Raw genomic sequence first — 71,707 nt, 5'->3', positions numbered from 1 at the left:
TGTTACATACAAACTGAAACTTTCAACATCAAAGTGAATAAAAAATTAAAAAATAAAAACACTTCCCTTGAGGTTTTACAAAGTAAAAAAGCTTCTCCCACGCTGACACTTTCTTTGCACTTTTTAATTAATTAATTTATATCAGTGATCAATATAATAAAACGCTCATACAGATAATCGGCAAAATGTCAAATATCGGCCAATCAGCCAGACGGATTATCGTCAGAAAACAGTCCCTCCAGGATCGTTTGAGCTTTATGGAGATAATATCTGATTTCATTAATTGCACTGCATGCTGCAATGTTTATGGGTGTTTTATTTTTTGCACTAAACCTTAAAAATAGTTCCCTTTTTATTTTGTATGATTCATTAAAAAATGAAAGCAACTTGTTCCAATGAGAATAAAACTACCCTTTTTTTTAAAGATTTTAATGAAACCACACTAAAGTTACAACTAACCTACATCGTTAATCTTACTGACTTTGATTTTGAAATCACACCAACCTGCTCAGCGTTCAAGGGTATAAATACGTGTAAATGGCGTCTGACAGCAGCACAATAAAAGTGATGTCGTTCCAAATAACAATAAAAAAACTACAACATAGATCTGTCTCTTTGTTTAAATCAAACCAAAACTAGGCCTAAAACAGGATGCTCGTGACCCCCAGCTGTCTGAGCCTCCGCCCAGCTCGGCCATCTGCCGCTCCGATTCCCTACATCTGGAAGACAGATCACCTAGAGGCCACCAGAAGCAGCCAATGATGTCATCCGCTAGTTCCACCCAAACAGGAAGCGTGTGTATGTCCACATGCATGCGTGTGTGTGTGTTACGTGTGTGAGTGTGTTTCAGGATAAGTTATGGTTTCTTCCTCGTTAAGGAGCCTGGAAAGAGAAATGTACGCGTTCGTGTGTGTTCAAGAATCCAAAGGTCAACGCTTGCTCGGGCAACGTCGGCCATTTCAAAAAGTCACGCACAAACGTGTACAAACACACATGCGAGTAATCAATCAGAAATGCATACTTCTACAAAAAGAATGTAGTCGTCATGAGAACAGCTACACGCTCGCAGGTTAGGGCGCCTGAAAAGCCCACAGTTAAGTCTCAGTGACAGCAGCAGACCAAAGGCATTCCTCTGCTTGCTCTGACTCAAACTCTGCTGCCAGCCATAATTACCAAGTCCTAAACAAACACAGCTAAACATAGACACACACACACACACACTCTTCCACTCAGATGGAAACACACTGCCTCCGAGAATAAAACGCAGCCTGCACTCACTCTGCAGCTCGCTCCACTGCCTCTGTTTGGAGTTTGATAACCCTTTGTGCAACCAGTCAAACCTCAGGGCTTCGGGATATACGTTTACGCTGTAATTAACAGTAGCTGCACTGCTGAGGGCGGGACTGACAGCCAATCTGTAGTTTTCTGCAACTTCACCAGACATCGGCACTCATGCAAGAAATGACATCTGAACAAATTTTCGCGAATTTTTGCTCGTATCCAGGATTTCTTCTTATCTTGTCACGAGTGGTTGAGAGCTCTCTGACTAAGATCAGAGGCCACAAGTTGTTGTCCAACACAACATTTACATTTTATATTTAAGGAACATTTTAAAAAATGCATGAATATTATTTAATCAAATTTAGCTGTGATTTCAGAGTAATTATGCAGACTGGATTGTTAATTTCAGGCCTAATGCTTGGTGCACTGATCCCAGTTAAAATTACTGTGCGTCTCTCTGCTGACCGGAGCTGGAATGTAACTAAGTACATTTACTCAAACACTGTGCTTAATTACAAATCTAAGAGTTACTTTTATGTTACTTGAGTATTTTAATCTCAAACCACTTTCCACTACACTTAAGAGGGAAATATTGTGCTTTTTACTCCACGAATATTATAAGATAACTACTTTACAAATTAAGATTTTTGCAAACAAACCAAAAATATTAAAATATTCAAGTGCACCTAAAACTGAAATTAATTAGAAAATTGCCTGGCAACTGTTTTTTTTCATTGTTTGAGTCATTTTTAATGCAAAAACAACATTTCATGGCTTCTCATATAAACTGTATGTATAAGGACTTGTTGGTTTTTCTCTTAATTATTCAAATGCATCTCCACTCTGAGCTTTCATCTTACAAAGCCAGCATTTCCATCCCTGAAAAGCAAGCTGTTGCACACATTCTTGCAATCTTTTCCTGCGTAGTAACAGATAAGCTGTCTTTCTAACACCTCCACGTCTCTCTGATCACACCTGGCACGCCGGTATAACTGATACACGCTGCATCTGAATGTTGATGATGATGATGGAGCTCAGGCATTACAGTCAGTCTGCTTTCATTTTAAAAACGGTATTTGAAATTAAAACAATCTCCGAATGAGCATTTCAGCACCATATTAAAATAAATCTTCTTCCATATTTAAACACCCAACATGCAAATCACACGATTATGCACATAAATTCAGCCATTTTTGCAGAGATGATACTCCAGAGCTGCTATGAAGTCCCTTCTTCAGACTGCCTTTGCATTTTTAGACAGAACTCAACAACAGAACCATCACGCCGCTCCAGTATTTAGGACAGCAAAAGTGTCTTGACGTTTAACACAACAGCATCGGCGTCTAGTTTGCCATATACACATCTGCCAATTAAAAACAATAAAAATGGCATAACATGTCAGTAACAATCATTCATTGTCCCTCTTATGTGGCGGCAAATCTCGACTTCTGCTCGGAGTGTAAGGAGCTCCCAATGTCACTGTTCCATATTTACTGCCGCTGTTTTTCATCTTAAATCTAGCTGTTAACTGCTGCTAGCTGATTTTCATAACTCCTGGCATTGGGTCGCACATAAAACACGTTATCACAGCGTACCGTCCATGGTCCTGTCCCTTTTACACAGACGTCAATTTCACTGTAGGCGGGTTTCCATTACAGATTTGCGCAAAACTCAAGTGATATTTTTGAAATGTCAATAAAACACAATTATGAGATGACTGCGTTTCCATTGATGATCTGCAGCTTCTCCTCTTGTGTTAAAACATCCCAATAACCATGGTGATGGATGATCAAAACATTAGCAGCTTTGTTTCTATTACAGCCACCAAACTAGCCGTCCATATTTTCAATACAAGGCGACGTAGGCGTGTTATGGAGCGATAATGGAAAAGCGAGCCCCTTATACGTGGGAGCGGCCACGTATGAGGGATTTCTGGGAGCTGATAGTCCACGATTTCACAGAGGAATTGCGGATTCAAAACTTCCCGATGATCCGCTCAACTTTCTCAGAGTTAAGTGATGCAATAACAGCTCTGCTGCATCATGAGGGAGCCAGTTCTTACTGATAAGCATTCAGCCATAGCATCATGTGACCTAGAGAAGCAAAATTAAGTGTTTCCATTGCAGTTTCATGAAATCTGGCTTTTCTGAATCGCCTGAAATAACACCTCATGAGAGCCTAAAAACTTTTTGTGAAATTCATATAGTCATTTTATATATTGCACGTGGAAAAAGCTGAGATACCTTGAGTATATTTGCTATATCACCCACCCTAAGCAATAGTTACGCCTTTCAAAACAAAAGCATATTAGTGCGGCTGCAGCCTGACATGCTTCCGGTGCTTTACAGACCTCCTGCTGACAACAACTTGACTTCCAAGACCTTCCGGAGGCCTGACAGTCATTGAGATGAAGAGAAAAACACGGAGAGGGAGGAGAGAGCAGAGGAAGGGAGGAGAAACAGATGGAGCAGTTAGAGACAGAAAAAAAGGGCAGAGCGTGTGAACTGAGAGAGCCCAAAAAGAAACAAAGAGAAAGAGAGCGAGGTGGAAAGGAGATGCTGAGAGGAAAGTAAACAGAGTGAGGGGACTGGAATGTGTTTAAGCAGCCGCAGTGAGTAAAGGTACACTGTCGGCTCGGCACACAGGCTGACAGCTACATACCAACTGCTTCAAACTGCACGAGAACAAACACGACTCTTACCACAATGTTACAGTCCTCAAGAGTCCTACAGTGAATGAAATACACTTCCTTCTTCTGCAGACGTGGAGAAACAGTTTGAGCAGACAGAGATAAGTGATGGGACAAAGAGATGTGTGTACGAGCAGACGCAGATGGAGGTAGCGGAGCGACTTGGCTGCTCTGGTTTGGCCTGAGTTTCAGTGGGTGGAGCGGCAAATGAGAGGATGTTGATATTCCACACAGGAAGAGAGACAAACAAAAGGTCCGCTGGATTGACACAGGACACAAACTGGAGAGAACAGAACAAACCACATCTGCCAAATCTGATGGAAACACTGTAAAATGCACCAAAGTTAATATTCAAAATCAGTAAGCGTCTAATCAAATAATAAGTAAACAAGGCCAAGAATCTGACTAAGTATTTTGTGCCAAACTCCTGCGATTTTTAAAAAAATCTATAGTGAATAATGTTTTTTTTCAGTTGCAGAGATATAAGAAAATGGCAAACTTGTTTATTTCTGTTGTCATTTTCAGTCGTAACTGTAATGTTTTAAGATACAGATAAACACGGTGGTCCCACCTGTCTTACGTTTCTGATGTGCTTATTTTAACCATTCACACACTAATGGCACAGACACCGGGAGAAAGGACACTTCAACATGTGGACTGAAGACGCCAAGGATTTAACTCCTGATCTACCAATTAGTGGACGACCCACTGTACCTCCTGAGCCAACACGTTATGTACTTTACACAGGGCCTGTGATTTGGTCTATTGTAAGCAAAACCATGAATGTTTGATTATTTTTTGTTTGTTTTTTCACTTCTAATAGTGACAGGAAAGGGAAAAATAACATCCACAGTCGTAACCAATCTTCTCCCACAGTTTTTATTCAACGTTGTCGACTCATTAGCTCTCAAAAATATCAATTAGGGGAGCTTAATTTACATATAAACAGTCTATTCTGTAGAAATCTCATTCTGTTACACTGTACACACACACACACACACACACACACACACACACACACGCGCTGAGAGACATCAGACATGGTGCCTGAACCTAGAGCACATGGCTCTTGCTCCGTCTTTTGCCTTCAGAAACTCTGTGTTTCCATGACAACCACACACAGAAGTCACCCTGCAGCACGCGTGTGTGTGTGTGCGTGTCGTCCACATGTCAGTGTGTGTGCGTACGTTTACGAGCACGATGGGCAGAGACTGTTTTCAGCATCACGGCCAACAGGGCAGAGGGAATTGAGTTAAGTGTGTTAGAGAGGTGACTATGGAGGCAGAGATGGAGAGAGACGAGTGCAGACTGGCGGTGGCGTCACACCGACACAGCAGGCAGCTACGTACGGCAAAACAGATGGTGCTGTCTGCTGCGCGAAACCTCGGGACTCTTTATGACGGCATGCAGTCAGAGAAATACAGGGACATCCCTCACATCCCTAATTATTCCGGTTTAAACAGCCTCAGAGTCCGCTCCACCTGCCTCCAGTTACATTTCTGGATGCTGAGCTTGTTTTCCGTTCCTTTAGGTTGTTTTGGAGATGATTCACTGACTCTTTTCTAAAGTGGTCAGAGATTTACCCACTTCAAAAAACAAGAGAAACCAGCTGGGATTTGGATGGCTGCACCGGCTCTGTCTGCAAACCATCAGATCACCCAGGAAGCAGGTTAACTCCAGCTCAAGTGCCAGCCTCTCTCTCAGTCACTGCAAATATGTACATAAGCTCTACAGCAGAGATTGTTAGTCTGCTGCGGCCAGGGAACTGGTATTTAAACCGAAACTAGCGGCAGTTTATTTGACAGCAACAACAGAGCAACAGGCCTGATTTTATGCTAACTCACCAGACTCGAGACCACCCAGAATATTTCATCATATAAATCAAAAACCAATGTTTCTCTCTTGCTGCAAGAATGCAACACACAAACGTCAAACCTGTTTAAATTCGAGTTGTTGGGATCAAATGTTCCGAAATTGAAGGTATTGTTTATATTTAGAGGTCTGACAAGCTGAAAAAGTGTGGGACTTCCTGTAGCAGTTTCAATGTTTCTGCAAGTCAGGTCAAACATTAGAGAAAGCCGGAGGATTTTCTCCCAAACAGACGGTAAAATGAAATTTATACATAAGGAAGGGCTGCAGCTATTGATTATTTTCATTATAGATTAGTCATTTGGTCTATAAAGTATAACAAAATCTTATAAAATGCCTGTCAAAACTTCCTGGATCCCAAATCGAAGCGACCAACAGTCCAAAATCCAAATATCAAGTATTCAGTTTACTATGATATATTTGTGGGAAACCAGCAGAGCAGAATTTGATTAATTTACCAATAGTGGCGGCTCTAATTTGAGGGATATGCTGGCAACGCTGGATTATTTCTTTACTTAAAATGTATTAATTTATTTCTCAGCAGCAAAACATATTTTAGCCACCTAAAAAAAAGCCAATGTTTTGCACATGCTGCTTTGTTTCCGAGCTAAAAAGCCTTTACATTCTTAACCCTTTCTCTAAATTCAGACGTTTTGCAGCTCCAAAAGTTTGGTGCAATGAATAATTGCGCAGTATATGTATTTTGATGGCGCTAGAATATCTATTTGTGGCAGCAGATTGTTTAATTGCTGCAGCCCACCACAATTAAATGAATTTGTAGGAAACCCTGCTTTAGCACCTTGCAGGCAGGATTTCTCTGTGATTACAAAAAGCTAAATTAAAACACATAATGTAGAAATATTTGCTCATTTCATCCATTTTATACGATGACGTGAGTCAAATGCATGTTTTTTCTACTCTGTTTCTACACTACGTTCAGATTTTCGACAGAGAACACTGATCAAGAATCAATAAGGAAGTAAATACAAAATCTGACCCGTAAGAATAATTATTAATAGCACTGGTATGAATAAAATCTTACTTAACGTTACACCTTATTTTTCACAAGCTCCAAATACTGAAGATCTCCATGCATACAAGTATTGAGTTCATAATCTTTTAAATTATTGATATTCGGGGTCTGAAATTAGCACCAGCCAAATGCTGGTAAAATATGCAAGTGTCTGCAGAGAAGAGTCACCCATCTGTTGGTCTTAAACCTATAAAATCACAGTCCACTTGCTGCAGAGTTTCATATTCCTCAGATATGATCTTTGGCTGAGCACAGACACTGAGAGCAAATTAACTTCACAACAGAAAAAAACGTTTCTTTTATGAATTATGGAATTAGGGTTGATTTCCTGCAGCTGATATACTCGACCACTTGTAGCTTTAAAGGGATATTTCTCTGATAAGTGCAAGGCCTTTTCCTCGTGAAACTCCGGCTGTGTTTTGTGGATTTTAAAACTTCACCAAACTTTCCATCGGCATGAGGGTGAATAGACAATGACTGAATATTCATTTCTGGGTGAACTGTCTCTTTAAAGCAACAATATGTTTATGGTATCAAGGTTTGACACCCAGTCCTATCCCAGTTTGTGCCTCCTACATTTTACACTCCAGACACAGAGCTCAGTCTCAGATTTTCTTACATGTACATTCTCAATAATCTTTGAAACACTCCTTGCTCATTTTGTGTAAAAAATGAAAAACATACACTTTTGAGTATGTGCAACATTATGGGCAAGTAGAACTGATAACAAAATATTTTAATCCTGATGCACGTCCAGCAAAGTATAAAAGGAGATATAATATGGCATCTCCATCTTTGTTTAGATTAAAGAATAAAGTCACAACTTTAGAAAGTGGTTAAAAATCTAAACATTCAGACGGAAAGAGACGGAAGATTTTGGAAGATTCGGTAAAGGCCTTCCCATTTATGATGAGTGTGTTACATGACCGTCTCTGTGAATCCTCGGAGAGCCTACACGATGCTTCACTCTGTGACTTGAATCTACATGAGAGGCACAAACAGGGGCGGCCCAGCCTCCACGACGCTGATCCCAGACCACCGTGGACAGGGAGACCTCCTCTCAGTATGTTCACAATCAGCACAGACGGTTTGCTCAGTTTTCAGGAGAGCTGCTCTTCACAAAGTGTCAATCAATCATCAGCTCACGTCCAAAATAACAGACTTTTTATCCTTAATGTCCTGCAGCTACATACATCTTTCACGGATGCCTTCATGGCTACAGTTATTAGTTATGAGCAAAATTATTAGGGTGGAAGAAAAAATTAAACATTATATCACGATATCTAGCAATATTGTATCGATACATGGGCACCAAGTATCAGTTCTTCACAATACAAATTATTAATATTACAAATGCATATTAAACTTTTGGTGGCCTACTTTAAAAATTCAATAAATAAATTAAATCTAATTATTTTTCAGTACACTAGATACATTTCACTGTAATGACAACTGAAGTGAGAACTTTGCCTTTAAAGCTTTATATTATTAGGTAAAACAGATGTTGACAGAGTTCCTTTGGGAGCAATAATTTCCAATTTAAAATGGTAATAAAGCGTAATATATGTAATCGTTGCATTCAGCATATCCAAAATGTTTAAAATCTCTATAAATTTCTATTATGACTAAAGTAGGGTGATAATATGTTATAGTGGGCCCTCTGGTGACTCCCACTCCTAAAAAAAAGTTTAATACTGTAATATAAATTAAACTTTTGGTCGCCGACGAGAAAAATAAAATCAATTTCTTATTCAGTAAACTAGATACATTTCACTGTAATAACGATTAAAGTAATAAACTTTATTTTATTAGATACCACAGATGTTGACAAATAGTTATTTTTTATTCTTCTTAGGTTTTTTCACAATTATATTTCATTTTATGTAGTCTATGTACGTTTATTGCATCCATGTATTGTTTTCAATGCTATTTCATTCATCATTTATCGTTATTAGTGGTAGTAGCAGTAGTGGTAATTCTTCTATGTAAACTGAAATGAGCATTGATATTATAATATGAGATATGTAATTTGCTCTTGGGTCAATAAAAACACTTGGAAACAAAAAAAGTTATATATTGCAGTATGTTTTCATAACACTCAAGGTATCACAAAACGTTTAAAATCGCAATTATATTGAAAGGCGACTAAAGTATCGTGATAATATCGCACTGTAGGACGTCTGGTGATTCACACCCCTAAAATTCAGGTTGCTAAACTTGCAGAAAAGATATATTTCAGATTGTCTTTTCTTTATACAAAAAAAGCAGCTGTGATAGTCATATACTCATCATTTGTGGAGAGGCAGGTCTGCCCTCTCAGGTTTCACTGGGGTTCCCCTCTTTGGGGTCCCCTGCTACAGACTAATCTCTGGAACTGATTTCCTTTGCATTTCAGGTAGTTATACTTCCACAAAAAAAGAGTTTCAAAAAGTCATTGAGCAAAGAAAAAACAAACTATGTGAACTTCTCAGTGGCTTCAACAGCCAAAAGTGTCTTTTGATTATAGCAACAACGTATCCGACACACCAGGAAACACTACAGCTAAAGCAACACGTATCTCTTCACAGCTCACTACAGGTCTAATATTTGGTCTTTTATACACGAAAAGCCCGTGCACATGAGAGAAAAAGAGGAAGGAGAGTATTTTGGTGTCATTTCGTGTCTCTCAGCGGTGGACTCAGTCAAACTATCAGCCACTATGACAACAAAAGCAGAGCCGAGCCTACCGTGAAGGAAGCCCCGGCGAAGACGCTGTTATCTCCGCCGTCAATGTGTGTTTTTATCCCGCTATAGAAGCTCCGAGTTCCCGTTTTCTTCCAGCCAAACCTCGGTGTGCTGGTTCTCCTCTTTCTCCTGTTTTTTCTCTCCTGTGTGGATGGAAAACGTCGTCCTCACTGAGGAGAGAGAACGGGAGGGTCTGGAGCGTTCGGGCAACCCCGTCCGACCAATCAGATACCAGCATGGCAACAATGTGCTGCTCGGAGCCAATCAGATGCTGTTTCTAACACTCAGCCGTGCGCTGATTGGTCGGCTGAGTGGAGACCTCCCAGTTGAAATTACTACAGCACCGGGAGAAGAGGAGCTCGTGGAATGTGATCCCTCTCGTGCCACTTCACCTACGGTCAGCTGCAGAACAAAGCAGGAGAAAAAATGTCAGAAACGACTAAAAACAATCAAAAAAATTTACCATGGCACTTTTGTTGAGGTTTAATGAGGCCTGTTTCTAAACTGCTTTGGTTATTTATTTATTTATTTATTTATTTATTTATTTATGTGTTTATTTATTTAAGGACAATTAGGGTCCAGAACTGACCTCAGTTGAGAGGCATGGTTGGATCCCCCCTGAGGAAAATTTTCTAATGAACAACTTAAATTTTGTGCCTTTTTAAATGCACACAATTTACAGCTTGTGGCCCAAATCTGGCCTCCAATAAGGTTCTGAGTGGAAAGCCACCATTTTCTAATTCACAATAAAAATACATTGATTCACACTGGGAATTGTTTTTGTACTTTTAGTATACATAAGGTGCCATAGGGCATAAAACAGCAACAAAATAGTCTGCTTATCAAAAAAAGTGCCGGTGGTGGATCCCCCGCACACCCTGACAGAGGTCCTAGCCAAGCCCCTAATGTCCAAAAATCCTAGAAACCTCCTAAAATCTTAGAAATTTCCTAGAATCAGAGAAATGTTCTAAAATCCTAGAAATGTCCAAAAATCCCAGAATTGTCCTACAATTTTAAAAACATCCTAAAATCTTAATAACATCCTAAAATCTTAGAAACATGCTAAAATCCTAGAAACTTCCTAAAGTCCGAGAAACACTGTAAAATCTGAGAAGCGTCCTACAATCCATATTTAGTCTATAAAATGTCACTATCACAATTTTCTAAAGTTATCGTACGGTTTTATCACACCAGCAATCAAAATCACAATAATCGTCAGTTTACAGTGACTTTTTTTTAAATCTTACAATGGAGAAGCTGGAATTGGGACTGTTTTTGTTGTTGTTGTTTTTCTTTTATTTTTGCTTGAAACATGACTCAACAGTAAATAGGTTATTTGAAATGGGCTAATTGCAGATTAATATTTTCAGAAATTGACATTTAACATTTCTTGTTAGAGAAAGTCAAAATAAGGGGTGTCCCAATCATCCTGACCCCATGACTGAGTTTACTGGTCTCTGTGTGATGATTTCCTTTAACTATATTTTTATGTATGTTTTCCTAAATAAGTGCACGTCTGAAAAGCCTGACAGCAGCATGGCTCTGCTCAAAAAATATATAACCTACATTACAGGTTTCTTTGATGGTTTCCCATGGTATCTTGCAGAGCATGCTAAAGTATTTTTGCAGCAGCTCTGGTCCTTTGTCCGTCCCCAGGGACCTATTGTCTCATAATCTGTCAATAATTAAACAGCTCTCACACTGTAAATATGTCTATGTGGCCATAAAAGTCCAAATATATTACATTATCTGTAAAGTTACACAGGGCTCATAAGGAGTTGGCTTGATCAGCCAAACTAAAAACAACACAGCAGCTTAGTCTCATAATATTCTGTCAACTATGAGGAGAGTTTGATAAATGCACAAGTAAACAGAACACTGGCGCCCCCTGATGGCGAGCAAAGACCCTGATCCATCCCTAAAAACAGATCATGCTGTATTTTTCAACAAATATCAACAATTGTGTGCGGTTTTCCCTAAAATAGGTCAATGACATGGCTGGATGGCCTCTGTTAACCCCCCATTCCTAAAACTTGTTTGTGAAGCGCCCTTCTTCTACCCTTAAATATTGGGTGTCTAATTGAGTTATTTTAGCACAAAACTCAAATAATGCTAATAATAATAATAATAATTCATTTAATCCCTTGAAACAAATTGGTTAGATTTCTTTCAAAAACATGGGGAGATGGCAACTTAACAAAACATGGTCCAAAAATTAGCAAAAAAAAAAAAGAAAGAAATTCCCTGAAAATAGGAAAAATAACAGCAAAAATATAGAAAAAAAATTTAAAAATCCAAAGAAAACAAGAAAATGACCTAAAACTATTTAAATAAAAAACATGTATGTATTTATTTTAGCATTTTTTATTATGTTACAAAAAATTATTTCATATAAATTGTTATAAAAAAAAAATGTATATAATTCTAAATATGTGTTTTTGGACCCTCTTTCCCTCATTTTCTTGGAAAATGTTGTCAATCTCTCCCTCTTTTTTTTTTTTTTTTTTTTTTTTTTTTTAAAAATTAAGTAATTTTCTTGTCACATTTTACTAATTTCTTGTAATTTGTGGGGCATGTCTGGCCAAGTTGGTCATTGCCTGTTTTTTAAAAGAAATCAAGTCAATTTGCGCAGGTTTCAAAGGATCAAATAGCTCATGAAATGCGTCTGAATGCAGTAAAAAAAATTTTTAAAAACTAATGATGATCCAGGTTTCAAAGGGTTAACTCTCTGAAATTGTCTTTTTTAAGGTAATGAGCAACAAAAGAGGAAATGACCCAGATGTAAGCAAGAAATCTTTTAAAAGTACAAAAAATTACTTGAAAAAAATGCTGGAAAAAAAGAGAAAGAAAGTGAGAAATGGCCTGATTAAAAAAAGATAATAATTCTTTAAAATAATTTTAAATATAAAATTATGAATATAGTTCACTGGACATATTTTCTTTACATTTAAAAAAAATCTGAGAGACAGCAAGCTCAATTTGCGGCAGCAGCACCTAACTGTGGCACCTCGTGTGGCACCCCCAGATGCCGCAGCTAGGTGCCGCTAGCTGTCGCAGCAGATGCCACTGGTGCCGAGACGTGCCGGGAGGTGCCAGGAGGTGTGTCAGGAGGTGCCAGTGCTTGTGCCACTGATTGCCACGAGGTGCCGGAGGTGCCAGTGCTTGTGCCGCGGTTTGGCGGAGGTGCCGGGAGGTGCCAGTGCTTGTGCCGCGGTTTGGCGGAGGTGCCGGGAGGTGCCAGTGCTTGTGCCGCAGTTTGGCGGAGGTGCACGCGTGCGCACACACACACACACACACGCTGACAGCCTGTGAATACACACACAGCGGAGAGACAGTGAGATGAGAGGAAGCTGATATCATCCTCGTGTCCCCTTTTCGGCGGATTTTTCCGCTGCTGCAGATAATTTTGTCACCTGTAATATATTAATTTTGTGAGTAGGCTATATTAAAAACCGCCAAACCGTGGCACAAGCACTGGCACCCGGCACCTCGCGCGGCACCTCCTGGCAATCAGTGGCACAAGCACTGGCACCTCCTGACACCTCCTGGCACCTCCCGGCACGTCTCGGCAACCAGTGGCATCTGCTGCGACTGCTAGCGGCACCTAGCTGCGGCATCTGGGGGTGCCACACGAGGTGCCACAAATTGAGCCAGCCCCTGCTGAAAAATCTTCTGCATCAACTAATCTCTTTTTTGTGTCTCTTGTCTCTCTGTGCTGGTGTTACTGTCTTCTTTGGTGCTCACAGTTTCAGTAAACTTAACTGAATAATTGAATCTTACCAAGCTCATGATGTGTGTAGCATGTCCTTATTGACATTATTGGTATTGTTTGGCTCATATTGTTATATTCTTCTGCAAGTGACCCCTCTTACTTCTGCTTTGTCCTATTTGTCAAAGCATTTTGTAAACTGTTTTAAAGGTGCTATGTAAATACAGTTATTATTATTATTTAGTGCCAGTGTTGGAATCTGGATTGTACATGAAGTAGTGTATTTTATTACACATTTAAGGTGTTTGTATGTCAGCTAAGTATTTACATTTTTTTGCTTTATTATACTTCTGCTCTATTACATCTCAGAGGTAAATATTGTACTATTTATTCCACTATTTTCAGAAAGCAAATCTAATGACATCCACACAAAAAGCCACCTGAGGATGTTTTTAAATAAATTAGATAGTAAACAGAATTGGTGCAGTAGTTGTTGTTGTTGTTGTTGTTGGGTTTGGGTATCAAGTGTCTGTTGTTTTCCTCCCTCTCTGACGTCCCGGAAAAAGAGGAGCTCACAGATTTTTGCTTTTGGTTTTGACTTCAGCTTCATCAAGTCAGTCAGATAACTACTGGAAACACGAGGGTGCTACCTCCAAAATAAAAGCGCAAGACATGTCCAGGATGTGAAAAGCATGGTTACAGTTTGTGTTCACGAATGTTTAAATTTACTGTTAAATTAACGATATTTTGAATAATACTTCATTTCGATATTAACTCCATATACCACAGAAACAAAAACATTTAAGGCCAGTGTTAGAGAGAGTAATTAATTAAGTTAATTAGAGGAAGGGTGAAATAATAATAGATGATAATAATAATAGTAAGAGTAATAATTAATAATGTAATATTTGCACTTGAAGCTTTGATGAAGTAGTACATATATATATATATACACACATATAGCATTTTTGAAAGGATAACTAGTTATCTGTACCCCATTACATTTCAAAAGTAATAAAAAAAAACAATAATAATAATAATAGCTATTACTCTTAATAATAATATGAACAATTAGTTTAACAAATATTTTAATAATATTAATAATTAGTTTAATAACAAATTAGTTTGTTCCATTTAGTTAAATTCTTTAATAATAATAACAATAATAATAATAATAATCTATAACACAAGTGTAAAAGTAATGGCAGGGGGATTTGGTGACTTGTAATCAGAGGAAAATCACATATTTTCTGAGGCTTTGAAGGTAGTTAAAAGTAATTGCATTGTATATTATATTTTTTAACAGGATAACTAGAACTCTACCGCATTACATATAAAAAAATAATCATAATATTATTTTTAGCTATATAATAATAATAACAATAACAATTTATAAAACGGGTGTTAAAATAATGGGAGAGTAAATCTGTGAAATGGTGGAAAATCACATCTTTTTGAGGCTTTGAGAAGTAGGTAAAAATAATAACATTATATATTACATTTTTAATAGGATAACTAGGATTCTGTAAGCCATTACATGCCAATATTAATATTAATAATAATATTAATAAATAATAATAATAATAATATTAATAATATAAATAATTAATAATAATAAAAAACGGTCGTTAAAATAAAAGTAAAATCGGGGATTTTTAATCGGTGGAAAATTGCATCTTTTTTAAGGGTTGCTCAATCCAATGCGCTCGACAACTTTTTAATTTTGAAAAGCAGTAACCGGATGTTTTCCTTGATGCCGGACAGTCGCAGTTAGCTTCATAGCCGCGTCCTGCTTCATCCCGTGTTAAAGCACAGGTAAGCGCGCCTGCTCTTCACAACCATATTTTTCTTTACCGGTGCTGTGTCGTGCTGATCTTACATAACTCCGGCGCTGTATGTGAGCCGCCACCGTCAGCCGAAGTGTGTATCTTTTTCATCCTCTCTCACACAATAGATATTTGCCGAAGTAAAGTTCACTTTTAGTGTTAGCCAGCGGGGCTAGCCACCGACTAGCTGTTAGCACAATATTAGCAGTAGCCCTGCTAAAAATAGAAAACTTGTTATCATTGGTTAGACTTTTGCTCAGAGTCTCTTTGGCTAAGTGGTGTTAATTAACCATTTGTAAATGTCAACGGAAGTTTAGGTAAATTGATGAATACAGAAATGCTTGCTGTGTGTGTAGCTAAGTAGCTAGCTAACGTGAGCAGGGACCGTACGCGCCGTTCTGACCTGAGTCGATGGGACGTCACACCAGACTTCCTTTAAAGCATCGGACATTTAAGATTACATCGCAGATCATCTTAACAACTTTGCGGATACTTCATCCGTTTAGAGTGTTTTACATGTGACACACCGCGGCCTTTATTTCGGCTCAAGTGTTGCACTTCAATTCGTGCACACAACTTTATTTTTCTCAACTTTTTAAAGTTGGTCAACGCTAGCCGTTTATGCTAACAGTTGGCAGAGATGATCAGAAAACCCCATCAAACATTTTACTTTGTGCACTAACGTTACTGTCATGTTGTACACCCTTTCGGGGATATAAAGTCGTTTTGTTTACTCAAACGAGATCTCCCTAAAATTGTCTTTATATTGAGTAAACAACGCGTAGCTAAGTTAGCACTGCTAGCCTCATAGCCGCTAACATGTTTTGCAGGAAACTGCGGCGAAGTTAGCTCTGATATTACACGACCCGCTGGTCCAAAATACACTAAATGTCAATTTATCATCACATTATCATCCTCAGTAGCAACACTGGTGTATTAATTGTTTTTTTTAGCAGCACTTTAACTTTTCTACGTGTTGTTTTTTGTTATCTTACACCATACTCACCAATTAGCCGAAAACCCAGCTACATAATAATTAACTTTCATAGATGACCTGTCTTTTGTTTCACTTTGCTGTTGAAACGTTTTGAAAATACGTATGAAATGTGTCGCGATCTTCAACCTGCTGTCTTCCTGAGGTGTGAGTGTCGGTGTGAGGCTGCTAACCTGTGAGCTAACCTAAAAAAAGTAAACGTGTTTGTGTCTGTAGGCCTGAGACGACTGACAAGGTGCTAAAGCTCGTCTGATTGTGCTTGACTTATCATGTGTGTGTTTATTAGACTAAAGCACGTGGCTATGTTAAAATTGGAGGGTATTTCATGTTGATTTGGCTGCTCTGAAATGTACCCACGATGCTGTGTGCAGTGCTGACATTTGGCTGCTGCTGCTGTACACACGTGGTTGACTTTTGGTGCCTGCTGTTGAAAAAGTCTTATTGCATTAGGACGGTATTAACGGAGCGAGCTGACTTCTCTCAATAAGGGTTTCTTCACGTGGCAACAGCCAGAAAGTCCAGCACATTTACAGAGAAGTTGTGTTTTTTATGCTGTAGGTTATTGTTGACATCTGCTGTATCTCTTCGCCCTGATACTGTTAGCCTGTAGCACATCAACACAAAGGTGCTGCCATCAAGTCCTTCTTTCTATATATAGAATTTATTTGGTCAGCCCTGAAGAAACACTGCATAGTTTGTATTGGAAAGGTATGGAAACCAGTTTCTACTGAGAAAAAAAGTGGTTTTTCTCGCATATCAGCATTTGGTATATGATATAATATATATTTTAGGGCCACTTTGAGGTTGTTGTTTTCTTTAAACTTGAAAAATGTAGTGATATTAAAGTTGTAGAAAAAAGTAATAATTTTATAAAAATAAGCTTGCCATATTACGAGAATAAAGTTGTAATTTCATTAGAATAAAGCTGTAATTGTATGAGAATAAAGTTGTCATTTTATGAGGAAAAAGTAGTAATATTTTGAGAATAAACTGGTAATATTCTGAGAATGAAGTTGTAGAAAAAAGTCGTAATTTTATAAGAATAAACTCGTCATATTACGAGAATAAAGTTGTAATTTCATAAGAATCAAGTAGTAATTTTTTTTGCGACCAACACATTTTTATTTTGACATGAGAAAACCGAAATCGAGAAACTGTTTCTTACCAAGTATTAGTAGTAACCCCTGTGTATGATTCAATGTATTGTGATAAAGTGTCATACTGTGAGCAAAGGCATATATGGCATTTAATAATGATATAATGATATAAATATACTTTTAGGAAAAAAAACACCATACATTAAAATAACTTCTATTACTTTTTTTAGTTGTTATTGCAATACCTAAGTGTATTTTGATACCCCATTTCTGCTCAGAGAGAGAGAAAAAGACATTTCTAAATAAATTAGATTTGAACATTGAAAACTACTGTAGTGATAACTTTGTAGTAAAACCCGTCACATTTTAAAGGATGATGTGCAGTGTTTTGTTGTCAGTTATTGATGTGTTATTTATACTGAATTTATGGTTTGTATGCTACCGTTATATAATAAATAACTGAAGCATCATCCCTTACCATTATTATTATTATTATTTTTTTAAAAATTTTTTTTTATTGTCATTATAACAAGACAATATTCAGTATTTGGTCACACAGTCATCTCTTCGTATTTTCTAACAGTTTTGGTTTACTCTGAATTTCCAGCTTGTGATCAGGACTAATGGAGACGTCAGGAGTTTGTGAGATTGATGTGGCGACCAGAAGAATAGTGGGAGGCAGCGACTCTCCACCCGAACTGGACAGCCCGAGTCAGGTAAACAATATACACTTGTTTGTTTTGTTGTTGTTTTTTTGTAGTCTTATTTTTCATGCCATTGGTGTTATTTGCCAAATATCGTGTTTCTTAACTGTTTCTTTAAGAGAAGCTTTAATTATTTGGCAGAATACATGAGTTTAAGTACCAAAAATTTACTTTTTTAGTTGAGCTCCTCTTATGGCCACTTTGGATGTGTGTGTGTGTGTGTGTGTGTGTGTGTGTTTGTGTGTGTTACCAGGAGGAGGTTGCAGAGTTTGGTTTGGGGTTGTGCTGCGCTGAGGAGGAGAGAGGGGAAACTCCAGGCAGAGAGGACAGTCCCAGCGACCTGGTGGAGGCAGAGCTCGACCCCGGAGGAGACCTCAAAACCGGAGAGGACAAGGCTTTTGGTACAAACATGAGTGTGTTTTACAATCACTTAGAGACAGGCCTTTTGTTAAATAAATGTAATGGTAAATTTACGTCTCGGTCTCATGTCAATCAGTCATGAGTCAGTCATATTTTTCTAAAAATTCCTGTCAGTAAGGTCGTTGTGTTTTTTTGTTCCAGGGAAGGAGGTTGTTCTCTTGATGCAGGCCCTGAACTCCCTCGCCACTCCTGAGGAGAAACTAGCTGCTTTGTGCAAGAAATACGCAGACCTGGTAAGCCGAATATCTGCATGTTAACATGTGTCACGGCCACGAACAAAGCAGCTGGACTTTCTGGATGACGTCAGCCTGGTTCCAGACCTCTCAGTAGCTGACCACATCTCACATTTGTTCAGCGGTTTAAGTCAGTCCGGTGCTGCGCTCACTGATGATGGTTTCCTGGGTTGGAGAAATTACAGAGTCAATCAGAGCTTTGAGCTGCAGCATCAATGTTCTGTTTCAAGCCTGAAAAATATCAACAAAAATAGTCACAAATGTTAAAAATACTCTTAAATAAACATTTTTTTTTTGCTCATCATCTCAAACATTACAATTAAAAAAACCTCACTGAACAACAGTTTGTGACGGCACAATATAACCATTCAATCAGATATAACTGTAACCAATACAGAAAAATAGACAACAAGAGTAGAAACTTGTATCCACGAAAAAAAAACCAGAAATTAATAATGAGAAAAATCTTATCAGGGATAAAATAAAGTGAAATTTTGTAAATGTCTTGGACTCCTATGGATTGTTTTTACACTTAAGAGCTCTCCTGAAATTAAACAATTCATTAAAAAACTGAAAAAAGAGGTTTAATGTTGTCAGCTCAGCATGAATATATTGTTCAGCCTAAATACAAATGATCAACAAGCAGTTGCAAGAAGCCAGTAGATCTTAAAAAATATTTTTCAAGTAGCTAAGGAAAATGTCTAGGGAAGAAAGAAAAACGTGAGGGAAAAACTATATTATAAACTATAATTATTCACTAAAAATTATGTTACATAATTATATAATTTTAGCTACTTTTTGCCAAGTTTTGTACGCCTTGTTTCTTTCTTTTTCTTTTTCTTACTAATTCAGGAAATTTTCTTGAACTTTTTACAAATTTCTTGCTACTTTTGGGTAATTTCTTTCGTTGCTCACTGGCTTCTTCCCATGTTTTTGAAAGAAATACAGCCAATTATATCAGGTTTTAAAGGGCTAATACACTGTAACTTTCTAAATGAACATAGTATGCTTTGATTAATCACAGAAAGGTGAAAATAAAAAAGTTTACCATAATGTGTTCCTTTGATGCTGACTGTGTGTGTTCAGCTGGAGGAGAGCCGCTGCATGCAGAAGCGTCTGAAAGCTCTGCAGAAGAAACAGTCTCAGATCGTGAAGGAGAAGATCCACCTGCAGGGCGAACACAGCAAGGCCATCCTGGCCCGCAGCAAGCTGGAGAGCCTCTGCAGGGAGCTGCAGAGACACAACAAGACACTGAAGGTACGCCTTCATCTCTCTGCATAGATGAAGTCACATGTTGCCTCTTTTAACTCTTAGTGACTGTTTGGTGCATTTTACGTGTTTTTCATTCTTCATGTTTTGATAATTTTGGCTGCGTTCATGCATATGGCATACACTTTGGCAAGATTGTATATTTTTGTTTAATCTTGGAATTTGTAGCTCAGCTCCTACAATAAGTCTAAAATACACTGTGAAAACAAAATAGTTAAATTCACACTGATTAGTGCAAAAAATGTCCAATTGAAACTGAAATTTTTGATCCCACAGCCATCAAAGCATAAAAACAGACATTGTATTATTTTTGGGGTCATTCTGGACTTTTGACCCAGCAGTTGTCATTTTTACTATTTTCCACCTGATGACATTTTTTTTTACCATATTTGGGATATGGAGAAAATACATGCTATTTCTACTAGATGCACTGACACAATCAGTGTTGCTGCAAATCATTGACATATCCCAGACTGTGATCATCAGAAACAATAATCTGCGTCTACTGAAATATATTTAAAACATGTTTTGTTTTAGACAAACAAAAATACTGTTAATGTATAATATTGTTTATAGCCTGACTTTGAAAAGCGCATTTTGTGTGCGGCGCGATGCGAGTGTGTGATATTAAAGCAGGCCCTGAGAGTTAAACCCTCGCTCCTCATTGACCTCCTCTCATTCTCCCTCCCGTCACCGCAGGAGGAAAATGCTCAGCGGTCCAGGGAGTACGAGGAGCAGCGGAAGGAGGCCATGCTGCACTTCCAGATGACCCTGAGTGATATCGAGGTGCAGATGGAGCAGCACAGCTCCCACAACACCAAGCTGAGGCAGGAGAACATGGAGCTGGCCGAGAAGCTGAAAAAGCTCATCGAGCAGTACGAGCTGCGAGAGGAGGTACGGATACAAAAGCTGCAGTTTAACGCAGCAGTCAGTTCATGTGTGAGCCCCTTTATAACCTGCGCTGCAGACACCCAAAACGTGTGCTGGTCAAGAAACTGGAGTTTCATTGAAACTCTTGTAGGTGGTTTTCATGTGAACATGAATCATAAAAGAAAGAAACATATCGGCCATTTTAGTAAACTAGACGACAAGGACCACAGAGTTTTAAATAAGCATAGCAGTACTACTAATATTCTGAACACTTTGAAAACTGAGCAAAATGTATTTATTTATATTTTTCCAAAAACACAGGGAGAAGGAAACAAGTAGCTTAGCGAAACAAGGCCCAAAAATCTGCATAAAATTGTAAAAAAGTTACAAAAAACCTAATAAAAATAAGCACAACAAAGTTCAAATGAGCAGGAAAATGACCTTGAAAAAATGTATTATCTATTTATTTTGTTTTATTATATTGTTTCCTTAACATCATTTTCAGGATGAAGTTATTGAGCTATAACCGCAGCTAGACTCCACCGTGCATGTAAACGTACTGACAACTGACCGTGGACTCGCTGACTCGGGCCTTTTTTGAACTCTGACGTGTCCTCTTGCAGCACATAGACAAGGTGTTCAAGCACAAGGAGCTTCAGCAGCAGCTGATGGACGCGAAGCTGCAGAGAATCACCGAGATGATGAAAGAAGTCGAGGAGAAGCAGCAAAGAGAGAGAGACTTTGTGAGTACATCTTCTGTGTCTTCTTTTTCTCTCCACCATCAAAAAGCAGGATTTAATATCAAGTAGCCGAGCAGAAAGATCTATCAATGATATTAACCTCAGGGACTGCCTGGAGCATTTCATTTTCATTCAGTTTTTGATCATTTTGGCTGTGTTCATGCATATGGCATACATTTTGGAAAGATTGTGTATTTTTGTTTAATCCTGGAATTTGCAGCTCAGCTCCTAAAATAAGTCTAAAACACACTGTGGAAACTAAGTTGTTACATTCAGACTGTTAGGTGCAAAAAGTGCACCATTGAAACCCATTCAGACTGACGTTTTTGGATCCCACAGCCTTCAAAACATAAAAACACTCGCTGTTTTGTTTCTGGCTGTCATTCGTAGCTTTTGCCTTGGACTTTGTCATTTTTACTATTTTCCACCGGATGACGTACTTTTTACTATATTTGCATGGAGAAAATACATACTGTTTCCACTGTGTGCACTGTCACAGTCAGTGTACAAACATAGTGGCATCATGACAAAAACCTGGCATTTAAAGGGTTAAAATTGCTGAAAATTAATGAATATTTGATATTTATGATTAGGACTGATGTTGGTTAAAAATAAACTCAATGAAAGTAGAAAATAACAGTAATGTGAAATGTGTGTGAACTGACTTTACTGTGATGCTTCAGCTGCTGAAGGACGCCACGGAGTCCAGACACAAGTGTGAGCTGATGAAGGAGCAGGAAACACAGCTCAAACAACAGGTACGTGCACGCACACGTGCACACGCACACACACGCACACACGTTTTTGGGCTCTGCAGACATAAACACTATAGATCTTTACTGGGGATATTCTGTAGAAGCTTTGTGTTTGTGAAGTTAACATCTAACGAGCTGAAAGGGTTAAAAACGTCTCACTGCTCTCCCGTTGTCTCTCTCAGCTCTCGCTGTACATGGACAAGTTCGAGGAGTTTCAGAGCACTCTGGCTAAAAGCAACGAGGTCTTCACCACGTTCAGACAAGAGATGGAGAAGGTGACTGACTGACCGACGTCCCGTTGGCTTGCGTTCGTGTCTCACTGTCTTTGGTGTTTTTTTAACTGTGTGGATTTACCTCCAGATGACCAAGAAGATCAAGAAGCTGGAGAAGGAAACGACACAGTGGAGGACCAAATGGGAGAGCAACAACCAGGCCCTGCTGCAGATGGCCGAGGAGGTGACTCACTCTTCTCTGTACTGTTGGTCGCTCTGGTAGAAGCGAAACAAATCAACTAATTAAAAGAACAGTTAATCATTTTAGGAAATATGCAGTAAATGTGTTATAGTTGTTAGAATTTTATATTTAAAATTATTTTACAGAATTATTGTTTTTGGAAGCATATTTTCCCCCGTCATTTTTTTCTTTTATTCTTTGATTATTTTCTTTACTTCCATATTTTTGTGTTTTTTACATTTTTTTTGCTGATTTTGGGGCTATTCTTCTTAAATTGCAGTTAAGTTTTTGTATATAAACCTTTGAAATCTGAGCAAATTGGTTTGCTTTTTTAAACATGGGGGAAAAGGGCATTGCTACAAATCTCTTGCGAATTGCAAGACATTTTTAGCTTTGTAAAAAAAAAAATTTAAAAAAAAGTTTTTAAAAATAGAGAAAAATAACCGCTATATTATAGAATTTGTTGTTTTGCTGTTTTTTGGGTCATTTATTCTTAATTTCCTCATTGCCTTTTGCCCACGTTTTTTAAAGAAATCAAAAGTAAAAATTACAGTTTAGTTTTAGGGCAGTTTTCAAGTTTGCTTTGATTTCACAAATCCATGAAACAATCTGACGAGATAAGCTTCACTCAAAGACCACTTGCTTGCTTTTTTTCAGGGCTTTCAGTCTGCCTTGGTCAGTCTGATGGAATAATCTTTTATTTTTGTCTGATTACTTCTTTTTTTCAAATGATAAAAATGAACTTTGACACTCACGAAACGTTGTGTTGTAGAAAACTCTGCGTGACGGCCACTTCAAGGCCCTGCAGGGGAAGCTGGAGCTGCTGGAGAGGCTGTGCAGAGCCCTGCAGAAGGAGCGGAACGACCTCAACAACCAGCTCAGCCTCCTCCAGGAGCAGGGGGACAAAGGGACCACGGCACCTCCCGAAGCCCAGCCGCGGGAGCCCTCCGCCGGGGAGGAAGATGAGGACGAGGAGGAGGAAGACGAGGAGAGCTCGGCACGGGGTGACGAGCTGGAGGCGGAGGGCGTCCACCAAGATCCCAGACCACCCGAACTGGACCCCACAGCGGCTGCTACTGACAAAACCACTACTGCGACGTCGACGACGACCAGCCAGCCTGCAGAGAGCTCAGAGCAGGACTGAACGCGCCCGCTCGGCCGGTGTGTAGGTGAGACGGGTGCGATCGGAGGGTCCACACACCTCCAGCCTGGTTCCATAACTAGCCAGAAAAACCACCTGCAATGGGGATAGATTTCTTTTCTTTTTAAATCCTAGACTTGCCTCTCCAGGTTTCTACACGAAAACTGAACCCATATCTTTTTTTGTGCGCTAGTTAAAGACGAATAAAATGATTGTATCAAGGATTCTACTCTAAAACGTTGCCCACGTTTGACATTGGTTGTAATAATTGGCTTTGTGGTGAGCACTTGGTACTCCCTGTTTTCTACCATAACTGTATTTTCATAGGAAATTGAAGCTGTTTTAAGTCAAATTGACCTTTTATTCTTCACACGGTCTCTCCCTGTAGTGTCACGTCTCATTGGAAATTAAATTTAGTGGGTTTGTCACATGCACATTGTAATAGGTCACTTTTTATTAATGTAGCCTTACAGTCCACATGTGAGCCGAAAAGCAGGAAACGTAGTGTAGAGTCACAGTCAGGCGTGTTTGACATCCGTCTTGGCCACAGGGTATTAACATTTTTTGGTGACATCATAACAAAACTCGTATTTGTTTAAGTTTTCACTTTTTTGATTGAAACAAAAAGTGTAGCAGCTAAATGAATCTGCACGTCCTCATGAAATAGGCGGCGCTGGTTAGACGCTCAGTAACATCGCAACCACTAGCGGTGATGGCGTATTTTCACTTAAGCAAGCTGGAAGGGCTGTCAATATATCTAAAAAAAAAGTAATGTTTCATTTCTAAAAATCAATTTGAATAAAAATGGAGTGCTTGAGCCAAACATGCCTCCAGTGACAGGCAATTGTTTTCTCTACGTTACTAATACAAAACAGAAAATTAGGAAATAGAGATGCATGATAATATCAGCACATCATCGGTATTGCTTTTTTTTTTTATTGACAAAGTGAACTTGAACTAAACATCAACTCTAAGTTGACATATTTTTCTTATTTTGCGCAATCAGTGAATATTACACACATTAAAAAGCATTGCATTTTATGTCTCCATCTGCTTGTGGGCCGTCATGATACGAGTACGCATATATGATGTTAATTATGTGGGGAAAAAAGTGGATATATCGATATTGGTTATCGGCCAAATGAGTTATTATATATTGGCAGAAAATCCAATATCATGCATCCCTACTGCATAATATATTTCATAGTTGCTGACAGTCTACCTTTGTGGAATTCAGACTGCACAGGGGGTATTAAAGGTGGTGGTGAGAAAGTATAAATAAGTAAATAAATAGCTGTTTTAAGGATTAAGCCTGAAAAAGTCATAATATTTCAAGCTGCAATTTCATTAATAAAAAAAATGTAATATTTTGAGAACAGAATGTGTTTTTATGAATTAATTTAGAGGACATGGTCTTGCAATATTATGACTTAAGAGTGTCTTTTATTTACAGGAAAAGATTCGGCATGATCTGGACGTAACGTGAAAGATAAACCCAGTGCAAAGGTCCATTTAATCTGATGTGCAACATTCAATCGTGAGTTTACTCATTCAGTACGGGCCAACAGGCGGGTTTCCGTTACAGATTTACGCAAAACTTAATGGATATTTTCAAAATGTTGATAAACAGAATTGCGAGATGACTGCGTTTACATTGAGTTATGAGACTTCTCTTCTGGTGATAACGCTCCAGTAACCATGGCGACTGATGTTCAAAACATTAGCAGCATTATTTCTATTGCAGCCAGCGCACGAGCACCGCACTTCCAATGGAAGCGTGTTATGGAGCGATGATGGGAAGGCGAGCCTCTTATGTGTGAACGACCACGTCCGAGGGATTTCGGGGGGCTGATAGTCCACGATTTCACGGTTAATTGTGGATTCAAAAACCTCCGTGTGAGCCGTTTAACTTTTAGAGTTTGCGATCAATAACAGCTCTTGCTCTTCTCTTTGTTATAAATCCTATAAAGGGAAAAAAAAGTTTTCCATCGCAGTTTTGAAAAATCTGCCTTTTTTAAATAGACTAAAAAGAACCTCATGTAAGAGTGAGAGCTTTCGTGTTTCCATTAGGCGTATTTTATATTTACAATTTCAGTTTGCGCAATTTGAGTGTTAATGCAAACCCGCCTGCTGTTAGCCGTCTGTCCCAAAATGAGGTAATGAGTCTCTCACTAACACTATTCAGCTGTGCAGTTGTGGTTCCCCCCCAGTGGTCGATCTGTGTTGCATTTTGAACTGATTCGGATTATAAAAACTCACCTGTTACTGCAGAATCAACCAGGACTGAAATCTCAACTTGATAGTTTCACCTCCAATTTTACCTGTTTCTGTCCCTCATAGGGATAATGTGGGAAATAGAAACATTAATGCAGGTCAAGACAATAATTTTCTTGCTGGCTTGTCGCCCACTTGAGAGACTAAAATGATGTAAAGAGATGAAAGCTCAGCAAATGCCCTCGTGCAAAATAAGTGTTGATTTGAATCAGATTTTTTAAATGAACCATGTGATTTGATTTTTCTGTGGTCAGCTGAACAGGGTGCTCAGAGAAGAGCCATGTCAGGAGTTCGGAAACTCCTTCGTCCACTGGCAAATTATTTTCTGTAAATTATGTTTGAATAACATCTTAGTACATCAGAGTAATGAGCCTCCACATCTTTGACACTTTATACTGGAATACTATTGAATGTGATTTTTCTTCTCTAATGCGTTTAAATAAAAAGATTGATTTTCATTAGCGATGCATATCAGTAGGAGCAGTTAAAGGAGCAGCTGTTATTGTACTTAAGGAAACTCATCAGTAGGCGGGTTTCTATTACAAATTTGTGCAAAACTTGAGCGATATTTTCGAAATGTCAAGAAAACACAATTGCGATACGAATGAATAAAACCTCACGCAAGCATTAAAACTTTTTTGATATAAATGGGAGTTTTTCTGAAAGTTAACATGATTCTTTTTGGCATATTCATATTCACAATTTCAATTTGTGCAATTTAATGGTTAATGGAAACCCGCCTAGTGTGTGTAGACGCCTGAAATCGATTGTCGGCAGGGTCAAATCAAGTTGCGGAGCTTGAGTCACATTGTGGGATTTTTGTACTAGTGAAACTAGTAAGAATATCAGCTCCTTAAATCAACAGACACACTTGAATCCTGCATATTGTACTTTTAGTCACCAGGTTTCTTTTTGGGCGTCTTTGTCAAAACGAATACTTCACCACCCAAATACTATCTGTATATCAGTTACTTCCATGTTTCATTGAATTAATAAGGAAAACTTTCTTAGTTGCCTTCGAGATGGACAAAGAATCCACAGAAAACTCTTGATGAATTGACAAAATCAGTATTTCTGTCCTGCTGAACGTGAGAGACGCTGGCGCTGCTTTCAGAGGCCTTTTAAACCTTCGACCCAAAGCAAATAATTGGTGCAATTTTCTTTTAAAGAAACATCGGTAAAAAAAAGGAAAGATGCAATTTGGTAAGACACATTCCAAAAATTACAAGAAATTAGTAGATTTAGAAAGAAACTATAACGATCATAATTACTTATTTAAAATAATGTAACAGGATTATTGTAATTTTAAGCACTTATTCCAGGCCTTTTTGGGTCATTTCTATTTTTTGTAGCTCATTGCCTTCCTCCCATGCTTTTAAAAAAAGAATCAAGCCATTTTGCTAAGATTTTTAAGGGTTAAACATGGAAATATTTCTGGACTACAATAAAAAAAAGTTTCCTTCACACTCGAAACATGACACAGGCTGAGTAACTGGTATACGAATGGTCTTGTCGAGGGTGAAGTATTTCTTAACCCCTTCCTCGCTCCACTATCTGGGCAATAGCTCCTAATGCAGCTAAACTTGTTCAACAACTCTCGATGCAGAGCGACCTGCTAAAACCCCGTAATGCTTCGTCTGCATCCTTATTTGAAATCTTTTATTTGTGGGTAAAATTATGAGACTTTCTGCCAACTTTTCTCCCCTTTGAGATATTGTACGCAGCGGTAAAAGAACTGCTTAACTACACAAAGTGTAGTGGTGATGGACTGTTTGTTTTGTTGTGTGTGGCTGTCCCTTCGAAACTTCGTATATTGGAAAGTCAGTGAGAATCACCGAGGTGTTACCGACAAATAATCTTCCTTAACAAATATGTACACAAACTGAATGGGTGTGATGTCCTCGAAGATGTTGCTTTGCAGTCTGACTCTGTGACCTCTCCACATTTCTCCTCCTCGTGCGTTTTTCTTCTCGCTGTGTGGATCTAAAAACTACTCTGATGTGAACACCAACAGGGTCAGGTGTTGTGTGCGTAATATCCCTTCAGTTAGAGGACAGGTCTAAGTCTTTTCAGCATCTGTTTCCTCTTTCTTTGGCGTTGCCCCAGATTGACTCTCAGGTAATGTCAGAATCTACCTCTGCAGGTGAGACTAACTGTGAAAGAAGAGGCATGAGTCACCGTAGCTTCGGAGAGCTCTATTTTTACTAAAAAAAGAAGAGATGAGCCCACACCCCCTCTTTGATTGTACAATGTTCTTATAGTCCTGTCTTGCTTTTCAATAAACATTTTGTAGAATTTGCAAAAAACTATGGATTTATTTCATACTAACTAAATCATTATTGGGTCTTGTGTCATTTTCTGAGTGTCAGAGTAAAGTGGAGAGGAGGTTTATGTGCACGTGTAAAAATGCGTACTGGGATTGTTTGAAGCATTAAATTCTTCACCTGCAAAATTACCATTTGTTTATCAATGTTACCTTGAATTCAGGAAGAAAACCTTTTTTCTAACATGCCCACACTGTAAACAGAGAATCCAAAGAAGGCGAACACTCTTCATGGATTGAAGTAAACAGGGACCACGTTAAAAACAAAGTTCCCTCATATTTTCAAGGACAAAGTGTCAAAACTTGTCTAGAACTTTTCACACATTTCACATAATTTCTCCTGGCATCCACGATGCTGGTAAACCGCTCTCACACAGCAGTGCATATTATATTAGAGATACATTATTACAAATTTACAGTTAACCCCTTCGGGGATGTTTGGCACATTTTACATACTTTTCATTAATCATTTTTGGACAATTACGGCTGTGTTCATGCATATGGAATTCATTTAGAGATAAGTCTAAAATACACTGTAAACAAAGTTGACACATTAATACTGTTTAGCATAAAAAATGTGCCATTGAAACCCATTAAAACTGCAACTTTTGATCCCACAGCCATCAAAGCATAAAAATATGCACTGGATTATATCTAGGTGTCATAAATTTAAAGGATTAAAATTCTTAATATTAATGATTTGTACTGTTGTTTAAAAATTTAGGTCACTGAAAGGAGAAAATAATATTAGTGTATGATGTTTTTTAAAGCTTGATTTGAAAACGCATCTTGTATGCAGAGCCATACGATATGTGTAATATTAAAGCGGGCCGTAAGGGTTAACTGACATTAAGTGGGCAGTTATCTATGCAAGCTGACTCACAATTTCATTACACACAACATAAATCTATGATGATCAATGATTTTTTCCCCATTCCCTGACTTGAGTCATGACTCAGGTTTTGCGTGACTGTGGGAACCCCGTTATGGCGAAACTATACCAAAACATTCCTTTACCAAGTCTCACACAGCTCACGCTGAACAATCAAAGCGTCATTCATCTAGTCGCACGCTCAGAACTTCCTCAACAGCCACGGCTAAAAACCTGTTTACATCGCATCCACTTTGTATTTTACATATCAATGTTTTATGCATTTGTACTTGTCAAATAAACAAATAAAAAAAAAATTAAAAAACACGCTTTTTAGCTAAAACATTACAATATACAAGACTTCTGCCTAAGAAAGCACACCCTGAGCATGCCTGAGCACGTGAGTTCAAACGCACACGTCTCGGCACGATACCCTGCTGTACACCAGACTGTACTGCTGTTTTTGAAAATTCATTTATTTATTTTTTTGGGGTGTTTTATTTGATTCTACAAAAACAGACAGATGACAGTTTATTATATAATTATGCCCACTTTCCTCGACCCGCTCATGACTACCCTCCACAACCACACTCTACCTCATGGCGTGAGTAATTTAAGAAAATATTACTACTACTACTACTCTGGTGTCTGATAATCCATGAGGGCTGAGAATATTGTGTGCATGACAGGAAAATAAAGAAATCAATCACTATTAATAGTAATAATATTAATAATTATAAAACATTCATGTATGAGACAAAATAACGCATTAAAGAAAAAAAACAAATAATGAAAAGAAAAGAAAACATGCTGTTTTTAAATCATGTTTTAGCATGCATGGTTTGAAATACTGAGCATATGACTGGATAAATGAGACTTGGATTATAAGCACACGAAGGGGGACAGTTTGTTACCAGATGTTTTGATATAGTTTTGTTGTAGTTCAACACAGTCCCTGGTTACCTAAATTCATTTAAAAATATTTGACTTTTTGGCTTCTTCGTTCACTGTAGAGGCATGTGAGAAATCAAAGTTTTCTTCACGAATTCTCTGTAATTAATATAACAAAAGGTCATTTTGCAGGTAAAGCAAACCTCAAGGGTTGTTTGAAGAATTTAAAATGTACACGAATGAGAAGCTTTATCTTTGAAAAGTTATAAAAGTTTTATTGCAATTTGCGGTGCGGGAAACAAAACATGGCAATTTCACATTATTTAACAACAGAAAGAGGAGAGGAAGAAGAAAGAAATGAGTTTCCCTCAAGTGCACCTTTTTTTCTCTCAACCAAATACTGAACAGTTTATGTACCTTATGAGCAGGAGGCAAACACAGCGGGAATGTTTTCAAAGGACAGCCAGGAAGTGTCAGCTAAGTACGATATGACGGAGCAAAGCCACAAGAGCTCGACAGGTGAGAAAACAAGGTATGAAAGAGCGCTCCCTGGACATGATCAACACGGTCAGATTTTAGCCAATCGGTTTGGACAAATGTGGATCATGTTTTCCAAAAGCATTTCAGTGCTTTGATTGTTCGGGTTTCCTTAGATATTTTTGTCTTTAGAGAAGCCTAAAGGCTAGTGGTTTTCTCATTACTCATGAGTCCAAATGTAAAATTACTTGTTTTCCTTGCTTGAGCCCTTTGATTACCTGTTATAACTTACAGTAAATTTGTCCACTTAAAAGTTTTCGGCTCTAAAGAGTCTCTAAAGCCCAGGTAAAACATTTTAACTCTTATCCTACTCCAAGTGCTTTTGGGTACCTGGGTCATGTCGAAGTGTGAGCGAGATGAATCCAACTGTCTGTTCGGAGGGGTGGAGTCCACGCCGTCTATCCACAGCGCTCACATGTGGAGAGCAGACTTCATTTTGCACCCGATAAGCCAGAGAGGGAGACGACGGGAAGAGGGAGGGGGGTCGTGCCTGGAGAGATGGAGTCATGCAGAGCTGGGTTATGATCCCTGAGCCTCCAGCTCTGATGCAGGGGTGTTGTCTGGCTCCTCATCGTTGTAAATATTCTCCGCCTGGGAGAAGAACAAAAGAGGGCAAAATAAGCAAACATTCATTTACATAATACAGAAACAAATGCAGGCTTTTCTCAAACAACACTGGTTTGTAGAAAATGGTTTATACCTAAACTGGTATTTGATGCTGGGTTGACTAAGAGTCTACCAGTGCCTGTGTTTGTTTTTTCAAATCAAAGTTTCAAATTCTCAAATACTTACCTCAGTGGTTCCAAAGGGTTAAATGTTTAAAGCTTACTTAAATATGTAAATTTGAATAAATACACAACGCTCAACATATTAACATAATAAATAAAACATGACCCAACAATAATAATTCAACACTAGATAACCACGACAGTACTAATAACAGTAAAATAAAATTAGTCCATGTATGGGCACTGTAATTCAAGAATATTCATTTTGGGAGTAAATATATCTGGAATACCATGGTTAGCAAAGAATCAACATTTTCCATAAATACAACCAATAATCATCTTGTAAACTACTAGAATATCCCTCATCCGCAAATTAAAAATTTACAGGCTTCATTCTGACTCGGGTCTGGTGTTTTGATGGTGCGTGGCGAGGGACTGGAGTTATCCTAATCCCAAAAAGTTCAACTCTGAGTGGGTGATGGAGGACAGCTGTACTCACCATTTGCCAGACTTGCATGATGTTGTCCTCGGACACAGAGCAGATCACCCAGGGTTCATTTGGGTTCCAGGAGAAGTCAGAGATCTTTGCTGTGTGGCCACCGTGGATGAACTGATGGAAAAAAAGGTTAAAAATGAAAGATGTGCACTTAAATAACAAGCAAAGGTAAACACAAATGTTTATTGTCAGCGCTTTTTCACCTTGTTCTATTTTGATGAAGTTACATTAGCTGCATTTGAAACCATTCATTCACTCACTATTTTTCTGTTATGTGTATTAAATAGTGAACTACAGTATATAAGGAATAATCGAACAAGATTTCTGACACCAAGCTGGAATTTTCTTCCTCTGGAAACACACGATCGCATTGTGTTGGTATAAGGTGTACACTCAAATTTGCTGTGCATTGTGAGTTTTTCAAGCGCACTATATAGTGCACTGTTTCTCAAATGGGGGTACATGTAACCCTGGGGGTATGTAGAGGTACTCCAGGGGGGTATGTGAGATTTTTTAAAAATCTATTTAAAATCTATGTTAGAAATTGTGTCATACAAACACGTTAGCTAGAGTCAACAATGAAGTTGATGTGGATATGCTGCGTTCCAGTTACAATACTGTTTGTTCACGTTGGGTGAATAAAAAAAAATAAAAAAATTTGAATTACACAAAGTGCTGTTAAGAATCAGACTATCTATATTGTCACTGTACAGATTAATACAACAAAATTTGTTGGCACTGCTGAGCTTTTAGTGGCTGATACGCGATCAGAAAAAAACAAACATCAAAAATACTCTTGAAACAGCGTTCACTTAGACGGATATTGCATTTTTTATGTAGGCAATTTTTAAATTGGCTAAAACACATTTTAATATCAACCCCTCCATACAGCATGGTAATGCAGAGCTGTGGGTCTGTTTCTGCAAACCGGGAGCGCACCGACCGCCAGCTACTGTATGTAATACACTGACTATACAATAGTATCTCATACAGCCCCACTTTAAAATCCCAAATTATCCATTTAAGGTATATGAAGGTTAACATGTTATACAGTTTCTTGTGATCAATAAAAGATTTAAGGGATGAATTTGTTCATACAATAATCATGATTATAGGATATCACTTACCAGCAGCTCTGGTGGACCGTCCTCTGCATCCTCTGCAGACTGCTCCTCCCCAATTTTACTGGAAAAGAAAAATCTAAATTTACTACTCTTTGATGTGCAGTGTTAATGTTTCTTCTTGATCATACACATGCACCACATCCTGTAAGCAGGGTTGGTTAACATTTATTTAAAGCATTATCAGGTTTGCAGATCTCCTCTAAATCTTATTTTGCCACTAATCTGCTTAAACGGAGATCCTGTGTTTGACAAATATAAAATCAACATCTGCGTAAACACACACATCTGAGGACACAGCCAACTCTGAATTAGAGTGAGACTTATCAATGCTGAAATAAAATGCAGTACAATATAATACAGACATGCCCAAAATATTTTTTTAAGTTATTTAGAAACAGCGTCTTCATTATAAAGTCTGTCCACCAGAGAGCACAGACAAGTATATTTTTACAAAATACAATTTCCTACTATTATGGAATGCAAATGTGAAGCAGCTATAATTCAGATTTTTCATATTCTGCAGCTCCAGCCAAATTTATGGATATTTTTCAGACTGTTACACAACTATTGCTTTAACGTATTTTGACAAAAACTCAACATCAATAGTTTCACTGTTTCATTTAAAGACAAGGCTGATGAGGTGGACAGTATTTACCTGAGATCCCAGACGTTGAGACGTCGGTCTGTGCCGCTGGAGGCCAGGATCGTCTCGTTGTGAGGAGACCATTGTACCTAACGAGTTGGACAGTCGATCACTGTAGTGCTCACACAACACAATGGACTTTTTAAAAAAGGTTTTATAAAAACTCTTCTTAGGTAGCACCTCAGAAAGCAGTTTCAGCTTATGTTACTACACTTGGTAAAAAATGACTCAGACAGTGTTTCATGTTACTCAGACAGACTCATAATCTAAAATATATAACATATATCCACACAATAAACATCATCTGGTTTATTTTTGTTTGAATGAAAATACTGATGTGTTTTGTTCAACAAAAAAGAAAAAAGAAAAAAAATAACTGTAATTTCTTTGTGAGTCCCATGTATTTGTGTTTAGGAGACCGATCTGATGTGGTCAAATGAGCAAAAATTCTTGAATACATCTCTGAAATTTCACAGTGCTTGTTTTTTTCAAATAAAGAACATTTATATGCGACTCATTTGCTTTTTCTTTGGGCCGTTATTGGGGGCCATGCTGGCTGTTTATATAATGCTTTTATAAAACCTTTTTTGATAGCAGACTGACATCCATGCAAAGCTGTGTTAGACTAGCAAATAAATAACTAAACACTGCTGAAGCACCACTCCACCACTGAAATTGTCTGAGTTCTTACCTGGAAAATTTCATCTTTGTGGGACTCAAAGGAGTGCAGCTTCAGTTTGAGGTTCCTCAGGTCCCACAGTGCAACAGTCTGAGACAGAAAAAAGCTTTGCGTTACTTTTTTTTATTACAGCTTATTCAATTTCTTTCAGAGTGTGATTTCCTTCTGTACCTTATCGGCAGAACCGGTGGCGAGAATGAACTCGCTGTAGGGGTTGAAGCTCAGACAGTTGACCTCCGCTGTGTGAGCGTCAACTGAGTGGCTGGCTTTAGATGTGGTGTTGGACCGAGTGTCCCATCTGATAGGGGGGTTCAGGAGAGTCAGAGGAGGCAGAGACATCTTTGGTTTTAACTTGAATCTCTTGGCCCCACTCATAAAGCTAGAAAGCGTATTTGTATTAAACACTTACATCATGAGTTTCTGGTCGTCAGCCACGGAGCCAAACAGAGATTCATGGAGCAAATGCCAGGAGACATCCTCCACCACTGCTGTGTGTCCGGTGAAGATGGTCTTGGCGTCCACAATCTTCCCTTCCTTTGGGCCGGCACCGATGTCCCACAGACAGATGGTCTGGAGAGAAATTAAAGAGCTGCTTTATTTGTAACTGTAGTTCATTTGATAATTTTGTATTTAAGTTATTTACAGCAGTTTAGAAGAGATTTCAAAATATTGTGATATATCAAGTGTATCGCAATATAGCCTAAAAATATTGGGGGAGAATTCCAAAATTAAAAACCAAATACTTACACAAACACATGTCCAAATAATCAAACACAATGACACACTGTCTTTAATTTTTAATCTGTGCATTTGTGGCCTCTTGATGTTGTACAGCTACAAATAATTATTTTGATTCCATTCAAATAAATAAAAACATGAATTTAGAAAAAACAAACAAACCCTGCTTTCATTCTTAAAAACCACTGGATTGATCTGTCTAACGCATTTACCGTATTAGCTTTTGTTTTTGTCACTCACGTGGTCATCGGAGGCACTGAGTAGGTTTCCGCTGAGGTTTGGATTCCAGGAGAGACCGTACCCTTCTTTCTGGTGGCCTTTCAGCCTTAAGTCAGGACTACACTCCCCACTGGGATCTGAAATACGCAAGGAGACGCCGCAATCACCGTCATTATGTGTGACTTACTCGAGCGTGAGTGTCTCTGACGCAGATGTATATGGTGTGAATGAATCAGCAAAGCAGAGAGCCGACCTGGCTTAGACGGGTGCTTATTGTAGTCGAAGACCAGCACGTCCGAGGTGGGAGTCTTGGTGGCGATGATGCAGGGATTCTGGGGCATGTAGCGAGCTCGGTTCACCTCTCCCTCGTGGTTGATCTTTATCTCGATCTCAATTTTACCACTGACGGAACCAAATCCACCAAACTCTGATAACAGAAATACAATCAGACTGTAGTACATCCAAAGCAGGAAATGGACACCATGCTTCTTTTTTTCTAAGGATGCAAAATATTGGTGGCTGTTAGATTGCCAACAAATAAGAAATTATTGTTTTTATTCCAATAATTATGTCCAATAATGTTAAGGCTTGTCTTGAATATGGATTTTTATATTTTACTCAACAACAACATATGTTAGGTTTCATTGTACCAAAGAAGAAGATGCACTATTAGTCTGCGAGAAGCATCCAATTAGAGCGCATGTGGAAACAGGGGCCTCTGAAAAGGGAAGCAAAAGGGCCAATAAAGACCTGCACTGTCTCTAAACAGTGGTGTCCAAGGGCTTCAGGAAACCATAAACCTCCAACACTGTGAATTTATCCTAATAGTGTCTTGTAGCCTTTACATACTTGTCAATAAGGCAAGAAAGTCTTGTTTTAATTAGTCTAAATATTAAAACAAGTTAAAAAAAAAAAAGGTTGTCACTTACAATCAGTTACAGGTATTGGGCCTCAAAGTCCAGTAATAACAGTGCATCTCTACATTTTACATCTTGATGGCCGTCAATTTGAATTGAAAATATTTAACAGCTGCTGAGTCAAGGAGGCATAAATGTCCACTGTACTACAAAGAACAATGTGCTTGCCAAATTTTGCATTTGCTGATTAAAGAAAGCCATTATGTGTACTAAAGCTGGAAACTGTTTATGATCGACTGTTACAGCAGCTGTGCTCCAACACGATTTACAAACTGGACTTGTGGTGTGACAATAATATTTCCACATAGTTTTACTCAGGGTTTCTGCAGCTTAAGGTAAGATAGATTTAAGACATTTTTAGACTTTTCTAATGCCACTTAAATTTAAGATCAATTTGGCCATTGTTTGTTTTTTGTGGTTCTGTTTTTATATTATATTTTCCTTATTTCCTTTTTACGTGTTTGAAATAAATTAAAATCAATTTTCAAATTACTAAAACTGAAGAAATGTTGAATATTATTATGTCTTAATGTTAACTCTAACATAAAATATGATATTTTTTGTCTAGTGAAAAGGTTAGATTATCTATAACAAATGTTTAAAAAAAAACAAGACTTTCTAGAGTGGAACACATGGATTTTATTACATTAATTATAATAATAATTATCATAATTATAATTTAAATATCTATTGGGTTTACCAACAGAAGTGGGAAACAACTGGCATGTTTGTCCATCTTTCTTGACGATTTTGAGTTTCTCACTCTGCGTGTGCTTGGATTACCATCATTAATTTATTAAATCATCTCACAAAAAATAAATGTTGCCAATTTTTTGAGATTTTACAATATAACATCAGAAAAACAAAAAGATTCATTAAACCCTACTTCCCATTTCTGAGAATTTTTAAGCCTTCTGAAAGAGGTAATTTTAGAAGTAAAGAAGTAATTTTAAGACCAATAAATGCTTTAATTTAAGATTATTGAATTCAATGCGTTTTAAGACTTTTTAAAGATCCAAGGAAATCCTGTTACTTTATGAATATTATTTTGTTACATATGTTTTGTGTTTACTGAACTTCAGACTTTACCTTAAAATTGTTCAGTGGCTACACACACATACTAACACTGACTCTGGCAACACACCAAAGGTGCAGTGAGCCTTCAGCACACCTGCACACAGCTGGGCACCCATCAACATACCTGCTGGGAGACAGAATAACACAATATCAGCAAAATGATTTAACAGATCATGACCCATATCTTCACTCATAACTTCACCATATAAAATGTCTGAAACCAGTTTAATCACTGGTAAGCTCAAAGTCAGTGTCAATGAAAACTAACATGACAACAACTTTTTTTCTGTGCTATTTCCAATATTTTATTTAGGTCTTACAGAAGCACAGTTGTATTTTGGTGAGAATCAATGAATGCTATTACATTCTCCACTTTGTCTTTATGGCAAATATACACCTACTCCCCAATCTTACAAAGACATCATTTATTATGGTACGAGCAGCTGTTCAGATGTACGGGAATAGTTTTATACTGCAGGATGACTCCCGGTGTATTTACCTCCTTTTTCGCTGTCGTAGTGTGAGGCATCAAACTGGGCGTCATCATTTGGTACCTGGACGCTGGCAATCACGAGGTGGTTCTGCTCATCTGATGTATGGGTCCCCAAAACCAGCCTGTGAACGGCGTAGTCCTTCCCCTCCGGCCTTTTGGTATGGAAATAAAGTAATGAGGCAAACATGATTCTTCCAAGTTTTCCATTCAATCCAAACAACTTTATTTATCCCAAAGACAAATTCAGTTTCAACAGTCTACAAACCATACAAACAGAGTCAGATACAAGAAATAAATGAATAAATCAGTATGTTGACAGGCACGCTGGCGCCCTCGTGTGGCCAAGAGCCTGAGCAAGGAGTGCACAGTGCAAATTTAAGAAACAACAAAAAAAAAATCAGAATTTTTCAAAAAATAGTCCAAAAGTGTCAAAGACGCTCTTTCTTAAGAGAGAATCCCTTAAAGATATTATTGCATTTCAAAGATTGTGTCAGTGTGGACAACTACATTTCAGCATTCAGCAGCACATGAAATCTTTGTGAGACCGCTGCCTGAGTGCTGCTAAAAGGTGTTTCCTGTATTTTAATAAATTTGGTATCTTTCCAAAATGACGTACAAATCGTCAAATAAACTTTCTGTTTCGTGTTTTATGCTCAGCCGTTCTGCTGCTCTTTTCTATAGTGACAGAGGGACCAAATCTGCAAATTAAAACCCCAAAAAAACCCAACTTTGTGTCTGTTTGTGTTCTCAGGTTATTTGTTGGGCTCTCTTGGCCACCATACTCCTCACCAACTTTTGCCAAATTCAGGTTTGACAGTGTCATGGCTTGTTTGTGTGTCACTAAAGAGACTAGTGATGTTTCAACGGTCAGAGAGCGCAGCACCAGATTTTGAATCACTGATACAAGGAACGTGTTTTGAGTAATGCAATACATGCTTTGCAATTTTTATGAACATATTTTAAACAATAAAAAACATGTATAATCCAGCTTTCCCAAAACATTCTCATAATTCCAAACCATTCCCACACCTGGAAAAACAATTTTTCTAATGTCACGGTTCCCATGGTCATGAAATTCCAGGAAAAGTTATGTTTCCCAATATCTTTATGACACTGTTTCACTCAGCCAGTGTGTTTCTCATTTCTAGCGATTGCCCATATGAAATACTAATAAAGCAAATCACACAGCACAGTTAATTAAGTTGTATGTTTGTTTATTTTGTCAGACAATATTGTGATCATAAAATAAAGAAATGATCAGCATGGTGCAGCAACCAGCATTGAGAGTTCTGCTGTATAACACTTAATTGACTGACATATTGAGCACTTGGCTATGTGTAAGAGAATTACACGTTGTAGAAAAATACCAGCAAAAAGGAACCTGACATGTAAAGATAGAGAAGTGGAACAAAGAGCTGGGTGACTGTCTGGTTGCAGGTGGTGGACAGTGACACACAGGTAGACTAACAGCAGTTCTCCAGAGGCTGCACGCTGCAGAGATTAAAGCCACATAATATGAGCAATAAGATACATATAAATTCATGTAAATACCTGTTGACATCTGGAAGCCACTGGACAGTAAGGCTGGGCCACTCCAGCGCATGAGTCATCACCAGGTCGTAGAGGAAAGGTGTGTTTTTCTTCCATATCTTGTACTCTTCATTGATGACCCTTTCCTCCACTGCATCATCATACACTTCAGCAGAAAAACAAGGTTTAAGTTACAGGTATGAAAGCAAATAGTAGCAGCTACTGTTGACTTTTCTGTAAGAGAGACAACTACCGTTTCTTCAGTGTGTTTACATAGTAACACAGGGAAAACTGCCGAAGCACAGGCAGTTATGGATACACACTGTAGTAAGTAGACATCTTGACCAGGGTTCCTGCAGCTTCGGGTAAGTTAGATTTCAGACATTATAAAACTTTTCTATCGTCACTTGGAATTAAATTTAAAAAAAACTATAGAAGTTTTGAACTTTATTTTCTCCCAATGTTTACTGTAACAAAACATGGTGGCTTTCTTGTCCAGTGAATAAGTTAGATTATCTATGACAAATGTTGAAAAAAACAACCCTTTTTACAGTGGAACAAATGGAAGACAATTAACATATCATATAGTACATAGTACATGCTATATTAGTAGTTAATCAGACCGATAACCGATATGCATTTACAATAAAAATGAAAATCTTTCTTTCAATATTTAGACTTTGGAATATAACAAACTCCAATAAAAAAAAACTTTGTTTAATTGCCTTAGGCAAATGTTTAATTTAAACTTAAACTTTAAACATCATACAAAGCCAGTTCCCAGCAACTTCTTTTTTTTTTATAAAGTCAAGTGAAAATTAACATTAAAAATGAATAAATAAAATATGCTACCTAGTTAAAGTTTCTCCCATGATGACACTTTCTTTGCACTTTTGAATAAATTAATTTCATTGGATCATGAAAAAAGATACCGTTACAGTTAATCAACAAAATGCCAGATACTGGTCCCAATAATTGGCCAAGCTGAAACCTAAACAAATCCTAAACAAAAGTGGGAAACATCTGGCATTTTTGGACAGTTTTCTTAGCTATTTTGAGTTTCTCACTCTGCAAGTGAGATTTCACTGCTTGGATTCCCATCACAGGTTTAACAAAAATGTATTAAATCATTTCACAAAAACTAAATGTTACCAATTTTTAGAGATTTTACAATACAACATACGAAAATAAAATCAGAAAATCCTACTTCCCATGACTGAGCATTTTTAAGACTTCTTAAGGGTGAATTTAAGTTTACTTGTAATTTTGACTTGTCATTGTAGGAAAAGCACAGGTGATTTTAATAAAGTTTAACAACTCCCCCTGCACGCTGTTTCAACTGAGTAGCGTATAGGACACTTCACTAATGATATTTATTTCACTTGTGCTTTTCCTACTGTATCATCTCAAAATGACTACTGTGCTAAAAGTACTCAAACAAATGCGTTACACCAAACTCTACTGAAAACTACATTTTCATACCAGCTGACTTCAACCTTACTTTACGGTATACGTTAGTATAACTATAAAAAAATGCCAGGAACAATAGCTGTATTTTTTACCACCTGTATCAAGAAAATGTTTATTGCTAGCTAGTAACGTTGCGTATTTTGGTGCCGAGAGCTGTAGCAGCGTCAAAACAAGCATAGCATGTTAACGTTACAATAACTCCAGCGGAAATAACTACATTTACGTTGAATGTAAATGTAAGGACTAAAGTTTTAAAGGTTTGACTTGACGTACTTTTGGAGACAGTGTCCCTCTCGGACAGCACACAGACTGTTGAAAACCACACAGCCTCCTGACGGCACTTCGCTTCGCTCTCTCTCGGTTAGCTTGTCGTGCTACGATGCTAACACCAGCGGCGGAGTTAAACGGCCGTGGCGCGCGCACACAAAGCGGCACACGAGGAAAGCGGTTTACGCGGCAGGCGGTTTTGGCAAACCTACCTTCTTTATCGGCCATGTCGCAAAACTCTGCGCTGTGTCACGATGCTCGGGAGCGACGTAACCAAGTAAACGGTGTTTTAGCTGCTCCTCTTGGCTCGTGCCGCTCCGGTTGTGTCACTGCAATAGTGGCTCCTTCCTTTTCAGCGCCGAATTTCTCGATATCCTTCTGCGCATGCGTCAGCGTGGGCACGCCAACGAGGGCCAATACTGCGCGCGGACTGCGCAAGGAGACGCGACTGCGCAGCCTTCCCAAATAATAAATAAATAATAAAATGTGTGTGTGTGTGTGTGTGTGTGTGTGTGTGTGTGTGTGTGCGTGTGTGTGCGTGTGTGCGCGCGCATGTGTGTGCGTGTGTATGCATATATGCATGTATATATTTATGTATATATGTCTGTAAATAAATGTGTGTGTTCATGCATGTGTATATGTATATGTGTGTGTGTGTGTGTGTTTATGTTTCAAACATTTGAATTTTTAATTCTCTAATATCTTCAAGGAAGCAAAACAAACAAACAAAACCCACCAAATAAACAAATAAAGACATTTATTTCATATATATTCATGTATGTATTTCATAGCTTTGGACAAATATCATTTTCAAGGTGATGCCACAATTATCATCATAGCTCATCAGACCGAATTAGTTAACAGCTCTCACGTTTAAACAGACTTCTCAAATTACTGCACAATTCAGGAAAAAATAAAAAAATATCATCAACAGGGAAATAATTTCTGAAATGTAAGCTGAATTAAAATTATGATAATAACATGATATTTTCATTATGATATAGCATGTCCAACAGCCCACTCCTGTGCACGGCTATGATACATTTACATGATATTTACATGGTTTGGTCTACAAATTATATACACCAAGATGACAAGGAATTTGTTACCACCTAATAGCTGCTGAAAGTACTACACCATGTGAAATTATGAACAACCACTTTAGTTGGTGTCCCATAAGAACCCCAAAATCCATAGGGGTGCAAGGGCCCTTTCATCTCTGCTTGCAGCTTTCATTTATTTCTTTTCCTACCTTGTTAAATTTCAATAATGGCCAAAGACAAAAAAGGAAGAAATTACACAGTAGCCAATTAAACAGTTACTGTGTATGTATATCCTAATGTATAAAGTGTGCTGTAATGACTAATACACAGCGTGCAGTATCACTGATCTGCAGTACATCAATTTATGATATTACTTTCTTTCTATAGTAATATTCATGTTCAGGGGAAATTGTTGTATTATGTGGTAAAAAGTGGAGGCATGTTTAGTAATGGCTCAAATCACATTAGCCAAAATGCATCTGAGACCAACAGCTGATTTAATTAAGGTACAGCAAAATCAATCCTGTGGCACCGCCCTCAGCAAAAAATATGTCATTTTTGTCCCATCATTGCTCCAGATCTTAAAATGTAAACGTGTCCATTTTTCACATATGCATCACTGTTGTTTTGTGGAGTGTAATGAGCATTACAGCTTCATGATGCATTCCAATGAGTTTATTTTGTAAAAGTCTCGTCCATAAACAGCAAAAACAGTTTACAGTAAATTACAAACCTTGAAAATGCAAAACATGTTCCAAATACAAGCATAACAAAGATATGACGGGAAAAAAAGCATGAGTTTACATACAGAAGGTGTCTTAATTATCTATCATCAAAAAATAAATATGTCTATATCTCATGACAACAACAATAGAAGCAAAGTAAAGGCAACTTGCACAGAGTTAAAAGACGGTGTCATCTTTACTGCAATCAATTGAAAGTAAACTCTCACAGGAACTATGGCAAGTTTGGGAATTTGAAAATGCATTATCACACTGTATGTTGTTCACAAGATGAAAACCGTTTTCTTTCAGTTTCCCTCGAAAGTTAATGCTCAGTTTACTGTCAGACGCTGAGACAAGGCAACAGATAAAAGTGGATTCTTTTGTCCTCCAAGTCCATCGCATACCCACAAATATCAGCTTTTAAACTAAGAACAAACGGACACGTTCATATAAGAATGATCTGGAGTACAACAGTAGAGCATGCCACTATAAAAAGCTTTGAAATATACAGTGATCTATTTCACAGATACACAGAAGAACAGATGTATCACTTTTCCATAAAAAGATGAGCTGTTACCTAGAGCAGTCCGAGTAGAATAGTGGTCCTATATTCTACAACAAAAGTAAAATATACAGATATAGTTCATTTCGGGTTACAATGTGTAACCCAGTTGTGCACAACACTTCATACATTTATCTATGTATTTCCATTCGTCTTTTTCTGGTTACATAAAAGAGTAACATATATGGTGATGGATAATGTTTGACTGGTTATTCCATAAGTCCCTCCCGTAATTGTCCTGGTTAAAAAAAAGTTAAAAAAAAAAAAAAAAAAAAGCTATTTCAAGCTACAACTAGTGATCAGTACACTGCAATACCCAACATATATCATAGATGGTAGGAGAGTATATATATATATGGAGGTCTTATCAAATGTGTTTGTACACAGTGACGGGTGATCATGAGTGACACAATACAGATAGGTATGTGCGGGCCAGTATAAATACTGATTGATGGTTATCTACACTATGTGTGACGATGAAGAAATGGGACGAGCCACGCCGACTTGCAGTTTCATCTGGTCTGAACGTGACATGGAGTGACATAATTGTATTATATCATGTCACAAATGAAGTAGAGATGCACCGATACTGTATTTTTACTGCGAAAGATTTCACAGACTAGAAGAAAAATTACCTTCTGAGCACATACTATGTCACTTTTCAACAATACTTAAAGAGGCAGTAAGTAATCTGCTGTATTTAAGAGAGTGACAAGTTGGATGGATATTACTAACTCTTCAAATTAGAAAAACGATTGGCTATTTATTATCTTAGAACGTAAACTGTAGCCTTTACACTCTGGTGTTCATGCTGTTTTCCCTTGTATGTTCAGTTATTTATATGCCATTTTCCTTTGAATCACCACATTATTAGCTTAGCTAGGCCTGAAGAAGATGAGTTACAACACAAAGTATGCTTGTATCGTGGTTAATATGGTATCTAATTAATTAGCGCTTCTACCAGTTAGGTTCAGGAAAAGAATCACACTTGGGTGTTGTCATGTAAAGTACAATGTAAAGTTACATACTTAACATTAAGTTACATAGGTTAGATTGAGGAAAACAGTCACGGTTGTGCATCATTACGTTACTTTTGTTGAGTTTTGTAAAGTTACGTTGGTTAGGAAAGTTAAGTTGCTTACGTTGAGTTTAGAAAAGTATAGTTTTGTGGATTAGATTTAGGAAAAGAAATTGGTTGTGCGTCCTCACGTCATGAACTGTGTAACTTTGTATGTAACTAAAGTTACATATTTAACTTAAAGTTACATAGGAAAGGTTTAGGAAAAGAATCATGTTTAGGCATTGTCCTGTCACGTATTTAAAGCAAAGTTACATAAAGATGTAGGTTACAATAACTCAATCTTTACTTTAAAATGGGACACAAACAGCAGTCTCCTAGGGGAAAGTCCTTGTCATGTCATTCTTACATGGACTTTTGGTTTTTATTTGACTTCCTTCCCTACTCTCGTCATCCAATCCATTATATGGTCCCAGCCTTCATGATTATAAGAGTTATATAAAACTGGACAATTTTCTGCTGTGTTTTTCAGTGAAGCAACAGCTTTAGTTCTTCTCTTGCAGTCATTAAAAGGGCAAAGGGAGCCGCCCACACCTCCCACTGATTGCGTAACAAATAAAAGTCATTTAACTGGTTATGAAAGGGGTTCACTTACAATTTCAAACATTTCTATTCTGATTGGGCTTTTAGTCTGATGCTTGTAGAAAAAAGGCTCCATATTAACACAGCTAATATTATCAAACGCCAACTGTTGCCAGAAGAACATGATAAAAGTACTTAATGCCCCTTTAAATATCCTAAACTTATTTATTTTAACAATATAAACTTTTAAGCATCCAGAGTCACCGGCTAAAAGAAATTTAAAATCATAACCTGTATATTTTGGAGAGTTCAACATTACAAAGGCTTTGATTTCTTACGTGGCCTTTGGCAATAAGTTGCAGTGCTTAAATAACTGATTTTACATAATGCCCAGTTAACCCTTCGACACCTGAGCAAATTGACTCGAATTCTTTCAAAAACAGAAGGCAGAAGTTACAAGTTATGAGAAATATTACCTGAAGAAAAAAAGAGAGAAAAGAAAAAAAATGGCAAAAAACAAACAAACAAAAATAAAATAAAATATTATTATTAATAATAAAAACAATAACATTAATAAATGCAAATAAAAAAAGTACAAATATAATTTGATACAGTTTTCAGGACATTCTCCTGGGTTTTATTTATTTTTTTTAGAAAATACTATTAACTTTGAATAACTTCTCTGTCTCGCTTTTAGTTTCAAAACTTATTTTCAGGTCATTTTTGTGTCTCTTTTTCCTAATTTCTTGCAGCTTGTAGGACATCTCTTGCCAGGTGTCTGATTTCCTTTTTAGCTGTGTTTTCAAAAGAAATCAAACCAAATTTCTCAGGTCTCAAAGGTTTAAATGCACGTGAAAGACGTCTGAACGCAGGAAGAAGAGAACTGATGTCATTCCAGGTTTTCAAGGGTTAAACACTGGCATCCATGTGACAACTGGTACCAGTATCAGTATGGGTGCATCTTTCGTACAAACACACACTGGAGTCCAACGGAGGGTGGAGGTGAGGATGGCAGCCAGCAGATGGTGCTGATGAGAAATCATGTTGTAGGTTCACTTTTCCATCATCACAGCTACAAAGAACGATTTCCTCCTCGTGCTTTCTTCACTTAATGTTCCTCTATGAGCAGCTGGTTCTGGGGGACACAGAAATAAAGAAACGTGTGTTTTATTGGCATTATTGTTGTGCTCCCTCTGACTTTTGCAGTGAGGAGGGAGCACATCTTTGAATGTGTGACTGTTAAAAATATGTTATTTTCAGACACAAAGTAACTTTTACAAAATATATGGAATATTAAATAATTTCAGGTCAAAAGAATGAGAAAACCTCCCAAAACTGAGATTTAAAGCCAAGGATTAACCCTTTGAAACCTGAGTTGACATCAGCTTACTTGTGCTGTGGTCAGACGCCTCTCACAAGCTATTTGACCCTTTGAAACCCAAACAAATGATGTTTGATTTCTTGCCATAACATGAGAGGAAAAATGGAATGAACAACTTGGCAAGAAATGTCCCACAAATTTCAAGAAATTAGTATAATGTAACAAGAAAATTATCCCAAACAATAGATTAAAAAAATAATAAAACTTCATTTTATATATATAAGAATTAAAAACAGTTTTCTAGACATTTTTCCAGAGTTTTTTGATAATATCTAATACCTACCGGCTAAAGTTTAAGTCATTTTCAAGCTCAAGGTCTCAAGGTCAACTTTTACTATTTTTCTTTTTTTTTCTTCTTTTTTACAATTTGTGGGACATCTCTTGCAAAGTTGCTCATTGCACCCCCCCCACCCCCGTTTTGAAAAGAAATAAAATCAAATTTCTCAAGTTTAAAGGTTAAAATGCTCGTTAAGTGCATCTGAACAAAGCACAAGACAGCTGAAGTTGTTTGAGGTGTTAAGCACTGATGAACGATTAGAGTCCTAAATACGTAGGTGTTTATGATTCCCACCTTACTGTCGGTGGTATTTTGGATGATGTCGTTGTCGGGGTCTCCTCCCTCCGAGCCGCTCTTCTGGTCGTCATCTTTCCCGTCCTTCTCCAGGTCGTCCTCTCCAGATGAGATCCTCGACAGCTTGGAGGATTTCTGCTGCAGACACACAGATCAGGATGCAGAAGAATGTCGGAGAGTTTTTTTAATCTTTTACAGACACAAAATGTGAGAAGCAGCACATCACAGAAGCAGTTAGAGGAGGACAATAACCAAATGATTTTACTGCACTTTACTACTCGAAAATACTACGTTACTACTCGAAAATACTACTCAAAATCAGACTGTGAAAAATATTACACATTAATATGATTTTCTACTGTGCATGTATTTTCTTCAAAAAAAAGTAATCAGGTGGGAAACCCATTCAAAAATTTTTGAATGGGTTTCAATGACACATTTATCTGCACTTAACAGTATAAATGTAATAATTATGTTCACACAATTATGTGTGTTTTTGACTTATTGTAGGAGTTGAGCTGGGATTTAAAAGATTAAAACAAAAATACACCATGCTGCCAAAATGTATGCCATATGTATGAACGCAGCCAAAATTATTAAAAAAATGAAGAATGAAAAGCACGTAAAATGCGTCAAACAGTCTCTAAAGTTTACAGTCCTGAAGACACGACAGTGACATGCTGAAAAATCCACAGCTGAAAGCTGTCCTTGAAGGATTGCTGTCAGAGGAAGGTTTTTGTGAATGCTCACTTGTCTTTGACATATTTCACTTCTCTTTTAAGCTAAAAATTGCGAGATGTGATTGAAAGCTCCAGAAAAAGCTTGTCAGGGAACCTTGAGTAAAGCTTGCCCCAATACAAAATACAAATTCAAATATATTCATTCAGATTGGCTTAATTTCTTTCAACAACACGAGGCCATTAACAATGAAAGAAGAAATTACAAGAAAAATACAAGAAAATTAACCTCACAATTTGTGAAAAAAGAAAAAGAAACAAAAAAGGCCTAAAATAAAAAAAGATACAAGTGTAACTTTTTAGAAATACTTTTCTGAATCTACTAATTTCTTTCATTTGTGAAACATTTTTCCCCAAGTGGCTCATTGCCTTTTTCCCATGTTTTTGAAAGAAATCACACCAATTTTACTCACTTTTCAAAAGTTAAACACATGTGAAAGGCATCTAAAAAGCAGCACAAGAAAAGTGATGTCGCTCCAGGTTTCAAAGAGTTAATTATATTTTATCTGTGTGCATGTGAAATCTAAAAAAATGATACGGTCAGTATTTATTTACATGGTCACAAATACAGAAATGCATCAGTGTTAGCAGCTTACAACAACTCACAGGACCCGAAATGCTCTGAGAGCTCCAATTTGAAATGTATGATTTCACAATTGGTCAGTGTGTGTGTGTGTGTGTGTGTAAATTTTTTAATTCTAGTTTTGTATTTTTAAAATGACTGCTAATAAAGGTTCCCACTTGGATAGTAAAGAATTATAGTCCCCTATTATTGATGTTCACGTGTATGTGTGTGTGTGTGTGTGTGTGTGTGTGTGTGTGTGTGTGTGTGAGTGCGAGGGGGTGGGGTTGAAAACTACCAAAAAATTGCGCCCCCTTTCCCCCACCCCACAAAATAAAGAGAACACATTTAATCTTTTCCTTGCTGAGGAGATTCCAGTTCCTTCGTGTACCTCTTACACACACACACACACACACACACACACACACACGCACACGCGCACACACACACACACACACACACACACACTTGCAGTATTTCAATGATGTGACAGGACACACACACACACACACACACACACACATCAGCAAACCGCTCCACAACGGTGCCACATTCCTTCGGATGCACCACATGTGCTGTGCGTAATGGAGCCCAGTCGCTAGGCAACAGCGGTTGCTAAGTGAGGAGCAGGATGCATGTGACTTTTGCAGCCTGCTTCCATTTACAGCAGCGATGGCTCACACTAATACAGTTTCACACTGTGGCAGCGCTCTGCAGCACTCCATCCCCTCAAACCTCCAGGCTCTTTTTTTTTTTTTTTTTTTTTTTTTCCAAAATAAAGGCAAGGTCAAACACAAGAGAACGGAGTAACGAATACAGAGATCATCAGGAACAGAGACTGTTAACATATTTGGATGCATGAAATGTGGAAAAATGATTCACAGTCAAGCTATAGTCTAAATTTCAGCACAAAAAAATTAAATAAATTGGATCATTTGCTCCATTTTTTCTTATATCCTCAACTGTGAGACTCCAACCTCTTTACCACCAAAACTGCATCCTTAAACAGCAAAGTATCCTGATACACCAAAGAACTATTCAGAGGTTTTATATGCCCCAAATATGCATCAGATATATGTTGGAGAATTTACTTTTCTTATGGTCTACTAACATTAATTGGCTTGTAATATAGGAAGAGGGCAGTAAGTAAAATAAACGACCCAAGTTTTAGCAAGAAATTTGTCAAAAATTTAAAAAAGAAAAGAAATATGAGAAAATTACAAAAAATAAGTAAAATAATAATAATAATAATAATAATATTTTTTTAAAAGTAGAAATGACCTAAAAAAAATATAATTATAATAATTTTAAATATGTAATTATGATCATCATATTTATAGTTTTTCCTAAGCTTTTTTCTTCATCTCTAGCTTAAAAAAAAAGTTCTGTGTATCAACAAGTTTAAGATATACTGAATAAGCCCTTTAACTCTTTACCCTTACACTTACATCGCTCTGTGCACGAAATGAGCTTTAAAAAATATCATGCATTAATATTATTTTCTATTTTTATTTAGTTAATTTTTTAACCAACACCAGTCCTTATCATAATATCAAATATTCATTTTTTTATATATATATATATATATATATATATATATTATATATATATATATATATATATATATATATATATATATATATATATATTTTTTTTTAATCTTTTTTTATTTTAAGTTGTATTTATTCATATTATCTATTTTGAATGTATATGTATATATATATATATATATATATATATATATATATATATATATATATATATATATATATAAATTATTTGATTTATTTTTAATTTTTTTTAAATATATATATATTTTTTTCTTTTTTTTTCCTGTTTAAAAAGAAAAAATAAAGACAAACAAAAATTAGATGAATTGCTGGTTGAAAGCACTTTCAATCACACCAAAAGTGTACTATATCAGCTAAGTTTTTCTGTAATCAAAGGCATAAAACTGGCAATATCATAAATGTATGGAATCCCCTAAAAATAAAAAAAAAAACCAACATTTTTTTAAAAAGGCCGAATATATTTCTGTCCACTCTGAACTGTCTCAGTTTGTGCATGAAATATAAATACTGCAAACCTTTCTCATAAAATATCATCCGTGTTCCCTGTCAGTTATTGCTCCTAAATATCTGTAATCATCTACAACTTCAACACCTTCGCCATCGATCGTCATTTGTTGGTGGGTGTTGTTACTCATATTTTGTTTTGAAGAAAACTGGACGTACACTAAAAAACTGATCTGCCCTCCTCTGCATCGTGACCTCATTGATCCCGTATTCGTGGGTTAACCGGCAGAGGTAAAGTACCTTGGAGGCGGCCGTCTTTTTCCGTTTGGATCCGGTCTTGTCTCCCTTCAGCTTCTCCTTGTCGTCTTCCTCCTCCACAGAGTCGCCCTCCTCGCCCTCACTGCTGCCATCAGCAGCGTTTCCGCCCTCTTCTGTTTCTGATGAACTCTGTTGCTGGATGGCCTGTGAACAAAACATGACAAACCTTTACTTATTTATTCATTTTTGCGAAACCATCAGACACTGTAACCCTCTAAACCTGGAGTGACGCCAGTTTTCTTGTGCTGCTTTCAGACGCTTTCATAAGTATTTAACCCTTTGAACCCTGAGCACATTGGGTGCGATTTCTTTCAAAAACACGGGGAAACAGGCAATGAGCGACATGGAACAAAATGTCCCATAAATTGCAAGAAATTAGTAGATTTAGAAAATTATTTTTAAAAAACATGGGAGAAACGTCTAGGGATTTCTTATTATCATAATTACACACTTCACCCTTAGAAACCTGAGCAAATTGGCCTGATTTCTTTTTTAAAAATGGGCAATAAGCAACTTGAGAATAAAATTACGTGAAATTTAGCAAGAAATTAGGAAAAAAGTGCAAGATTTATTAATTATTTTCTGGAAATTAGGAAAAGACAAGGGAAAAAACCAAAGAATAATAAACAAAGAAACAAATAGGAACTTGAAAAATAAAAAAAAAAACTTTTAAAAAGAGTTTTAAAAAAATAATAAATACATCGTAATATTAATATTAATACTACTACTACTAATACTAATAATAATAATGATAATTTTCCCTTGCTTATTTTTAAGTATAGTTTTCTTATGACCCTCCCCTCTTTTTTAAATCTATTTCTTGGGTAATTTTCTTGTTACATTATACTAATTTCTTGCAGTTTGCTGGACATTTTTTGCTACGTTGCTCATTGCCTTTTTTCTCATAATTTTCAAACAAAATCAAACCGATTTGGTCAAAGTTCAAAGGTCTAAAAACCTGTGAAAGGCCTCTGATTGCAGCTCAAGAAAGTGAAGCTGACGCAGGTTCTAAAGGGTTAACAATTATCTTAAACATTAATAACTTTTAAGAGCTTTTCCGGGTCATTTTTTGCTTTTTTTGTTTACTTTTTTTTTGCACATTTCTGGGTCACTTTTTCTTTCATTGCCTTATTCTCATGTTTTTGACACAAATCAAGGCGATTTCCTCGAGTTTCAAAGGATCACATTTACAAACGTGACATTGCAAGTTAAGACAAACGAATCTTTCCCGCTCAAACACGATCTGTTTGAACAGACCTTTCATTTGTGCCTTACACGTTTTGGCGAGGAAACAATGCGTCTTTGTTTGAGCATCGAGCCTGTCCGGTGTCTCTGCTTCCCCGCATGTTTCCTCCCACTGTCTCCTCTGTGGACCACAGACACAAGAGACGGCCGACTGACCTGATAGCCTGTGAACTTCACTCCGGGGTTGTTCTCGATCTCCCACAGGCCCTCGTTGAAGCCTTTCCTCTTGTTGGACTTGCCAAATTTGTCTTTATACTCCTTGTAGGGCAGAAGATCCTTCGGGCCCAAGAACGCACTGAAGAAGGAGGAAGAGATATTTATCGCAGCTATTACGAAAACAGTCTGGGAAACCACGTGATATTTCAGGGGTTAAAATTAGCAGGAGACACAAAATAATTAGACCTTCATCTACGAAAGTTTTCATTTTAGCTGCAGAGCAACTGTAAACCAAAATACTGAATAATTACGTCCAAACTTTTATTAGATGACAGTTTAGAGGGTTTGCTTTTACAAAAGACTGTTTTTCTAAGATTAGGGATATTTTAGGTCATACATTTGCTGACGTAAACCAGAGAACTTTTTTAACTTTTTACTATATTTCATAAAGTCAAAACTCTCTATGAACCACTGAGTTTCGGCAGTACATAAAGTTTATCAGATATGTGGTGAGATATGATGGTAAACACACTTAGTCCTATAACTGATGACAGCGGAGCAAACTCCAGTCTCTGAGATCTAGATCGACATCTCTTCTCTGCTGCTCTCAGATGCATTTCACAAGTATTTAACCCTATGAAAACTGAGCAAAACAGTGGTTAAAAAAACATGGTAAAAACAAAACAAAAAAGCAATGAGCCATTTGGTAAAAGAAATGTTCCACAAATTGTACAAAACTTGAACATTTTTACAAAAATCAAAAAATAGGGAAAATGTCTATGAAAAAAAGAAAAAAAGCTAAAAAAGAAAAAAAGCTTGGTTAAATGATTATATCAGTGACTATATTTATAATTACCGTAATTCCCAAATTTTTGAGCCCCCCCTTTTTTTAGGTAATTTCCTTGTTGTAACTTTATTTCCATTTTTCAGGTAATTTTCTTGATACTCTGTGTAAACAATATCATCAGTATTTTTAAAAGTATTTTATAAAGTCCAGACCATGTAAGGATTTGTGTGTTTGAGTGTGTGTGTGTGTGTGTGTCTGTGTGTGTGTGGGGGGGGGGCTCTGGCCTTCACTTGCAAAACGTCACTCAACTGACATTTAATGACCAAGAAGAGATTTAAAATTACCACAAAGAGCAAAGAGATGCAAAGGAACTGCAAACACACACACAAAAGAAAAAAACTACAAAAAGCATGAAACAACTCACAATAGACACAAAAAAGAAGCTACATTACCCTCAAAAAAACAAAAAGCTATATCAAAGAGACTAAAAAAGGGGCAAAACAACCACAAAGAGACATAAATTACCTCAAAGCCACAAAGAATTACCTGAGTGAGAAATGCATTACCACTACAAAGTGATGCAAAATGAGGCTAAACAACCACGAAATGTAAGTCTCGCTCCTGTGTAGGAAAGTTTCCTGCACGCTGAGTCCAGGTACGTCCCACACAGCCAAACAATCAGAAAATAAGAAAATACAGGCAGTCTCTGCGGATAAATACACCGCCACACACCGAGAGTGGGTCATAAGTAATACTGAGAGGGACTGCTTTTTTATGAGTCTATGCAATGTTTCGTTTTTTGTTTTTCCTGCGCAGTACTGCCTTTGCAGGGACATCAAACATTTTCAAACATAAATATACAAAAACTTCATGTGGCAGCAATTTCATTATCTAACAGAGTCCCGCTGTGGTGCAACAGCATAAAAACTCCATAACATCCACATGAATATGAGCATCGCGGCTGCTTTATTTGGAAATAACATCATTTTAAGAGTAATTCTGCACATCTATGAAAAAAAGGTGCCTACGTTTCATGAGTCCCAAAGAAGAAGATGGGGTACTTGTTGGCGGGCGGCTTGACAGCTCCCTCTGGAAGCTCATCAATCTGAAGGACAGGGAGAGAGACTTGAGTATTTATTAAACTCCTCTTTTATGCATCAATATTATCAGTTATACATAAACAATAAAGTGGTGAAACTGCTGTAAACTTTTGCACGGTCAATATTTTTGCACTTCTTTTGAGCTAAACAGTACAGCTCTCATTTTAAAACAGACATATTCGACATGTTATCATATTTTTTTCCTATTTTGATTGCATTTATTCCCGTTTTTCATTTGTGTTCCTTGACTTTTGCAGTACTTGCTTGTATTTTTCATATTTGTCTTGTTATACTTTTTAAAATCTTTTTTTATTGGGGTTATCAATTCATCAAAACATTACAAACAAGTGAAATGGTCAGACTTAGTACAATAACAACAACACACAAAACAACAAAAACAAGAAATTCAATGAGTTAAAAAAAAAAAAAGTATATATATATATATATATATATAATATATATATATATATATATATATATATATATATATAATACATATATATATATTAGAAATTGGCATTCATAAATATTAGCAAAAAAATGATAGTGAGAAAAAAACACTACATTTGAGCATAAAAAACAGACATATGGACACAATTAAGAATAACCGTTAAGACAGTATAGATGTTTACTTGTCTTGTCACATGTCTTGTTAAACATAAACAAAAAAGTCTGAGAGAATGAAATATTCTTTATACTGTGACTTTTGCAAAAGGCCCTCGTCAATATGTTTTGCACATTTTTTTAAGTTAAACATTACAGCTCTTATTTTAAAACAGGTATAGTGTACATATTATCATTACCTTTTTATTATTTTTATTTCATTTTTTTCCTGTTCCATATTTCTATTTCTTGACTTTTGCAGAACTTTCTTTTTTGTTGAACATGCAAAAAAAGTGTGGTGAAATGACACATAATTCCTACACTGTGAACTTTTGCACATGCTCTAATACATTTTAAATATATTTGCGCATTTTTTGAGTAAAACAGCAAAGTCAAAGTCATTTTAAACTGATATATTACACATATTACTATATTTTTTAATTTTTTTATTTCATTTTTTCCTGTTCTATATTTGTGTTTCTTGACTTTTGCAGCACTTGTTTGTATTGTTTATACTTGTCTTGCAAATAATCAGTATTTTTTCAGATTTTTATTTTCCATGTTCTATATATGTTTCTTCAATTCTCACTAAAAATAATAAAAAATAATAATAGAAAAAAAACTTTAAAAAAACTTTTCACTTTTATAGAATATATCTATTTCTTTTTATATTTGTGTTGTTATACAAAAACAAAAAAGGTGGTGAAATTGCACATATTCTCTATCCTGTAAAGTTTTGCACATGCCCTGCTCAATATCATTTGTACATTTTTTTGAGGAAAACACACAGCTCTCATTTTAAAACAGATATATTGGACTTTTTCCCACCATATTTTTTCTCTGTTCTGCATTTACCTTTCCTCATGCATTGTTTGCTTTTATTTTTATTTCCTCTTATTTCTTCTTTTTTTTTTTTTGCATGCACAAAACACTAGGGCAAATCCCTCATGACAAAACCTATTTTGCATGAACCTGCTTCTAAACTGAGTCATATGTTTTGTTTAATAGTTGAGAAATGCTTGTTGCAAGAGGTTACAAATGGAGCCTTCTGCACTGTGGAGATCCCCGGTAACTCAGGGCATGACAGCCCATGTGCGCCATTGAATTTGAGGCCATTTCTGTTCACTATTAGGTGCATCATTTATTGCAAATGAGACGCGTGTATTAACAGCAGTGTTAAACAGAGGCGCTGCGGGTTACCTGAGGTCAACTACTGGCTCACTAATTCTATAGGTGAGAGCTATATGTATACATAAAAAAAACACATGTTGAACTCATTAGTGGAGAATATATATATATTTCTTTAAAATTGCTACAACTACAGCAAGAGGTGAATGAAACAGGAAACGTAGTGAGAAAATGGAGGCGAATAAATGTTGCGTTTTTTCATATTTTTAAAATGTAACATTGTTAACTCGACTAAGCGGGAAACAAAGGGAGGTTTTTGGAGGTTTTGGTGGCTATAAAGAGAATTACGCAGACTAAATGTGGCTGTGCAGTGAGCTCCAGCCGAGCTCCGGGCTCAGTAGCATCCCTCCAGCGAAGCAGCGGCTGTATTGTGTAAATGAACCCCGCCTCCCTGCGCTCCCAGCCCGGCCGCATCAGACTCACCCTCGCCGGCCAGTGCGGGTATCCCTTCATCTTAGCGAAAACCAAATCTCCTGCCTTGTACTCCCGCGGCCGTGGTCGAGCCATGTCGCTGGATGAACACGGAGCTCTGAGGTGACTTTATAATCCTGTGCGGTTCTCCCCGGGGCCCTCAACGCAGGGCTAAATTATCGACCATCAATGTTTTTATATCAAGACTGCAGTTTACACGGAAATAAATAATTAAAAAACGCGGAAAACGGGGCCTGGGAGAGGGCTATCCTCTTACGCACAAATTCAGGTGTAAGCGGAACCGAGAATGGCCTAAGTTGGAGCAGGGTACCTGTGAGAAACGCAAAGTGTGCCAGAATAGGACACATCAAACTTCCGGTCATCGAAATAAAAGCAACACTGACGCACGTGCTTTTTTAATCATGTTTTTCACCAGCATTCACGTCAAAAGTGCCGCTCTGAACCTGTTTTTTTTTTACTTCAAGAATGAAAACATGAACATGTGCTGTCTCAGTGATGGAAAGTGATTTGGCTACATTTATTCAAGTACTATTTTTAAGTACTTGAGTACCGTAAAACTTTAATTAACCTCTATGGCCCGCTTTGATATTGCACACACTCGGACAAAATGCACTTTTCAAAACCAAGCTTTAAAATATTATAAATTAATACGATTTTCTACTTTATTTGAATTATTATTTTTTTAAACCAACAACAGTCCTAATAATAAATATCAAATATTAATTATTTTTCAGAATTTTAACTCTTTAAATGTCAGGTTTTTGTACATTGTTATTTTTTGTGCAGTGTCAAATACTCACTCAAACCCTTCTGCACACAAAATGCACTTACCAAATTCAGGCTATAAAAATATTATACATTAATATGATTTTCTACTTTCAGAGTTTAGTTTTTTAGACAACAATCATGGTCATAAATATTCATGAACTTTTTAGAATTGTAACCCTTCAAATGTCAGGTTTTTGACTTGATGCCACTATGTTTTTAGATTTAAAAAATTAAAAATTAAAAATGAATATTTTTTTTGTATATGATACATACAAAGTAGATTTAAAAAAAAAAAAAAAAAATTACATCCTGGCATATGTCAATAATTTGCAGCAACATTGACTGTGACAGTGCACCTAGTGGAAAAGCATGTATTTTCTCCATATGCCAAATATGATAAAGACAAAATGAAGTCATCGGGTGGAAAATAGTTAAAATTAGAAATTCCAAAGCAAAAGCTTTTAATGATCTCCGGGAATAATACAGTGCATGTTTTTATGCTTTGATGGCTGTGGGATCAAAAATTGGAGTTTGAATGGGTTTCAGTGGCACATTTTTTGCACTTAACAGTGTCACTGTAACACTCATGTTACCCTCTGGCTCTGGTGGACAATCCTGCAGTCAGCATGCCAGTGGCACACTTCCTCAAAACATGTGAAATCTGTGGCACTGTGTTTTTTTGTGGTAAAACATTACATTTTTGAGTGGCTTTTTATTGTGACCATAACAAGGCACACCTGTGGAGTAATGATGCTACGTAATTAGGCTCTTAATATGCCACGCCTGTCAGGTGGATAGATTTTCCTGGAAAAGGAGAATTGCTCAGTAACACCAATTTGAACGAATTTGCAGCCAAAGTTTGAGAGAAATATATTTATTTAGTGCATTAAAAAACTTTTAGATTTTTAATTTTAACATGCTAAAAATGGGAGCAAAGACAAAAGTGTTGTGTTAAAAGTTTTGCTTCTGTATGTGAATACTCCCATGATATAACAGTCTGCAAGGAGTTTATCACAGAAGTACATTTAGTGTGTACTTTTGACACTGTTAGTGTGCACAACAGTAAACTTTGTGTATTCAGACCACAGAATTAAACCTTAAATTAAGATGCTGCAGTGAGGAATTTTTCCACATGATATGTTCTGCACTCAGTACAACATAGTCACTTTCTGTTCCTGAAATCCTGAAACCACAATCACAGAACTGTTTGTGCATCTCTATAAATTCACTGACCGAGTGCACGAATCAGTCACCGCTTCTCTGTCACATTTGAGTTTCCCATCATCAAGTCACATACCTGCGGCCTGAGGTATCAATGACCTGCAGCCTCCAGAGACTGTCCACTTTATCTGTGTGAGCAGTGTCAAATCGCTTCTCAGATAAACAGTCATAAACATTGTATATCATAAAATGGATAGTTGAAGTACTTGATTATAATTGGCTGAGATTCATTCAAAGGTGTTGAAAAAATTTCTATAAACACACAGTTGTGGCCATCATTTCGTTTAAAGAAAATGCATCTCCTGCTCAAAATGCATGTCAATGACAGCAATGAATCACAAAGCCCTGCTGAAAATGTGGAATTATGAAATGCATTGCATGAAAGATGTGGAAGCTAAAATGCACTGCGCTGTGGTACAAATGCATGCAAAGCGCAAAAAAGGCATCAAAACCTTGAGACTGACAGAATCTGAAGCTAAACTCCATTGCCTAAAAAAGCTTAATGCTGAACTGTAATACTGTGAAAGGTGGAAGTAAAAATCAAGTTACTGAAAAAGCTGAAGGAAGAAATAATTTTTGCTTTATAAACCACAAAAGGGGGAAAAAAAAGTTTAATACAAGCATGAATGTCCATAAAGACGGTTTTGATATGAGAATGGTTTTTGTGGTAGAAAGTATGCAGAAGCACTCCATCTAAAAATGGAGAAGTATCATCACTTTATGACCTGTTTAAAACTTATCTGAAGGCTGTGGAGTGTTAGGGTAGAAAGAAGTGGAGGAGATAAAAGATTTGAAGATTTGTTTTTGAGAAAATCTGAAAATGCTGTACATTTTCATATTACCATCCACAGACTTTTGTTTTAAAAATTCAGCTTTGTACAGGCTCCCCTTCTCCCAAGAAACCAGCCCCTTCTCATTTCAAAGTTATCATATGCCGCCTCTTTTGCAGTTATTTCGTTGAAAGATCTGATGCCAAAAAGCCACCTTTCGTGTTCGCATGATTCGCCCCTGGACGGTGTCAGCTGACAGCACGGACAGAACCTGTCATGTTGTTATTATATGCAGGCGGACGGCTGGAAGGAACCTGCTGCGTCTGCATGATACACTGCTGGACAGCATCAGGTTGAAACGCTGCCAGTGAAGATATGCGATGTGCAAAGGCAGCTATAGGGCGGGCAGGAGGGGTCCGGTGTTCACTTCCTGTCTGAATGGGATGTTTTTATTCTAAACCTTACAATGCGCCTCCTTTCTCTAATCCTAACCATCTGTGCCAACGTGTGCATTTGTTGACATCCCAGCATTGGTTGCCATGTGCAGTTGTGGCTTAAACATGACCACGTGCAACGTAATCCCACCATGTGCTTGTGTTGACATCAACAGCATGAACAGCATAATACCCGGGACATAAACAGCAGACACAGAAGGATACTTAGAGCGTAATATGTAGATGGAAGTCCACTGCAAAGCACCAGTATGTGACGACCTGGGATGAGAACGTGTTGGATACACTAATGTCACCATCTCTGGCTTTTATTTTGAAAATCCAGCCTTGTCATGGCCCCTTGGTAAACTTCTGTTACCATCCAGGAGCTTTTATTTCGTAAACTACAAAATGCAAAAGGCCCTCTCCAGACCCCGAGTTTGCTTTGTCCATCCTTTGCTACTAGAAACATTGCAGTGCAACAAGACGGACTCCCTGGAAGATTAACCAATCCCTGTGAAGATATGACGGCCTTGTTTTGCTGAATCAGCATTTACTCAATAACTGCATCGCTCACCTATTTTTATATGGACACAGAGTTGAAGAGGGCACCACTAACAGACATCTGAAGTGCACAACTCTGTCATTCAGTGAATACATTTTTCTGTTAATACTTATGAGTAGTTATGTCTGCAAAAGTCAAACTATAAATCCAAAAAACATGTCGGTACATTAGTATTTTTAGTGTTATTTGCACGCATTGTGCTACTCAAGTAAATGGTCAAAATACTTTCACTGTTGATTTTCATGCTGACGTGTTACTTTCAAAAGACATAATTTTACTTTAAAATTTCTTTTGAAACATCTATCAGTATTTATAGAGCCTCCCTTCATATGAAAAAATTCCATTTTGTTGCAATGCCAACCACAAAGAAGAAGTGATCACAATCTGAGGGTAACACACAGCACACAAACACACATGCACACTCATTCTCTCATGTAGAGATCAGTGGGAGGTTCACCGTATAGATGCTGCGGCTAAAGTCAGACACACTTTAATATTCAAACTTTATTGAGGCAGTTTTCTTCAGCTCTGCTGTCTGATCCACCACGATGAAGCTCTTTATGATTGTTCCACTGTTTGCGCTGCTCACCATCACCCAACAGGTAAGAAAACACTCGAAACATAGTTTTTACTATTAGATTTTAAAATTTCACCACGAAGGATCACATATTTTCAAATGTAGGTATACGGTATAACATGTCAGTTTGATATTCTTGATTTCAGGCACCTTCACTTGAGGAGTGTTTGTGTGAGTTTACTAATTCAGAGAAAGTTTTCCCTCATGATAAACTCAGCTCGGTGGGGGACAACGCATCAAAATGCAACAGCAACATCAACGCACAGAAAGTAAGTAGTCGTGTTATTCGTTAAACGAGACTGTAACAAATGCAATGTCTCCTAAACAGCTTTAAAACTGTGATAAAAAATATACATGAAATAAATAAATAAATAAATAATGAACTTTTGCATGTTCCCTGCTAAATATTTTTGCACGTCTGCACAAAACGTTGCCGTTTTTTCATATTCTGAAAAAGCTACATATTTGTTATGTTATGGTACTGTTTTAAGTATCTCTACCATATTTCTATTTTAATTTATCCTACTCTTTATTTAAGTCATTGAGTGTTGCAGTACTTTGCCTTACTTGTATCATTATTCTTAATATGTTTTTTTTTTAAATATATTTAATATTTGCACCAAAAACCAAAGCAAATGTTTTGTAAGTGAAAACCTTTCTTTCTTTCTTTCTTTCTTTCTTTCTTTCTTTCCTTCTTTCTTTCTTTCTTCTTTTTTGAGCAAAATGTTTATTCATAGTTGAATAATACATTGCTACTTTCTCAGAAAGTAGAATGGGAAAAACATAGTCACAGTTCAGCAAACAAACATACAAATTATAATCATGGCAACATGTGCTTCCCTATAGAGGAGTCTCAAGAAAATAAATTAGTAAATAAAAAATAAATAAAATAAAAACAAAAATGCATCAAAGTAAAACATTATTAGTCTTGGTAAAATTCACCATAAAATCACTTCAGCACCTTTTCACTTTAGTAATTTGAAATAGCTGGAGCCCATACAAAAAAAAACCCCTGTCCATCCTTACATGGAGTTTTGCTGTTACTTTTTTCCATGGATTACACTTTTATTAACCTTTCCTGCACTTAAGGGAGGGTGGAGAGTTATCATTTTTCCCCTACCAATAAAAGGATATGCAGCAAACTAGCCTTTCTGTTTTTCATACCTCTATCTGGGATTGCTCCAAAAATAAATTACAGTGGGTCTAATGGCACGTTTATATTCAAAATGGCCAGTATCTCTGTTTGAATCTCTTTCCAGTATGACTTCAGTTTTGGACAATCCCAGAAAAGGCGTATGTGATCTCCAACAAATCTTTTTCTAACTCTGACTCTGATAATAATAAACAGACTCCTGTATGTACGCATGGAGTCCTGAGTGATGTGTGAGCACACTGTCGACCCTGCTCTGTCCGCAGACTCTGGAGATGGAGAGGCTGCTGCAGAGTTTGGAGAAACGTCTACCTCAGCTGCAGGAAGATGTGTCAGTGCTGGAGAGGGAGGACGATGGAGATGTCTATGCAGTTCTCAGCCTGTACGTGATCGAGAATGAGCTGAGGACGATCAACCAACTTATCGAAAGGCTCAACAGGACCACCCAGGCACACCTGCATCTGACCACGAACACGACTCAACAGGTAAATTCACAAAGAGTGACAAGGACCGGCTGCTAAACACTGACAACAAGCATGTTTGTGTTTGCAAGTATTCTAAAAATATCTATATATTCTATATAATTCTTCATAGCTAAAATTACACGTGACAACTCTTGGTATTATATTATTTAAAGGAGTGCCATTATTGAGAACTCTAACTTCATGTTGAATATGTTTTTTATGTACAAAACAAAGACTTTCTGCACGTATTGAGCAGAAACTGTAATTTTCCTGTGAAAATGGATATGCATTTTGAATAAACGAAACGCATGAAATGAGCGTAAATTGACTCACCGTACCTCGTCTTTGGGGTGGAAGTCCACTGTCTATTTGACCCATCCACCACCCCGACCTCATACGAGGATTTTCTTGCTCTTTGTACTTCTTCAGTAGTTGTAACATTGCAACCATTACATGATGTTGCTGAACCAGGGACTTTCCATGTCCACCCAACAAAGGATCCTAATTGACTTTCCACTTTCCAGTGTTTGAATGTGGTGTTAAAAAGTCATTTCATGAATCTATCTATGAGACCAGGCTGTTTGAAATTGGTGAAACGTCTCTTTTTTGTCAGTGTACGTCAGTCCACTTTCTCTGATGACATCAGACATAAAACTACTTTCAAGGGCATTCCTGTTTGTAAAATAAAAAAATCCAAACTAATATTTGGATGTGTGCTCTGCTGCTCAGCTGGAGGACCTGAGAGCAGAGATGCAGGAGCTGGAAACGTATGACACCATGCATGTGATGAAGACACAACAAGACAACAAGCGTCTGCAGAAAGACCTGCAACAGTGCAGAGGGGGTCTTTACTCCGCCGCCCAACCCACTCAGCCTCCACATAGTATGTGCCAAAAATCACTTTAAGCACCAAATTGTAGGGGGATTTTTGACTTATCTGACACTCTCACAGGAGGTCAACAAAAAGATACAATACAATTTCTTTCTCTCTTTCGTTTACTGTTTTCATCCAAGGTAAATGCCCCTATGGTCAGCTTCTGAATATCACGGGGCCGACGCTGACCACACAAGGAGAGTACCCCGGCTCCTACCAATATGGAGCCTGGGGTCGGGATCCCAAACCAGAGACAGGGAAGGGAAAATGGCATTGGCTGGTAATGCTGACCTCGGGTGACAAATTCTCCAACTATGTCCGTTTCTACTCCAGCCTGAGCTCTCTCATTGTTGGGGTTAGTACACCAGGTAAGGCACTTGTTTTCTAATTTTAAGTGTTAATGTTAGACATGTGCTAACTTTAAGTAGAATTTTATCTATGTAACACCTTTCAAAACCAAGGTTACAAAATGGTGTTTTGACACAAAACATTTCAACAGAAGAAAAGCTAGCAGTCCCGTTTCAAAGGACCTGAGGCGTTTACGACATTAGTTCAATAATATATAATTGCATTACAATGGTCTAAGTGGGATGACACAAAAACATGCATAACCAAGTAGACATTTTTATTTATTAATTAATTTTTTAAGGTTATTTTTTGGCATTTTTGCCATTAATAGATAGGACAGAATATCAATAGCATGTAAGGAAGAGAAAGAGGGGATGACATGCAGCAAAGGGCTGCGAGCTGGAATCAAACCCACGGCTGCTGCGGCAAGGACACTGAATTCATATCAGGGGGTGCCTGCTTTATCCACTGAGTCCCCAGACACCCCAGCATTTTTGGTTTTTGTAATTTTCCTAAGGTGGAAGATGCAGGATTGACTAACTGTCTTGATGTTTGTTGGCTGGTAGTCAAAAGTGAGTCAAGGTGTTGAGGATGGTTTTAGAGACCTGGTCTGGGGAAAAAAACAGAACTTCAGTTTTACTGTGATTTAACTGAAGAAAATTTAGAGACCATTCTCAGTCAGACCCTTGTGGAAAGTAATTAAATTTGAGAGGTCACTGGGCTCATCATATAGGTAGAGTTGTGCATCATCAGCGTAGAAATTATAAAACACACAACCAAAGTGACAGATTAGGTGCCCTAAGTAGAGCATATACTGTATAATTAAAATAAAATAGGCCCAAGAATAGACCCCTGAGGTACTCCACAAGTTGAAGGAGCTCAGGAAGATACCCTTTTTTTGAGCAGACAGTAGGAACTTCTGGTTGGATAAACAAGATGAAAACCAGTTAAGTGCTACACCAGATATTCCAACTATTTTTTTTCCAGCTGATCAATAGTATGATCAATTGCTTGTGCGGTATATACCTCCAGTGGACAAAACCATGTATGAATGTCAGACGATTATGCTTATATAAAGAGGCTGGTGGGGGCAGATTTTCTATTCTTTTCTTTAAATGTGCACAATAATCTGAGGAAATGTGTGCTGCAGCAGTGAGTTGTTCAGATAAATTTAATTAGTTGGATAGGATTTTTCCAACAATTACAATCACAACTTTATATACAATGTAGCTCTGTGGTACAGGAGAATAAGATTAATTAATTGCTGCTTTTGGTATATTTACGAGTTGTGCTGATAATACGAAAAATAAGAATATCACCAGACTTGTTTATATTTTTTCTGTATTGACCATCAGATAAAAAAAACAAAACAGTTTTTGACAACAATATAGCTCAATACTTGCAGTGATTAATTCACTCTTGATTTGGGCCTTTTTGTGGGATTTATTTAGAATACAGCCATGCTTATTCTTTAAAAAAAAGAGTAAGCTTAAATATCATCATTGATTGCTTTCTTTAATAGTTAACAAATTATAATACTTACTTAAGATTACATGTGCTCCTTCCTCTCTTGCTCCCTCTTCTTCTTCCAGGTAATGTCCAGATCCATGCCTCAAACCCGACCACTAACACCATCCAGGGTCCAAATGTCGTGATGTATGGAGGAGCGTTGTACTACAATTGTTACAACCAAGCTGCTGTTTGTCGATTCAACTTCACCGCCAAAACTGTTACCAACTTACAGCTCCCCAAAGGCACCAGGTTCACTGCTCAACTTTTCATTAAAGGGATAGTTTAAAATAATGAGTCTATGAAAATTAAAATCCTGCTCTGACATGAGTTCTGCCCTCTGTTTTCTAAGGTTTAACTCAAACAGTAACTTCTGTCATCTTGAGGCATGCTACCCATTCACTGACCTGGACCTGGCCACGGATGAGTCGGGCGTCTGGGTGATCTATACCACCACCCAGGACTTTGGCAACCTGGTGTTGTCCAAGGTGGAGGAGGGTGAACCGCCGAGGCTCGGCCAAACCTGGCGCACCTCGATCTTCAAGAAGGGGGTGACAAACACCTTCATGGCCTGTGGCGTTCTTTATGCGACGCGATACGTCAGCAAAGATGTGGAGGAGATCTTTTATTCATTTGACACCACAACAGGGGAGGAGAGGTTCAACATCAACATCTTCATCAACAAGGTGTCCCCCAACATTCACGCCCTGAACTACAGCCCCGTGGACCAGATGCTACATGTCTACGGTGACTCCTACATGGTCTCCTATAAGGTTGTGTTTGCTGGGGTGGCCCCCATGCCTAATGACCAACCCACTGAGGTTCCTGATCTTGAGAGTGATTCATCAGGAGAGAATGATCACACCTTCCTTGATATTGAAGACCTCTGGGATTATTGGACGACTGGCTAGAGCCATAAAAATCTTTACTCAAGTAAAATTACTCCCATAAAAGTCACTCAAATAAAAGTAAAAATCACCATTTGACAAACCTACTCAGGTGAAAGCATACAAATACTTGGTCAATAAAGTTCTTAAAGCACATGTTACTTTGTATTTTAATGTTTTAGTTGGTCAAGACTCTGAGTCAAGTCTCTTTCTGAAATAATAAGTGTCACATCCACTTTGCATAAAGTTAGAAATAGGCACTGTGCAAGACATGAAACACAATTTAATCAGCAAAATTTTAGGCTTAAAATAGGGTACGTAGTTGTAGCAAAATAGTTACGTCCAAACAAATCGAAATAGCATGCCTTTATTGGCTGAAAAGGTGTTCCTTTGTTAGCCTCAAATGGAGGCCAAGAAAAAAACAATCAAATGAAATGCGTTTTTCTTTAAATCTGAGCCATCACTGTCATGTAATAAATTCAACAATACAATCATGTTACTTTTTTTCTTACTTTTGCAATGTTTTAGACAGCGCAGATGTGCTGATATCTCAGCCAAACTTTATTTGCAGTAATGTATGAATATCACAAGGTGGCGGCAGCTACATTTGCAGCATGCCATGATTATCCATCCACCTGACAGGTGCGGCATATCCGAATGCTGATTACACAGCATCATTCCTACACAGGTGTGCCTTCGGATGGTCATAATAAAAGGACACTATTAAGGCTTCTCTTGCATTTAAAACAAAATTCAAAACTACCTCTCTGTGTCTCTTTCTCTGTCGCTCTCTCTTAAACCAGTTCTCATTCTGACCTCGTTAAATAACGTTGCTCGGCGTATGAGCGTGACGCCAAAAGCCACCTTCCGAATCCACATGAAAAGCAGTCGGAAGGAACTGGTGGCGTTACTATCATACGCTAGCAGACAGCTGGATGGCAGTGGGCGTGTCCACATATAACGCGCAGGGACAGCGTCACCTGACAATGCAGCCGGATGCAAACGGTGGCGTGCACCTGAAACGCTGAAAGACAGCACCAGGTAATATCGCCATCCTACCACACGTGCATTTGTTGACATCACAAATGCGTGATGTCAAATGCATCTTCCCACCATGTCGTCATCCCACCATGTGCATTTGTTGAAATCATCGTAATGGCATCCGCAGTCAGACATCAGGGGGTGATTGAGATTGAAAAGATACACTTTTGGGGAAACTGTCATGTTGTCCATCTTTGTAGAGCAGTGAAGGGATGATGTATTTTTGTAGGCCAACGCAGAAGTTAGCATCACACTGGTTCCCTCGGCCAAAAACCTTATGGGATTTTTGAACTGGATTTTTCAGTTATCACCAAAAATAAGCGCTGTGACAAACACAGGTTTATGATTTTTACACATTTTGTTCTGTATGATGATTTTCACAGATGAACTCCTCTTTTGTGTGTTTTGAAGCATAAATAAAAACACCAGAAGTAAAAAGCTATTGTGAGGCTGTAAGCCGACTACATTGTGGTCGCACGACTTAAACGTCACTGTCCTGAATCGTTCAACTTCTGATTTGATTTAGTGTGCTTAATTTTCTACAAAACTCTCTCCTGTTAGCATCAAAAGAATAGAAAAATATTATAAACAGATACATGTACAAGACTTAGTGTGACTGTTCCTGTAAAGCTGTTAAGGCAGCATGTGGGTTGAATGAGTTTCTGTGCCCGGTGTGATGACCTCTAACGTCCCCAACAAAGACTGCAGTCCGATTTAGCCACTTGCGAGCAGCCGCCTTTTTTTAAGACACATAAAACCTGAAAAGTTCAAAAATTGGGTTTATGTTGCAGAACAAAACATCTAGATACCTTTAGACTGTGTTAAACACAGACCTTATTTAAGGCATTTTACTGAAAACCCATTAAAAAAACCAAGAGACTTTGAGAAAAAATGCTAACAGACTTCCACCTTTTAGGACTCATTACTTCACTTCTCTATATACAGTCAATGGACCTTACCATGGTTCCCTAGAGTAGGGTGTACTTTCAAAATTAAAGTCCCAAAGATATGAGATTCACAGTTATTGAAGTGAAGCTTGTTTATTTAATGTTTTGTCAGCTTCTAATTTTCTGAGTGACATCAGTGTCTTGGGGCAGCAGCTGATGGTCCTTCCCCTGGGTCTGAACTCTCTTTGGCCTTTTCATCTGGAGGTCCTTCCTGCCCAGAGCCGGCATTTGATGTGTGCTCCTCGTCGCTGTCCTCCATTCTCCCTTCCTGTAAGATCCAGGCACACTGTAATATTTTGCTGATGGTGATTCGCTTCTCCACATTAGGGTGCAGAATGCTTCGGATAAGCTCCTTTGCCTCAGATGAAACAGCCGGCGTGTCTGAGAAATGGATATTATGCTGAATCTGAATTCTCAACATCCTCTTCACGTTGGTGGCATCAAAGGGCATCGACGCGTAGAGCATCATGTACAGCACGACACCCATACTCCACACATCAGACACTTTGGGGTTGTATGGGAAACTCCTCATAATCTCTGGTGCTGCGTAAGACGGGGTGCCACAGAAGGTTTTACTAAGCACCATCCGCCCGTCTGCGTACGTGAGCCTCTTGCTGAACCCAAAGTCACACACTTTGAGGCTGAACTCTGTGTCCAGCAGCAGGTTTTCACATTTGAGGTCTCTGTGGGCCACGTTGCTGTCGTGAAGATATTGGATGGCATCGCACAGCTGTGAGAAAAGCCTGCAGCTTGAATTTTCAGGGAAGGCCCCTTTGGTATCGATGTAATTCAAGACGTCGCCTTTCACACAGAGCTCCATCACAATGTAGACCTACAAATACAAAAGTGCACAGTGAAATACATGCATAATATACGTTTTCATCAAATACATATTGGAATATCAATAAATGTATGATATTAACAACAATGTATATTCATCCTTTTTTTAAAAAAAAAAATCATAATGAATATAGATTTACTATCTTAACATTACAGTGTTTACCATAACAGGCCAATTCAACTGTGTGGTTGAGCATAGTGTTAGACAGAAAAACAAAACTGGGATAAAACCTAGTATTTGGCTGGACCATGTACAGTAGTCCCCCCCCACCCCCCAAAAAAAACCCACAAAACAAAACAAAACAAAACAGTGGCGGCTGCTGCCATTGGAGGATCTCCAACAGAAACTTCAGAGTTTTTTTTTTCCAAAAAAAAGAGGTTTTGGTGTGTGCTGGTGTGATCTTTTTTTAAAAATTAAATCTAATCAATCAATCAATCACTTTATTTGTATAGCACTTTTCATACAAGCAGAAGCCCCCCCCCCCCCCCCCCCACACACACACACACACACTCAGATACACACATGCGTAAATAAAAATGAGATTTTGTGATTAAATAAAGCACTAAATAAGTACTCATTTAAACCAGAAATCACAGAACTGCGGAAGCGCTACCATAAGTGAGGAAACACCAGAGACAGAATAAACCTATGATGAAAAGAAATAAAATAAATAAATTAAAAAAAACAGATAAAATAAGATAAAATAAAATCAATAAATCAATAAACAAGGTAAAAAAGGAAATAAACAGGTAAATAAAGGATAAACAGGTAAACATATAGATAAATGCTAATAGTAATAATAAAAGATAAATAAGTAAAATACTCAAACTGTAGAGGCAAATGACAAGATAACAGCACAAAGTAAAATACATAAATATGTTAAAATGATAAAATGATATGTGAAATATAAAAACTGTGAAACGGATTCAAGCTCAGTTGAAAGACAAACTAAAAAGGCAGGTCTTGAGTTTTCAAAAAAAAAAAAAAAAAAAAAACAATTAATTAATAATTGTGATGACGTCGAGTCAGGTGACCGTTAGAGTTTTGGAAACCGGAAACAGCGCTAAAGTTTGAAGACAGAAAACACCTTGAAGAACTCACAAACAAAGAAACGATGATAAAAATGGTGGAGCAGCAGCGCAAAACGCGAAAATAATAAATACACAAAAGGATAGCAGATACTTTTTTACTTTGGAAAAACGCACCGACTCTTTCGACGGTTTTCCAGAGCAAACAGCGACAAATCGGCTAGCTAACAGGAGAACCGTAACCGTTAGCCACCAACGGCTACACCGACACGGAGGAGGCCGCCCAGCCGCCCGACAGTGTCACTGAAGCGGATGGCAGTCACCCGGTTACCCCGGCAGGTAGGAGACCTGTTTAACAGCCCGCTATTTATCTGTTTATTTATTTTATTCAGAATTTCAAGCTCACTACACATGCCGTGCGCCAGAACCGGCTGAAAGATCTGTTTAAAAATATATTTTTTTTGATCTAATTTACAAATTTTACCAAATAGCCTCAGAGAGATACCAAATACAGAGCTGTATTTATGCCACCGCAAACTGATAAGCAGCAGTTGCCATACAAAGTTAGAGGATTGTAATTTATAGCTAATATAAAATACATATAAACAAGATAACAGTAAGGTGCAAGTATAAGAACTGGCCCACATTAAGATTATTTGACATTATAATGTTAACAAGTCAAAATATTGCCATTATCACCATATGATTTGTTTTTTTTTTTTTTTTTTTTTAACACTATATGATTTTTTCTTATCATATTAAAAGTTATACTGGTCTTTTTTTATCACTCTATGATTTTTTAAACTATCATATAAAATTTTTATTTTGTTTTGTTTTGTTTCCCTTTTATCACTATATGACTTTGTCTTATTATATTAAAATTATACTGGTATTATCTTGTATTATCACTATATGACTTTTTCTTATTATATTAAAATTATACTGGTATTATCTTTTTTTATCACTATATGAATTTTTATTATTATATTAAGATTTATTTATTTTATAAAAATCTTATCATATTAAACATCTTTTTTTGTTTCTTTTTACCACTATATATATTTTTACTATCATATTAAGAATTTTACTGGTACTATCTTCTTTTTTTATTATCATCTTGTGAATGTTTTCTTATATTAAAAAATATATAATTTTTTTCTACATGAAACTGCTCTAAACAAGCTCTTTAGATTATCTTAAATAACTGAGTCATGATTTCTGGAAAGAGACATTGGTGTTGAGTTTTTGTATTTTTTTGGCACTTTGAGCATTGCAAGCTCAGTGTTATGTAGTTCCATTATTTTGGAAAGAAAGCAGACTATCTACAGCTAAAATCATTTTTGCTTTCTTTTTTTATAACCATATGAATTTTTGTTATCATATTAAAAATTATACTGGTATTACCATGAACGGTATGATATTGCACACCCCTAATTTCTATATGAAGCTGATCATAACAATATCTGGATTATCATTAGTAACCAGGTAACTCAAATTAAAATAACCATCTAGATAGATAAATATCACTACAGATAAGAGACAAAAGATGTGTCTTCGACAAATGGGGTGAACTGTCCCTGTATTTCAGGGTATTAACAGTAGATCATTTGTGGCACAGTAACTCTTGTACAGGCTATGCATTAGGGGTCGGCCAATATTGGTTTTTCAGGGCTGCTACTGATTACTAGTAGTTAATGAAACAGATAACAGATATTTGGAACCGATATGCATTTACAATAAAAATAAAAATCTTTCTGTCAAAATTTAGAATTTGTCATATAACGGCCTCCAACACAAAACTTTGTTCAAATGCCTTTAGCAAATGTTTAATCAAAACTGAATCTATCACATACAGCAAGTTCACAGCAACTTTTTCTATGAAGTCAAGTTAAAATTTAAATTAAAAATGTCTTACAAAGTAAAAGTTCCTTAAGTGCTGACACACTTTCTTTGCACTTTTTAATATCTGCCCCAATAATCAGACCGCTACTATATATATTATAAATGAACGAAAAGGACTCATAGATATTTATTACCTTGCTTGTGAGTGATTCAAAGACGTCAAATGTCTTGGCAATGTTGGGATGGTCCAAAGACCTGATGATCTCTATTTCACGAGGCAGAAAATTTTCCAAGTAATTAGTATTCGCCTTCTTTTTGTCTATAACCTTTATGGC

The 71,707-nt window shown here is 37.3% G+C and overlaps 5 protein-coding genes across 7 annotated transcripts in view; 2 read left to right on the top strand and 3 right to left on the bottom strand.

Moving 5' to 3' along the window:
• Window positions 1-15,078: 15,078 nt before the first annotated feature.
• Window positions 15,079-27,373, top strand: txlng (taxilin gamma). 2 transcript variants are annotated; one of them, XM_042490341.1, is made up of 11 exons: window positions 15,079-15,120; window positions 17,830-17,938; window positions 18,180-18,327; window positions 18,488-18,579; window positions 19,666-19,836; window positions 20,548-20,742; window positions 21,342-21,461; window positions 22,142-22,216; window positions 22,396-22,488; window positions 22,574-22,669; window positions 23,439-27,373. In XM_042490341.1, the coding sequence occupies exons 2-11, from the start codon at window positions 17,846-17,848 to the stop codon at window positions 23,808-23,810; spliced, it is 1,455 nt and encodes a 484-aa protein (XP_042346275.1). In that variant the 5' UTR covers window positions 15,079-15,120; window positions 17,830-17,845; the 3' UTR covers window positions 23,811-27,373. The 2 variants fall into 2 exon arrangements, with proteins under 2 accessions (XP_042346275.1, XP_042346266.1); XM_042490332.1 differs by lacking the exon at window positions 15,079-15,120 and adding an exon at window positions 15,154-15,225.
• A 3,047-nt stretch (window positions 27,374-30,420) lies between these two features.
• On the bottom strand, window positions 30,421-41,447 carry LOC121945961 (histone-binding protein RBBP7). The gene is made up of 12 exons (XM_042490351.1): window positions 41,297-41,447; window positions 39,369-39,513; window positions 37,824-37,969; window positions 35,584-35,757; window positions 35,352-35,467; window positions 34,783-34,943; window positions 34,545-34,671; window positions 34,386-34,463; window positions 33,707-33,783; window positions 33,055-33,112; window positions 31,931-32,041; window positions 30,421-31,294 (listed from the first exon to the last, which is right to left on the bottom strand). Exons 1-12 carry the CDS (start codon window positions 41,310-41,312, stop codon window positions 31,223-31,225), a joined length of 1,281 nt encoding a protein of 426 aa, XP_042346285.1. The 5' UTR covers window positions 41,313-41,447; the 3' UTR covers window positions 30,421-31,222.
• Window positions 41,448-45,654: 4,207 nt separating this feature from the next.
• hdgfl3 (HDGF like 3) lies at window positions 45,655-56,436 on the bottom strand. 2 transcript variants are annotated; one of them, XM_042489602.1, is made up of 6 exons: window positions 56,101-56,436; window positions 53,815-53,891; window positions 52,000-52,138; window positions 50,581-50,742; window positions 46,967-47,104; window positions 45,655-46,149 (listed from the first exon to the last, which is right to left on the bottom strand). In XM_042489602.1, the coding sequence occupies exons 1-6, from the start codon at window positions 56,182-56,184 to the stop codon at window positions 46,123-46,125; spliced, it is 627 nt and encodes a 208-aa protein (XP_042345536.1). In that variant the 5' UTR covers window positions 56,185-56,436; the 3' UTR covers window positions 45,655-46,122. The 2 variants fall into 2 exon arrangements, with proteins under 2 accessions (XP_042345536.1, XP_042345544.1); XM_042489610.1 differs by having other exon boundaries at window positions 46,967-47,101.
• A 3,821-nt stretch (window positions 56,437-60,257) lies between these two features.
• LOC121944397 (olfactomedin-4-like) lies at window positions 60,258-65,829 on the top strand. The gene is made up of 7 exons (XM_042488176.1): window positions 60,258-60,466; window positions 60,588-60,710; window positions 61,858-62,076; window positions 62,785-62,938; window positions 63,070-63,297; window positions 64,870-65,038; window positions 65,139-65,829. The coding sequence occupies exons 1-7, from the start codon at window positions 60,413-60,415 to the stop codon at window positions 65,695-65,697; spliced, it is 1,506 nt and encodes a 501-aa protein (XP_042344110.1). The 5' UTR covers window positions 60,258-60,412; the 3' UTR covers window positions 65,698-65,829.
• A 1,965-nt stretch (window positions 65,830-67,794) lies between these two features.
• Window positions 67,795-71,707, bottom strand: part of LOC121943691 (testis-specific serine/threonine-protein kinase 1-like) — a 4,009-nt gene continuing 96 nt past the window's right edge. Inside the window, exons 1-2 of the mRNA XM_042487280.1 lie at window positions 71,567-71,707; window positions 67,795-68,493 (exon numbers count right to left, since the gene is read on the bottom strand). The exon at window positions 71,567-71,707 is cut by the window's right edge and continues 96 nt beyond it. Of these exons, the coding sequence (XP_042343214.1) occupies window positions 67,795-68,493; window positions 71,567-71,707 (840 nt within the window). The remainder of the gene's footprint in view (window positions 68,494-71,566) is intronic.

The sequence above is a fragment of the Plectropomus leopardus genome, chromosome 1 (assembly GCF_008729295.1).
Source record: "Plectropomus leopardus isolate mb chromosome 1, YSFRI_Pleo_2.0, whole genome shotgun sequence".
Classification (NCBI taxonomy): domain Eukaryota; kingdom Metazoa; phylum Chordata; class Actinopteri; order Perciformes; family Serranidae; genus Plectropomus; species Plectropomus leopardus.
This window is presented reverse-complemented; position numbering and strand designations above follow the sequence as displayed.

Excerpts from the sequence above, each read along its gene's own strand:
- txlng (XM_042490341.1), top strand. The coding sequence starts at position 17,846 with ATGGAGACGTCAGGAGTTTGTGAGATTGATGTGGCGACCAGAAGAATA. Across the intron at positions 18,328-18,487 it reads CGGAGAGGACAAGGCTTTTG|GGAAGGAGGTTGTTCTCTTG; the intron begins GTACAAACATGA and ends TTTTTGTTCCAG. Across the intron at positions 22,670-23,438 it reads TGCTGCAGATGGCCGAGGAG|AAAACTCTGCGTGACGGCCA; the intron begins GTGACTCACTCT and ends GTTGTGTTGTAG.
- LOC121945961 (XM_042490351.1), bottom strand. Across the intron at positions 37,970-39,368 it reads TGGCTTCCAGATGTCAACAG|GCCGGAGGGGAAGGACTACG; the intron begins GTATTTACATGA and ends CCATACCAAAAG. Across the intron at positions 32,042-33,054 it reads ACGGTCCACCAGAGCTGCTG|TTCATCCACGGTGGCCACAC; the intron begins GTAAGTGATATC and ends TTTTTCCATCAG.
- hdgfl3 (XM_042489602.1), bottom strand. The coding sequence starts at position 56,184 with ATGGCTCGACCACGGCCGCGGGAGTACAAGGCAGGAGATTTGGTTTTC. Across the intron at positions 52,139-53,814 it reads TTCTTTGGGACTCATGAAAC|TGCGTTCTTGGGCCCGAAGG; the intron begins GTAGGCACCTTT and ends CTCCTTCTTCAG. Across the intron at positions 50,743-51,999 it reads TGAAGTTCACAGGCTATCAG|GCCATCCAGCAACAGAGTTC; the intron begins GTCAGTCGGCCG and ends TTTTGTTCACAG.
- LOC121944397 (XM_042488176.1), top strand. The coding sequence starts at position 60,413 with ATGAAGCTCTTTATGATTGTTCCACTGTTTGCGCTGCTCACCATCACC. Across the intron at positions 60,467-60,587 it reads TGCTCACCATCACCCAACAG|GCACCTTCACTTGAGGAGTG; the intron begins GTAAGAAAACAC and ends TCTTGATTTCAG. Across the intron at positions 60,711-61,857 it reads GCAACATCAACGCACAGAAA|ACTCTGGAGATGGAGAGGCT; the intron begins GTAAGTAGTCGT and ends CTCTGTCCGCAG.